This window comes from Cupressus sempervirens, chromosome 8 (genome assembly GCF_028749045.1).
Source record: "Cupressus sempervirens isolate cs-2001-9-10 chromosome 8, ASM2874904v1, whole genome shotgun sequence".
Lineage (NCBI taxonomy): Eukaryota > Viridiplantae > Streptophyta > Pinopsida > Cupressales > Cupressaceae > Cupressus > Cupressus sempervirens.
This window is the reverse complement of record NC_143125.1, coordinates 124,816,902-124,888,990: the sequence shown is the minus strand read 5'-3', so window position 1 is coordinate 124,888,990 and position 72,089 is coordinate 124,816,902. Positions and strand designations below refer to the sequence as shown.

At 36.1% G+C, this 72,089-nt stretch overlaps 1 pseudogene; it reads left to right on the top strand.

The window, feature by feature from the left end:
• The first annotated feature begins 35,732 nt into the window (after nucleotides 1–35,732).
• Nucleotides 35,733–54,890, top strand: LOC149541898 (glutamate receptor 3.4-like; annotated as a pseudogene).
• The last annotated feature ends 17,199 nt before the right edge of the window (nucleotides 54,891–72,089 follow it).

The window sequence follows — 72,089 nt, the reverse complement described above, 5'->3', positions numbered from 1 at the left end:
AAACCAACTACACTTGTTTTGTAAAATATCACTCAAAACTGGCTATTTCAATCTGCCAACTAGGCCTAGTTTGAGGCCATTTACAAAGCAACTCACAATCCCTTGACTTTTGGAACTCCCATGACCCAAAAAAGTCTTAAGACACGACTCAAATGCAAGGATTCTTTTATTTTTTTGGTCTCATGATCAACTTTACAATGGTTTTTACAAAACCCTCCTTTCTAGCCCCTTTACCCTAGGGCTTTCTAGAACTCTTACTTTGCAACATCTCTAGAACCCCAAAATGGTTCGACCACCTTCACTTTGGTTATATTATATGACTTCAAACATAAAATGAAACTCTTTTTTGGAGAAAACACTAAATCCACCTTGGGAGCAATCACATACCCCTTTTTATGCACTCAAATTTTAGGGAAAACTATGCAAATACTTCTTAAATGGTTTCAACACTCAACTTTTCAGATGGAAATAGTTATTATAGACTCAAACCAACAAGAAAAATCCCAAACTTGAGGTTTCTCAACACTCAAAAACCAAATTTCAAAACTATTACCAGCACTTACTACTAGGACAATTTCTAGTTTTAATGGTCAAACTCCCAAACCATACAAAGGACCCCCTGCTATTTTTGTATTTTTAAACACTCTTTTTGGAGACCTACAATAACCTCTCTCACTTTTTGGAGATCCCACTCTGTTTTCATTTTACGACGCCATCTCGGGTGATGCTGAAACTTGCAATGTTGGCTAGTACAAAGTTGCCAACTGCCAAATCTCTCTCACCTTTCCTCGTGGGATCAAACTGTCTACTCTGTTATCTCTGCATGGTCGGGTAAACCCTATCCCCAACCTTGTCCTATCCCCTTCAGTGCTCGAACGTTCTCAGGCACGCCAATCCAGAATGTCCCCAAGGGTCACTAAATACCATAGGGCTGCGATCTTTGACGGAGCATATCTCAGAGCTCGTGCGAGGTATGGATGGGATTCTAGTTCCTTCAGGACTATGTTGTGGAGACCTACAATAACCTCTCTCACTTTTTGGAGATCAAATTCTATTTTCATTTTACAACGCCATCTCGAGTGATGCTGAAACTTGTAGTGTTGGCCAGTACAAAGTTACCAACTGCCAAATCTCTCTCATCTTTCGTCGTGAGATCAAACTGTCTCCTCCATTAGCTCCGAGTGGCTGGGTAAAACTTATCCCCAACCTCTTCCTATCCCCTTCAGTGCTCAAACATTCTCAGGCACGTTGAACCAGAATGTCCCTAAGGGTCACTAAATGCCACAGGGTTGCGATCTTTGACGGGGCATATCTCAAAGCTCATGCAAGGTATGGATGCAATTCTAGTTCCTACAGGACCATGTTGCAGAGACCTACAATAACCTCTCTTTCTTTTTGGAGATCACATTCTGTTTTCATTTTACAACGCCATCTTAGGTGATGCTGAAACTTGTAGTGTTGGCCAGTACAAAGTTGCCAACTGCCAAATTTCTCTCATCTTTCATCGTGGGATCAAACTGTCTCCTCTATTAGCTCTGGGTGGCCAGGTAAACCTTATCCCCAACCTCTTCCTATCCCCTTCAGTGCTCGAACGTTCTCAGGCACGCTGAACCAGAATGTCCCTAAGGGTCACTAAATGCCATAGGGCTGCGATCTTTGACGGGGCATATCTCGAAGTTCGTGTGAGGTATGGATGTAATTCTAGTTCCTATAGGACCATGTTGTGGAGACTTGCAATAACCTCTATCACTTTTTGGAGATCACACTCCATTTTTGTTTTACAACGCCATCTCGTGTGATGCTGAAACTTGCAGTGTGGGCCAGTACAAAGTTGCCAACTGCCAAATCTCTCTCACCTTTCGTCGTGGGATCAAACTGTCTGCTCCGTTAGCTCTGAGTGGCCGGGTAAGCCCTATCCCCAACCTCGTCCTATCCCCTTTAGTGCTTGAACGTTCTCAGGCACGCCAATCCGAAATGTCCCCAAGGGTCACTAAATGCCATAGGGCTTTGATCTTTGATGGGGCATATCTCAGAGCTCGTGCAAGGTATGGATGTGATTCTAGTTCCTACAGGACTGTGTTGCGAAGACCTACAATAAACTCTCTTGCTTTTTGGAGATCACATTCTATTTTCATTTTACAACACCATCTCGGGTGATGCTGAAAGTTGTAGTGTTGGCCAGTACAAAGTTGCCAACTGCCAAATCTCTCTCATCTTTCATTGTGGGATCAAACTGTCTACTCCATTAGCTCCGGGTGGCCGGGTAAAACCTATCCCCAACCTTGTCTTGTCCCCTTCAATGCTTGAATGTTCTCAGGCACGCTGAACCAGAATGTCCCTAAGGGTCACTAAATGCCACAGGGCTGTGATCTTTGATGAGGAATATCTCGAAGCCCGTGCAAGATATGGATGAGATTCCAATTCCTATAGGACTGTGTTGCAGAGACCTACAATAACCTCTCTCACTTTTTGGATATCACATTCTATTTTCTTTCTACAATGCCATCTCCGGTGATTTTGAAACTTGTAGTGTTGGCCAGTACAAAGTTGCCAACTCCCAAATCTCTCTCATCTTTTGTCATGGGATCAAACTGTCTATTCCATTAGCTCTAGGTGGCCAAGTAAACCTTATCTTGAACCTCTTCTTGTCCCCTTCAGTGCTTGAACGTTCTCAGGCATGTTGATCCAGAATGTTCCTAAGGGTCACTAAATGCCACAGGGCTGCGATCTTTGACGGGGCATATCTCAAAGCTCGTGTGAGGTATGGATGCGATTCTAGTTCCTACAGGACCATGTTGCAGAGACCTACAATAACCTCTCTCACTTTTTGGAGATGACACTTCATTTTTGTTTTACAATGCCATCTCGGGTGATGCTGAAACTTGCAATGTGGGCCAGTACTAAGTCGCCAACTGCCAAATCTCTCTCACCTTTCGTTGTGGGATCGAAGTGTCTACTCCGTTAGCTCCGAGTGGCCAGGTAAACCCTATCCCCAACCTTGTCCTATCCCCTTTAGTGCTCGAACATTCTCGGGCACGCCAATCCAGAATGTCCCCAAGGGTCACTAAATGCCATAGGGCTGCGATCTTTGACGGGGCATATCTCGGAGCTCGTGTGAGGTATAGATGAAATTCTAGTTCCTACAGGACCGTGTTGTGGAGACCTACAATAACCTCTTTCACTTTTGGGAGATCACATTCTATTTTCATTTTACAACACCATCTCGGGTGATGCTGAAACTTGTAGTGTTGGCCAGTACAAAGTTGCCAACTGCCAAATCTCTCTCATCTTTCATCATGGGATCAAACTGTCTGCTCCATTAGCTCTAGGTGGATGGGTAAACCCTATCCCCAACCTTGTCTTATCCCCTTCAATTCTTGAACGTTCTCAGGCACGCCGAACCAGAATGTCCCTAAGGGTTACTACATGCCATAGGGATGCGATCTTTGATGGAGCATATCTCGGAGCTCGTGTGAGGTATGGATGGGATTCTAGTTCCTATAGGACCATGTTGTGGAGACCTACAATAACCTATGATGCTTTTTGGAGATCACATTCTTTTTTCATTTTACAACGCCATCTCGGGTGATGCTGAAACTTGTAGTGTTGGCCAGTACAAAGTTGCCAACTGCCAAATCTCTCTCATCGTTCGTCATGGGATCAAACTATCTGCTCCATTAGCTCTGGGTGGCTGAGTAAACCCTATCGCCAACCTCTTCATGTCCCCTTTAGTGCTCGAACGTTCTCAGGCACGTTGAACCAGAATGTCCCTAAGGGTCACTAAATGCCATAGGGCTGCGATCTTTGACGGGGCATATCTATGGGCTATCAATACTTCGACTATACTTTAAGTCAACGATTATCAATATGTGAAAAAATGGAACTCGTTGTATTTTGAAGTACTAAGAAGATGGCCTTGCCCTTCCCCAGGAGTTTCAAAAATGGGAGACATTAGGTAAGAGACTAAAAATGTTACTATCACTTCAACGCACATGACGCAATTGGAAATGCAAATTTTGATGGTAATCATTTTGTGATAAGGGAGAGACTAGGGATGATCATTGTTACTATGTCTTTAGTAGTGGAATTTTGTTTTCTCTTGAATTTGGTGGTGGGGGATCAGTGGTAAGACTCCTTGGATATTCCTTCTTATGATGTTAGTGACAAGTGTTGCTCTTTGAAAACACTTGTACAATCTTTTTTAAATTATTTGATAAAAACAGAGAATTGTAAGTATTAAACATGATTAGCCTTTAGTTCCTAGAAGATCTTTATTTCCCCATCAATGCATTTAGAAAGTTAAGTTTGAAGAAGATCATAAATAGAAAAAATTAGAGAAGTGATTTAAACATTTATATTGATTGGAAACATGTGAGTCTTGAGTTTCCTCTACCTTTTAAAGAACGTTCCTTAGCTAGCAGACCTAATTCCACATTCTATAAGACTGTCATTGTGCTAAAGATTTAGGAAACCAACTGCTCTAAGATAAAGCTTCCCGATCAATAATAATCTAGCCTATTGAGGTACATAATACTTCTCATTTAAACTTGTGTTAATTCAGTATTAATTTTGTAATTAACTACAATTTCAGTATCTGTGTACAGGGGGTGACTGAGAAAACTATTTGAGGTCCAATTTAAAAATATATTTGTAAGGATCTCGACCAAGGTTCACAACTTCGATGATTAATATATTCATTCAGGCTAGAACCTCACAACAAAAAAATAATATATAAAAAGGTAGTGAATAACGTCATGTCTAGACCCAAATCAACCAATGAAAGTCAAATTAGCATAATGTGGAACAACAATATATGCATTGAGTGGGTTTTCATAAAAAAGCTTCATAATAAAATTCATGTCTAGAATTAAAAGACCTTAAAGAACATTTATGCTTGTAACACAAATGGCCATTCAAAACTGAATATGATTACAATATGTGAAATAGCATTGCAAGAACTTGTAATGCTCTTGTGAACATCGTTTTAATTCTTGTAAGAATCCCTAAGATGCTTGTTATACTCAAAATTTTGTTTAAATTGAATTAATTTTTATCATGTTGGTTAATTGGCTTAGGGTGATATATGCTTCTTGGATGGAATAATGAGTTCGTGATTAACTCTGTGTTAATATTCATAGCATCTTCTAGTTATTTGCAAAGGAAATTTATAAATTACTTGCTAATGTCATATGGATTGCTTGAGAAAGATGTCCGTGTTCTTATTGATGGGTACTAATGACTATCCACATTTAGTTCTTTAATATCCTATTTGACAAGCTTTCCATAGACATTTCTTTGCCATACTAAGTATTTTTGAAAACATATTTGAGTGGGACTATAGTAGATACTACCAGAAATAGCTTATTTGCAGTTTTTGAGAAATACTAATAAAGCAAAAAGGAACATCTACTAGTTGGTAGACATAATGGCAACTCTCTAGCAATTGAATTTAATTTCATACATGCACATATCTAATTTAATGTCATACATGAACATATCTAATTTAACATCATACATGAACAAACATTTAAAATAAAATGATAACCAATAATGTCATATACATTAACAAACACATAATATATTATGATAACCAATAATGTCGTATATGAACAAACATATCATATATTAACCAATAATGTCATACATCAAATATAGAATGTCATATTTACATCAAATGTGTATCGAATATGTCTCTCAGATGCCTATATATATACATGGGGAAGGAAACAAGTCTTTATATATATGTATCAAATATCTCAACTACATCTTTTCCTTCCCACGAGGGGAAGGAAACAAGTCTCTCGACGTCCTCTGCCGTCATGTGGAGGGAGATAGTGGAGATGACGGGGCCTTCCTGACATGCTCACTTGACCTCTTGTTGAGGCTCTTCTCCAGGTCGAACTAATACAAAGAAAGTAGATATGAATCAATATATATTATACGTTGAAATCAAATATATGTACTCACAAAATCAATTATTTTCTTACTGCCAACAAATAGTCACTCTGTAAGTCCACCTCAAATGCTCGTGGACAATCAGGCGTGACAAGACCCTACAACAATTCAATAAATATAATCACTTATAAATAAAATTAGAAATTTTGAGATTAACTATTATAAACAACAACTAAAATGAAGAAAATTCTTTCATACCTCTGTTAGTGGCTGTCAGCTAGCCACAGCTGCGGCCACTCCACTATCAACAGACTGTCGCAGATGAGGAGGTGTGTCTGACATCATGAGCTGCACGTCATACAATACACGTTATATCTAACATGAAACATGGAATAAATATAATCAAATGAATTAAATTAACATGAAACAATTGTACCTGTGTGAACCTCATATGATGTCTCTGCTCTGCGTCTGTGGTAAAGGTTGAGGGTCCTGTGGAGAACTAATGCACATGCATTTTTTTTGGTCAATTCTTAATATGATTACGTAATAAATATATGTATTAATTAAAATGATTAAATTGATACATACCTCAGGACTCGTCAAAGGGACAAAAAATGGGCCTGGAAGATCACTGCTAGGCCTAGGAACACTTTGACCCTAAATTTTGAACAATGTCAATAAATCCTAATTAATTAATCATTAATTATAAGTATGAAATGTGATCAAATTATTAATTTACCTGTGTGTCAATGCCAAATGTCTCATTCAGGAACTGATCGGTGGCAAGCCCATCATCTGCACCATCTCTGACATGAGTGCCAAATGTGCATAGGGATCTGCATGAAATGCACATGTGACCACGACGTATAGAAGGCTCCCCCTCAACTAATGGGCTCGTGGAATGGATGAGGGTCTGTGTCAAAGTATTAATGGTCCCTAGAGTGTTGGCCTCTACATGTTCCTTCACAACTGAAGGAATAATCACATGCTCACGCTGTGGATGGACCACGGGTGCCCTAACTACATTAGGGTCACAACGTGCTCCAGGCCTCTCAAATGATGACCCCCCACCTCTACCCTGGGAGTCTAACATATCAAAATAATTGGGGATCTCCCCAAGGAAAAACTCACAATATAATTTCTTCAAAAAATACATCGGGACCTCGTGATTGTTGCAAGGAGGGGCATCAAAAACCATCCACCATCTATCCCAAAAATTATTTCTAATAGCATCATGTATGCACCAATGGATGGGGAATCATTTAGTACCCTCTCTAATAGTATTTTGCTCATTGGGTTTTCTAAATAATGCACATATACTACCTTTTGGTATTTCCTTTTTTTTAACATCTTCATATGACAATTTATTTGCATAAAATCTTTTCTGTTCATCCCTCTTAACCAGCCAAATATCTAACTGACCACTAACTGAGGCTATCTGAGTGTTAATGGATTCCAGGGATGATGCCAATTGAGCCCTCATTGGATTGGTTTGTCCGGATTCTTTCAACCAAGCAATGATTCGTTCTAATTCAGTTTTGCCTCTCTCTATTTCATTTCTTAGATTTTCTTGTGTGCCTGGTGGAGGTCTTGCAATTGGTTCAGGTTGTGGAATTTGTTCTTCTTCTTGAGGAGGGTTTTGGTTTTGGGGTTCTTGAGGGTTTTGATGTTCTTGTGGATTTTCTGGTTGATTATGAACATTTCCTAATAAAAAATCAATTGAAATTCAAATAAATAAACAAATCTAAATAAAATTTGTAAAAACCCTACAAAAGAATATAAAAAACTTACAAAATAATATGAAAAATATATCAAATAATGCAAAGTTAGGTTTATATCACTTACGGCGTCGTCGTGGGTGCGCTTGTGGTCTTGGATTTCGTCGACGAGGAGGCATTTTGGCAAATGGTGGTGCAAATGTTGATTCTTCAACTCGTGTACGCGCTGCTCATTGTAGGAGTAGAAGAAAATGGTAATGAAAATGATGGGCTGCAGGTTTGCAGCCCATCATACATACTTTTTATTTTTTTAAAGTGCATACGTGCTATGGCTTGGGTTGCCTAAGCCATAGTGCATGCACGCTATTTAAAATAGGAAAAAAAATAATTCGTTGTCACCTTTATGGCACCACAACTCGGTGCATATGCCCTACTCTCTAATCATTATATCAGTCTAGGGTAAATCCTTTGGATTAAGGTTGACCTAATAGTCATTTATAAATCTTTCAACTAGGTGACATTCCAAGTGAGTGATCTAAAGTCCTCTAACAAGGCTCACTTCTAATAAGGTAATTGAAATCCTTTAATCAGGGCACATTTAATAGTGTTCATTGTAACCTTTAATAGGGTTGGCCTTTCATAGGGCATCACTTTAGAAGAGTGAGAATGGGTAGCATGGTACTGGTGGTTGCTTTCCAAATTGAGTTTCCATGTTAAATCATTGTGTGAAACATATTATTGAATTTGTTATGTTTCATGCTTACATTTTTGCAAATTGATTTGACAATAACTTACGAGTTTAAGTCATTGCATAATCTAATGGATGCATGGATGATGAAATTTTTTTATGGATATGGGTTCACTAGGTTGTGAAAAGTTTTAATTGTACATGTAGACCTTGGAAAATGGATTCACTCCCTCCCTCTTAGTTATTTTAAAGAATTCCAACATATCTCATCAATTCTTCTAAGTATCTTATAGATTCACTTGGTTTATTAATCCTTTCTTGTTGTTCTTTCTCAAATTTCAACTCATTCCTCAATTGGTTACTTTGTGATCTCATATTTTCAATCTCCATGTCCTTTCTATTTATTTCTTGATTTGCAAGTAATGATAGATTCATCATGTCTAATTGAGGGTTTGTAAGATTATGCACATCAAATGAATTTTCTTCAAGTTTGATAACCATTTTTCTTTTCTCTTCTTCAGTGATGACATTATATTCTTCAACTTTCTTCTTTTGTTTAGTCACTACACACAACTTTACTAATAGGGTTTCATGCTCTTTCTTCAATCCTTTGACTTCTTTATTTAGAATGTTATTTTTCTCTAGTAGGTATGCTATTTTTACATCACTCTAATGGGAATTCCCATTCTCAAACAAGCCTTTAGTGTCAACTTCTTGATAAAGTGTGTTCTATTGGATAGCCATCTCTCTTCTTTTCTTTAAGAACTAGATGCCAATCATCTGCTTCTCAATAGTTATTCCAAATTTTTAATCCTCCATCTCCAAGATTTGAACTCTCAAGGTGTTAGACTTATTCAAAGAGAACTCTTGTTTGAAGTCTTATTTGGGAATCACAATACTAAGAGGGGTGTTGGGGGCGAGGAGGGGGAGGGTTGAATCGGGTTTTGATCTTTTGGTTTTCTCTCGTGAAGATGATTATAAATCTTCTCTCTTAATTCTCTATTCTTTCCTTAGCTCTAGGTTTCTCTGTCTATTCACTTGGTCAAACATAGCCTTCCTTGCTTTATACTTAGCCTTTTTGTGCATTCACAATCTTCCTTATCATGCATACTTATTTAAGGTTTGACCCCTTCTTAAATACATAATAGAGAAAAGTTTTAGATCATAATCAAAGATCCAAAATTTATTCTTTTTTCTGCCTAGTCCTTCTATTTTCTGATTCATTATTCTACCCTTCTACAAATTGATGGCCTTTTAAAAATGCATAGTTATCTCCTTAGCTATCTCTACAATCCATAAATATCACATAGAAGTTGACCAACATGATTTACATAAGTATTTGATAATTTGTGCCATTGCAAACACATATGCCAAAATTGGGTTACTCGGTAATTGAATATTCTAACACTGAGTCATAACTAACATTCATACTACCCCTCAGCTTCAATATAGTTGACATGTATTGATTGAGATTCAGCATAAAAATATTTTTACATTTATCAATCTCCATATCTTTCACTTGGCATTTATTATGACTCGCTCTATACTAGGGTGCTCAACAACCTTAGACTTGTTTGACATATGGTAAAATATAAGCAAGTTCATGTAGTTTGGCCTTAATTGGATGGCTCAGTTGCAGTAATGATTGATAAACGCTTCCTATAAAATGACTAAGTGTTGGAAATTAATAGGCAACAAGGATTAGAGATCAACATAATAGCTCTAAAATATAACTGAAGGTGTGATAAAAAGTGATTTTATTTTGGCTTTTCAACACTATATTATTATAATTAAAAAAAAAACCCTCTATGTTTGACACTAAAATTTCTCCTACCTTTATTCATATTATGTAGTCCATAGTTGGTAAATAATAGATCTGTCAAGAAATATTATTTCAAATCTTAAAATTTGATGCATATCCTTATCTCAACAAGGCTTTTAGGTATAACAATTAGATCTTTGATACCTAGAATTTAAAAGAGCTTTGAAAGAGTTAGAGTCCCTACCTTGAGAAGTATTAAAGTCATATGCAAACATAATATATAAATATATTAGGGCCTCACAATTAGGTTAGTAAATATTTTCAATAACATTGAATTTTTAAATGAATTGTTAGTAGAATTATTCATATTGTAATTAGACAAATTGATTTAGAAAGATATCAAATCAAAAATTGTGAGTATAGTTGTTTGTAAAAGAATATTTAGTTGTGAGTATAGTTTTTTTCTCAAAGTTTTAACACTAATTATTGATAATTTAATAAAATGAAAAATATAATAGAAGATTATATTGTAGGAAAAACTAAAAAAATTCTTTAATTTAATAACCAAATTTATATTCATTAGTTAATTAAATTATTTCAATAATCTTTTTTAATATATACTTAATATATTTGAGATTAGTTTAAATACTTGGTATATCCTAAGATTTGATTTCTTAATTATGGGAGAAATATAGACTACATAATTGGAATTCATCTTTGACTTGAAATTGTGTCTTCCTTCAAATATATTTGACTAAGAAATTAATGCAATCAGATAATTATTTACATTTATTTTCTGGGCCAAGGAAAGTGGTGGTAAAGAAAAAGGGAAAAGATTCATTGCAATAGGTACTTCCAAGAGAATATCTGTGTATGTTTCCAAGTGCTCCACTCGCCTTTGATCTTTGGAAAAAGATTTGAATCTGTTGAATCTTGAGAGTATTGAGCAACAATTCTGGACCTACAATTGTCCCAGCATGCGATGAGCCTATCAAAGGCAACAAGGCTCTTGGATGGATGCATTTGATTCCACACAAGATGGAGTTTCTTTTGGTTGACGATTCAAACTCTATATGGATGTTAGAAATCCATCAAAATACAATAATGAAGTCAAAGCAGGCATCTCCACTAATGATGAGTTTTTCTTATTTACATTTAGGCAATATCAATCCTCAAGCTATTTTAATGTGTCACGCATAGGGGCTAAGATATTTTTGGAAATCTATGTTTTGGATGATCTTATGAACTATTTGAACACCATTAAATTCCTTATAAATTGAGAAGCAGAATGCCCGATCTGGAACATATGGAAATGAAGATTAGTACTACCTAGATTTGTTAATGGTTCTGGTTGTCTATTTTCCAATATCCTGAAGAGCATCTTGGCTAAAGAGATAGTGCAACATTAAGTGTAAAACCAAGTAACTAATGGAGAATAGGGTGAAACTGAAATAGGTAGTTCATGCCCTCCTTTGGGCCTATACATGCCACATTTTTGACAAATTTTCTACCACTATTGTATTATTTCCAATAGATAAGAATGTGATGCAGGCAAGGGATGAATAACTAGGCCAAAGGCACACCCAGCTATCCAAACCACCCTAAAAGAGTTAACACAATGGAAGTAAACATGAAGAACAACACCAAGGAAAGAGAGAACAAGGATATATTTATTGATTCATCAAATATTCAGCATACATGCCCATCTGTAAGGTCTTCTGAGTTACGACCAATTAAGAATGTACAACTTCCAGATCTCCAAATTAGATTTTTAAATCCACATATCTCATTTATTTTGAACTCTCCCACCAAAAATCTTCCCTAACCCTAAACCTAAACACCCTACTTATACTTGCAAAAATGGCTTATGGATAATTTTAGAACATAGAGAAACCACAAGTCGGCCCTCATCAAATATAATTAACTATACAAAAATTAAATGTGAAAAAAGCCAGCCAAATTGGAACTAAGCAGAATGAACTACTGTGCAGGATTACAAAGAAACATAGGATGCTCCTACATCAGACAACCAGGGTTGGGAAAAAAATGATTCTCCTGAATCATGCAAGTGTCACACCCTGAGCTGAATCCAACTATGACTGAAAATCCATGTAGCATCTTCAACTGGTCTATTCTTCCACTTCACCCAATATTCATAGTAATATTTTCCTCCTGTGCTCTTACCAACTCTTTGATCCAATATCTGTTCAACCTCTTCGATTTGCTTCTTAGGATAATCATTAGGTACAACAAATTCATCCTTTGACTCATGATACTTATACAAATTAGCAAAATTGAATACATGAGATATATCCATGTCATCAGGTAACTCAACTTCATAAGCATTACCACTATCAAACTTCTTCAAGATCTTACAAGGTCCAAATTTCTTCATCTTCAACTTACTGTATGTTCTAGCTAGGAATATTCCTTTCTTCAGATGAACCATCACCTCATCACCAACCTAAAAATAATGGTGTCTTCTAAACTGATCAACATTCTCTTTATACTTTTGATTACTTTGTTCCAATCTCAACTTCACTTTCTTATGCAAAGACTCCATAAAATCAGCAAATTCTTCTCTTGCAGTGCTTCTCTTTTCTTCACCAACAACATCTCTCAAATCTGATATGCCTATAGGATGCATTCCAGTAACAACCTCAAAAGGTGTCTTCCCTGTACTCCTATTCATACAATTTTTATATGAAAATATAGCTTGTGCCAATACCATCTCCCAATTACTTGGCTTATTCCCAACCAAACATCTTAGCAAATTACCCAAGCTTCTAATCACAACCTCTGTCTATCCATCTATTTGTGGATGGAATGTAAAACTAAACTTCAACTCAGTACCCATCTTCTTCCACAAAGTCCTCCAAAAATATCCAACAAACTTATTGTCTATGTCAGAAATAATACTTCTTGGTAATCCATGCAATCTCACAATCTCTTTAAAAAAAAGTTCAGCAACATGCTCAGCATCTGATGTCTTCTTACATGGTATAAAATGAGCCATCTTAGAAAATCTGTCCACTACCAAAAATATGGAATCATACCCTTTCATTGTCTTAGGCAATCCAAGAACAACATCCATACTAATGTTAGCCCAAGGTATCTCAGGAACAGTAATAGGTCTATACAAACCAATATTTTGACTCACTCCTTTTGCAACTTGACAAACTCCACAACTCTTTACAAATTTTTGAACATCCTTATACATTTGTGGCCAATAATATTTTTCTTTCAGCAAACACAATGTCTTATCAATTCCAAAATGTCCAGCTAATCCACCACTATGCTTTTCCATAATTAGATTCAACCTCATAGAAATTCTAGGAATACACAACTGAATGCATTTGAACATCATACCTTCTTGAATGGAATACTCATCATACTTACTTATGTGATCTATCAGATTTGGTGCTTTGCAATCTCTCCATGCCTTAGAAAAATCAGGATCAGCATCTTATAACTCTTTCATCTCATCAAAATAAGAACTTCAACTTTCATTTCAGTCAACAAAGAACGTCTTCTACTCAATGCATCAGCAACTTTGTTAGTAACTCCACTCTTATGCTTAATCACAAATGTAAAACTCTGCAAATATTCAACCCACTTAATATGTCTTCGATTCAATTTATGTTGACTTTCCAAGTATTGTAAAGCTTTATGATCAGTATACAACACAAACTCCTTAGGCATCAAGTAATGTCTCCATTTCTTCAATGCTTAAACAATAGTATAAAACTCTTGATCATACACAAAATATTTCCTTCTAGCATCATTCAACTTTTCACTAAAGAAAGCAACAGGCTTACCTTCTTGACTTAATACAACTCCTATTGCAGTACCACTTGCATCACATTCAACTTGAAATACTTTATTGAAATCAAGGAAAGCCAATACTGATAATTCTGCAACCTTTTGTTTCACAGTCTCAAAACTCTTATCAGCTCCATGTGTCCACTTGAATTCCTTTTTATCTCACCTCATTATCTTAGTCATAGCATTGCAAACAGCGCTGAAATTCTTTATAAACTTTCTATGAAAACTAGCTAAACCATGAAATGATCTTACCTCACTCACATTCTCAGGTGTATGCCATTCCAAAATTGCTTTAAACTTCTCATGATCCATCTTCAGACCATGAGCTGATATCACAAATCCCAGATACACAATCTCCTCTTGCATAAAAGAACACTTTTTCAAATTAATCAACAACATTTCCTCTTTCAACCTCTACAATACTTGTCCAATATGCTCAAGATGTTCTTCCTTAGTCTTACTAAATATCAAAATATCATCCAAATAAACAATCACAAACTTACCCAAAAATCTTTTCAAAACTTCATTCATTAACCTCATGAAAGTACTAGGTGCATTAGTCAAACCAAAAGGCATAACCAACCATTCATACAAACCATCTTTTGTCTTGAAAGCAGTCTTCCATTCATCACCTTCTCTTATTCTAATGTGATAATTGCCACTCTTCAAATCAATCTTGGTAAAATACTTTGCTCCACTTAAACAATCCATTATGTCATCCATCCTTGGCATAGGAAAGCTATATTTCACTGTTATCTTGTTAATGGCTCTGGAATCAGTACACATTCTCCATTCTTCATTCTTTTTAGGTGCTAATATAGCAGGTATAGCACATGGACTCAAGATTTTTCTGATCAAACCTTTTTGCAACAACTCATGCACTTGTATGTTAAGTTCTTCATTCTCTATAGGTGTCAATCTATATGGTGTTTTGTTTGGCAAACTTGCTCTAGGAATCAAATCCATACAATGACTCATACTTCTTACTGGAGGTAATCCATTAGGAAGATCATCCGCAATAATGTCTTTATATGCATTAAGCAATTTTGCAATTCCTTCGGGCACTTGGTCAATACTACCATCTGTCACTCGGTCACCACTATCTGGCACTCGGTTAGCATTATTCTCTTGCACTTGGCCTTCATTGACAAAACTTGGTTTTCTTGAAATTATGGAGAAACAAACCTGATTCTTCTTCACTTCCTTTTCAAATTGTTTCCCATTAACCATACAAATCTTTACAGTAGTACAATCAACCTCATCTAGAACTTCAATCAAAGGCAACAATATTTTTTCTTCCCATTCAGCCAAAGAGTATATTGATTCAATCTTCCATCATGTACAACATGTCTATCATATTGCCAAGGTCTACCCAGCAAAATATGACAACAATCCATGGGCATAATATCACACAAAACATCATCAACATAATGTCCAATTTTAAATTTCACAAGGCATTGCTCACTTACCAATATCTTATGCTCATCTTTTATCCATGAAACATGATAAGGTTTGGGATGTTTCAGCCTCTATAACTACAACTTGGTAACCAGCTCTTCTGATGCCAGATTTGTAGAAGTCCCACTGTCAATGATCACTTTGCATCATTTTCCAGCCATCTTACATCTTGTCTTGAAAAGACTTCTCGTTAAAACAGGTTCCTCATCACTTCTTTTATTACATAAGATTCTTCTCACCATCAGATTTTCTCCAACTTTAGGTCCACTTGGTAAACTTTCAATGTCTTCTTGAATCACAACATTTTTATTATTCTGTCCACTTTCAGAGGATCTACATTCAAAAGATCTATGCCCTTCTTTGCCTCATCTAAAACAATTGCCATGAAATCCACTTCTAGAATAGGAATTACCTTTTCCCTGGTAAGAATTATTGCCTCCTTGGTAAGAATTACCACCTTTCCATTCGGTCTTGCCTTTATCATCACTCTTCCATTCAGATTTTCCTTTATCTTGCATAGAATAGTTAGATCTACTACTTTCTCCATAAGATTTACCTCTACCTCTTTGAAATCTACCACCTCTACCTCTTTGTCTTTGTTCATGCTTCTTTGTCAAGATCTCCTCAGCCTTCAAGGCATACTGGTATGCTTCTTCCACACTTTCCAACTTCACAAAACTTATCTCATCTTTAATTCTAGATTTCAATCCATTAATGTACGTTACAATTTTCTCAACATCATCATCCAGATGTCTAGATGTAATGTCCAATCTATAGAATTTCTTGGTATATTCTTTCACAGTCATGTCCCTTTGTTTCAAATTTTGCATCTTTCTCAATAAGCTAATTTGGTAATCAGCAAGAAGGAATTTGTTCTTTACCTCGTCCACCATCTTTGGCCAATTTCTTATCTTCCTCTTTCCTCTCCTTTATCTATTAGTTTTCAAGTGCTCCCACCATAATGATGCGTGACCTTTCAGCCTAGCGACTGCAATCTTCACCTTTCTATTATCAGGTGTGTTTTAATACTCAAAGAACTTCTCCATATCAGAGATCGAATCTAGCACAATATTTGTATCCAATTTCCCATCATAAGGAACAACTTCTACATCAGGCTTTGAATTTTCCATAGATAATAATCACAACAATCTTTCCTCATCTCAATCTTCTTCAGGTTCTGGATTATGGTTTGGTACTGCTGCTTCATCATCACTGACATCTTCAAGATGCGCTCCTCTCCTCTAGGCTGTCTCCATATCATCTAATCTAGCTGCTGTTTGTCTTAACTGATCCAATATAGTGTTATCAACATTGTTTCGTTTACCATGAACCATCTTTACAAATCAAGCTGCTGCAAGATCATAACCCTCTGCAAGTTATAGGTCAAATCCACTGATCTACCACCCTACAACCAGATCCAAATTAGGGTTCTACACGATCCAATCTCCACAAGGATGAACTTTAGGCTCTGATACCAATTGATGCAGGCAAGGGATGAATAACTAGGCCAAAGGCACACCCAGCTATCCAAAATACCCTACAAGAGCTAACACAATGGAAGCAAACATGAGGAACAACACCAAGGAAAGAGAGAACAAGGATATATTTAATGATTCATCAAATATTTAGCATACATGCCCATCTATAAGGCCTTCTGGGTTACGGCCAATTACTAATGTACAACTTCAAGATCTCCAAATCAGCTTTTTAAATCCACATATCTCTTTTCTTTTGAACTCTCCCACAAAAAATCTTCCCTAACCCTAAACCTAAACACCCTACTTATACTTTCCAAAATGGCTTATAGATAATTCTAGAACATAGAGAAACCACAAGTCAGCCCTCATCAAATATAATTAACTATACCAAAATTAAATGTGAGCAAAGTCAGCCAAATTGGAACTAGGCAGAATGAACTAATGTGTAGGATTACAAAGAAACCCAAGATGCTCTTGCATCAGACAACCAGGGTTGGGAAAAAAATGATTCTCTTGAATCATGCAAGTGTCACACCCTGAGATGAATCCAACTCATAGTGAAAAATCCATGTAGCATCTTCAACTGGTCTATTCTTCCACTTCACCAAATATTCATAGTAATCTTCTCCTCCTGTGCTCTTACCAACTCTTTGATCCAATATCTATTCAACCTCTTCGATTTGCTTCTTAGGATAATCATCAGGTATAGCAAATTCATCCTCTGACTCATGATACTTATATAAATCAGAAATATTGAATATAGGAGATATATACATATCATCAAGTAACTCAACTTCATAAGCATTACCACTATTAAACTTTTTCAAGATCTTACAAGGTCCAAATTTCTTCATCTTTAGCTTACTGTACGTTCTAGCTAGAAATATTCCTTTCTTCAGATGAAGCATCACCTCATCACCAACCTGAAAATCATGGTGTCTTCTAGACTAATCAGCATTCTCTTTATACTTCTGATTACTTTGTTCCAATCTCAACTTCACTTTCTTATGCAAAGACTACATAAAATCAGAAAATTCTTCTCCTGCAGTGCTTCTCTTTTCTTCACCAAGAACATCTCTCAAATCTGATATGCCTCTAGTATGCATTCCAGTAACAATCTCAAAAGGTGTCTTCCCTGTACTCCTATTTATAGAATTGTTATATGCAAATTCAGCTTGTGCCAATACCATCTCCCAATTACTTGGCTTATTCCCAACCAAACATCTTAGCAAATTACCCAAGCTTCTATTCACTACCTCTGTCTGTCCATCTATTTGTGGATGGCATGTAGAACTAAACTTCAACTTAGTACCCATCTTCTTGCGCAAAGTCTTCCAAAAATATCCAACAAACTTACTATCTCTGTCAGAAATAATACTTCTTGGTAATCCATGCAATCTCACAATCTCTTTAAAAAAAAGTTCAGGAACATGCTCAGCATTTGATGTCTTCTTACATGGTATAAAATGGGCCATCTTAGAAAATCTGTCCACTACCACAAATATGGAATCATGCCCTTTCATTGTCTTAGGCAATCCAAGAACAAAATTCATACTAATGTCAGCCCAAGGTTTCTCAGAAATAGTAATAGGTGTATACAAACCATTATTTTGACTCACTCCTTTTGCAACTTGACAAACTCCACAACTCTTTACAAATTTTTGAACATCCTTATACATTTGTGGCCAATAATATTTTTCTTTCAGCAAACCCAATGTCTTATCAATTCCAAAATGTCCAGCTAATCCACCACTATACTTTTTCTTAATTAGATTCAACCTCATAGAATTCTAGGAATACCCAACTGAATGCCTTTGAACAACATACCTTCTTGAATGGAATACTCATCATACTTACTTATGTGATCTGTCAGATTTGGTGCCCTGCACTCTCTCCATGCCTTGGAAAAATTAGGATCAGCATCATATAACTCTTTTATCTCATCAAAACCAAGAACTTCAACCTTCATTTCAATCAATAAAGAACGTCTTTTACTCAATGCATCAACAAATTTTTTAGTAACTCCACTCTTATGCTTAATCACAAACGTAAAACTCTGCAAATACTCAACCCACTTCATATGTCTTTGATTCAATTTATGTTGACTTCTCAAGTATTGTAAAGTTTTATAATCAGTATACAACACAAACTCCTTAGGCATCAAGTAATGTCTCCATTTCTTCAATGCTTAAACAATAGCATAAAACTCTTGATCATACATAGAATATTTCCTTCTAGCATCATTCAAATTTTCACTAAAGAAAGCAACAGGCTTACCTTCTTGACTTAATACAGCTCCTATTGCATTACCACTTGCATCACATTCAACTTGAAATACTTTGTTGAAATCAGGGAAAGCCAATACTGATAATTCTGCAACCTTTTGTTTCACAGTCTCAAAACTCTTATCAGCTCCATGTGTCCACTTGAATTCCTTTTTATCTCACCTCATTATCTTAGTCATAGCATTGCAAACAATGCTGAAATTTTTTATAAACTTTCTATGAAAACTAGCTAAACCATGAAATGATCTTACCTCACTCACATTCTCAGGTGTACGCCATTTCAAAATTGCTTTAAACTTCTCATGATCCATCTTCAAACCATCAGCTGAAATCACAAATCCCAGATACACAATCTCCTCTTGCATAAAAGAGCACTTTTTCAAATTAATCAACAACTTTTTCTCTTTCAACCTCTGCAATACTTGTCCAATATGCTCAAGATGTTCTTCCTTAGCCTTACTAAATATCAGAATATCATCCAAATAAAAAATCACAAACTTACCCAAAAATCTTTTCAAAACTTCATTCATTAACCTCATGAAAGTACTAGGTGCATTAGTCAAACCAAAAGGCATAACCAACCATTCATACAAATCATCTTTTGTCTTGAAAGTAGTCTTCCATTCATCACCTTTTTCTATTCTGATCTGATGATAGCTACTCTTCAAATCAATCTTGGTAAAATACTTTGCTCCACTTAAACAATTCATTATGTCATCCATCCTTGGCATAGGAAACTTATATTTCATTGTTATCTTTTTAATGGCTCTAGAATCAGTACACATTCTCCATTCTTCATTCTTTTTAGGTGCTAATACAGCAGGTATAGCACATGGACTCAAGCTTTCTCTGATCAAACCTTTCTACAACAACTCATGCACTTGTCTATTAAGTTCTTCATTCTCTGTACGTGTCAATCTATATGGTGCTTTGTTTGGAAAACTTGCTCCAGGAATCAAATCCATACAATGACTCATACTTCTTACTGGAGGTAATCCATCAGGAAGATGATCAACAATAATGTCTTTATATTCATTGAGCAATTTTGTAATTTCTTCTAGCACTTGGTCAATACTACCATTTGTCACTCGGTCACCACTATTTGGCACTAGGTTAGCATTATTCTCTTGCACTTGGCCTTTATTGAAAAATCTTGGTTTTCTTGAAATTATGGAGAAACAAACCATATTCTTCTTCACTTCCTTTTCAAATTATTTCTCATTAATCATACAAATATTTACTACAGTACAATCAACCTCATCTGGAACTTCAATCAAAGGCAACAATGTTTTTTCCTTCCCATTCACCCAAAGAGTATATTGATTCAATCTTCCATCATGTACAACATGTCTATCATATTGCCAAGGTCTACACAACAAAATATGACAACAATCCATGGGCATAATATCACACAAAACATCATCAACATAATGTCCAATTTTAGATTTCACAAGGCATTGCTCACTTACCAATATCTTATGCTCATCTTTGATCCATGAAACATGATAAGGTTTGGGATGTTTCAACCTCTCTAACTACAACTTGGTAACCAGCTCTTCTGATGCTAGATTTGTAGAACTCCCACTGTCAACGATCACTTTTCATCATTTTCCAGCCATCTTACATCTTGTCTTGAAAAGACATCTCATTAAAAAAGGTTCCTCATCACTTCTTTTATTACATAAGGTTCTTCTCACCATCAGATTTTCGCCAACTTCAGGTCCACTTGGTGAACTTTCAATGTCTTCTTGAATCACAGCATTTTTATTATTCTGTCCAATTTCAGAGGATCTACATTCAAAAGATCTATGCCCTTCTTTGTCACATCTAAAACAATTACCATAAGATCCACTTCTAGAATAGGAATTACCTCTCCCCTGGTAAGAATTATTGCCTCCTTGGTAAGAATGACCACCTTTCCATTTGGTCTTGCCTTTATCATCACTCTTCCATTCAGATTTTCCTTTATCTTGCATAGAATTTTTAGATCTACTACTTTCTCCATAAGATCTACCCCTACCTCTTTGGAATCTACCACCTCTACCTCTTTGTCTTTGTTCATGCTTCTTTGTCAAGATCTCCTCAACCTTCAAGGCATATTGGTATGCTTCTTCCACACTTTCGAACTTCACAAAACTTATCTCATCTTGAATTCCAGATCTCAATCCATTAATGTACCTTACAATTTTCTTAACATCATCATCCACATGTCCAGATCTAGTGTCCAATCTATAGAATTCCTTGGTATATTCTTTCACAGTCATGTCCCTTCGTTTCAAATTTGCATGTTTCTCAATAAGCTAACTTGGTAATCAGCAACAAGGAATTTTTTCTTTACCTTGTTCACCATCTTTGGCCAAGTTCTTATCTTCTCCTTTCCTCTCCTTTGTCTATCAGTTTGCAAGTGCTCCCACCATAATGATGCATGACCTTTCAGCCTAGTGAATGCAATCTTCACCTTTTTGTTATTAGGAGTGTTTTCATACTCAAAGAACTTCTCCATATCAGAGATCCAATCCAGCATAGTATTTTTATCCAATTTCCCATCATAAGGAACAACTTCTACAGCAGGCTTTAAATTTGCCCTGGATAATAATTGCAACAATCTTTCCTCATCTCAATCTTTTTCAGGTTCTGGATTATGGTTTGGTGTTGCTGCTTCATCATCACTTACATCTTCAAGATGTGCTCCTCTCCTCTGGGCTATCTCTACAGCATCTAATCTAGCTACAATTTGTCTTAACTAATCCAATATAGCATTATCAACATTATTTCCTCTACCATGAACCATCTTTACAAATCAGGTTCCTACAAGATCGTAACCCTCTACAAGTAATAGGTGAAATCCATAGATTTGCCACACTACAACCAGATCCAAATCAGGGTTCTACACGATCCAATCTCCACAAGGATGAACTTCAGGCTCTGATACCAACTGATGCAGGCAAGGGATGAATAACTAGCCCAAAGGCACACCTAGCTATCCAAACCACCATACAAGAGTTAACACAACGGAAGAAAACATGAGGAACAACACCAAGGAAAGAGAGAACAAGGATATATTTATTGATTCATCAAATATTTAGCATACATGCCCATCTGTAAGGCCTTTTGGGTTATGGCCAATTACAAATGTACAACTTCTAGATCTCCAAATCAGCTTTTTAAATCCACATATCTCTTTTCTTTTGAACTCTCCCACAAAAAATCTGCCCTAACCCTAAACCTAAAAACCCTACTTATACTTGCCAAAATGGCTTACGGATAATTCTAGAACATAGATAAACCACAAGTCAGCCCTCATCAAATATAATTAACTATACCAAAATTAAATGTGAGCAAAGTCAGCCAAATTGGAAAGTATCATGTTTCAAGTCGCTAGATCCTCTATCCATCTGCTCGGTGATGGTGATGCCCCTTCCTAATTCTTTTTTGACAATGCTTCCACCCCTTTCGACATATTTCCTGCAAGGAAATTTCTCGCAATTAAATTATATTATCATAATGAATTATTTAATCATAATTAATCATAACGGTTAACCATCTTCTCAATTCCATGAATTCATGATTAACGATCAACTAGTATGTTATCTTCACTTTAAATCATAACGACTAACTATCTTACCATTTTGCTAGATTATGACAAATTAAACTGCCAATTGACTTCATATGAACCTCAACGACTATATCTCAAATTACGTCAAAACTTTGAATGTAACACTCTAAAAGAAATATTCGCTATTGGCTTTCCCTCTATATAAAATTCAAAAGTGGTTGAGAGGATCTTATAACAATCTCATCATAAAACATGGGAGTTCCATTTTTTCATAGACATCCTCAAAAAAAATTATACAGAAAAGTCAAGCAAGGAAACACACAGACTAATCCTATGATTCAAAAAAGAAATCATACCTGTAGATACACTTTCCATGTGCACTATTATAATCAAAATAATTGTTGAACCAAACTAATAATCATAGTCATCGTCAAGACCAAGATAAGGGCGACATCTATGCTGTCTTGAATTTATTAATTAATTTAAAAATCACAGAACTTTTGTGATTTTTAAATTAACTAATAAACTCAAGAAAGGGTCAAATCAAGTGCATTTTGGTTGAGATTTTTAAATTAATTAATTAATTCAAGAAGCCGTCAAATCAAATCAAGTGCATTTGTTCAACCATTTAGCCAAGGGCAGGTGCTAGTATGTGCTACGCTGACTGAAACCTTGTGTAACAAAGGATTAGCAATAAATGACCACAAGAGATCGTGTACTCCCAATTTTTCATCATTATCTTTGTTACACATAAGAAGCTTTAGACTTGGACTTTTCTTATACGTAAGAAGTTTTAGACTTGACTTTTCAGCTCCCACGTTAGACGAATAATTTCCCATCAAGTGACAGCTGTTATCCAACAAGGCGAACACTAACTACGACAGATCTAACGACCAGCTCGGTGGAGGAGCAATCCAGAAATACGTTAAATTTACCAGGTGGAAGCTTCTACGGATTAACCAGAAAACAAATAAATCGTTTTAAACCCGCCTTAGGACGTCACAGTGACAATGACTGCGAAAAGGGAAAACTTTTCGTCCACAATTCCATTGATGGTGTAATGCTGCGGAAGCTTCTCTTCCTTAATTTCTGTCGTCTTCTCTCAACTTGGAACATACCTCGAAGCTTTCTACTCCGGTTGAAATGAATTATTTCCTTATGAATTGAAGAATTGAATAGAATTGGGCGTTTGACGAATTCAAAATGCTCCTTACTCTATTAATTTACCAAGTGCATTTTCATGTCCATCACAATGAGCCGCTCAAGCTGTAACTTCCACAACAATGGAAAAGATGTTTTTTTTTTTTGGAAAGATGTTTTGTTTGTTTTTCTTTTACACATTGTTCCCAGACATTACCTAGTTTACTGATTAGAGGTAGTCTTCTAACCTTTTTGTTCTTATTGATTCTAGTAAGATTGTCAAAATTTATGTGTCCCAATTTTTTATGCCACAATTAATTTTCTTCAACTTGACTTAAAAGACAAGTATTAATTAATGACGATTCTTGAACTATAGAATCAATCAGATTATAATGATTTCCACCTATCCTTAAACCACTAGATATGATTTTATGATTAGATAACAATAGAATTCTATGATTATAAAATTTAACATGCAAGATATAAGAGAAAATGAATACAACTCACGAAAAAGAGAGATGCAAGATTTTTGCTAAGTGTGGAACCCTGAGAAGCCTTTCAATTTCATCAAAGGGAGAAAAATCACTCTATTTCAACCTACCATCTTTATTGAGTAACAAATCTCTATTGCAATTGTAGCTAGAATTGCTATGACAAAAAACCATTTCCTTTTCTCCTTTCTCAAAGTCCAATCATCAATTGGATACATATATAATTGCATGTTTCAAACTACACACACCTATACATGTAGACAAAACACAAGATATTTTCTCTCAACTACTATCAAGTATTCTTCACATATAACTATATGAATGTATGCCTTTTCTCTTACATCTTTTACACACCTTCATACAATTCTATACATACGAACATACTACACAATATTTTCACATTTCAATGTAGTTAGTTCTTGTGAACTATTTTGAAGCAAACTGAATATTAACAAATTGAAAAAGTTTGATAAAAGAACCAATTCATGATAATGACAAAATGTTAACCCTTGTTCAGAGGGTGGTGCCTCTGTCACTTCTAGGTTACTGTTCAAAATAGTTCAACATAGACTACTAAATTTGTGATATGTGCTTAACCACCTCTTGTGGATCCTTGTCTCTAGTTGTTGTGACGTTCATTGACAACTTGAGCATTTGGTGTAATGACAATAGTGATTCCAACAAGAGGTATCAGAGCTAAGTTATGAGTTCAAATCCCTTAGGTCATGCTAAGGGGGGACTGTTGAGAGGTTGGTGCCTCTCTCCCATCTAGGTGAAGGTACTATTCATCATAGACCGATGAATTTGTGACATGTGCTTAACTGCCTCCCATGGATTCTTGTCTTTGGCTATTGCGACATCAATTGACAACTCAAGCTTTTGGTATAATGAAAACAATAATTCCAACAACCTTGTGTTAGAGTAACACAATATTGTTTTCAGTAAAGATCAACCGTCAAGCTTGATAAATAATGATAAGAACATAATAACTGCAAGAAGAAGAAGACATTGATCTGTGCATTGTGACTAAAGTAGTTAGAACATTAAACCATTTACAAGTTGGTGTCGATGTTTTAAAGTTTTTACAGTTACATAATTGACAAAATATCTCAAATATAAACAATGCCTTTCTCAAAAGAACAAACAAAAGATGGCTTCTTTCAATTTTGGTAACAACAAATAAACCATATTGAAAGTATTGAATCATTGAAAAACTACATAATCTCTTTCCATCTTAAAGTAATCTTTGTTGAAGGTGAAATGTATCTAGACTAGCAATATACCTGAAGCTTGAGAAACACTTCCTTTACCTTGCTGTAGAAGAGGTATTTTCTGTTGGGTTTCCCTCTATATAAAATTCAGAAGTCGTTGAGATGATCTTATAACATTCTCAACATAAAACATGCGAGTTCCATTTTTTAGTAGATATCCTCAAAAAAAAATTATACAAAAAAGCCAACCAAGGAAACACACAAGTTGATCCTATGATTAACAAAAGAAATCATACCTATAAATACACTTGCTGTGTGCATTTTTATAATCAAAATAATCGTTGAACCAAGCCAATAATCATAGTGAAAATCAGAAACTAGACTTAGTGTACAAGTTCAAGAGAAATATAAAAAATAGAGTAGCATTGCGGTGGTAGGGTTTGTTGAGTAAGATAAACTTAGAAATGAGATACAATTCTTTTTTCTTTCGGAGAACTCAAAAAAAATTAAAAAATCTGAAATCAGATTTAGTAAACAAGTTCAAGAGAAATATAAAAAATAGAGTAGCATGGTGGTGGTAGGGTTTGTGGAATAAGAGAAGCATAGAAATGAGATACCATTCTTTCTTGTTTTGGAGAACTTAAAAAAAAATACAATTACTTTGAGATCCACCACACAAAGATGTTAAGTGTCATCATCAAGACCAAGATAAGGGCGACATCTATGCAGTCTTGAATTTATTAGTTAATGTAAAAATCACAGAACTTCTATGATTTTTAAATTAATTAATAAATTTAAGAAAGCTTCGAATCAAGTGCATTTTGGTTCTGATTTTTAAACTAATTAATAAATTCAAGAAGCCATCAACTCAAATCAAGCGCATTTGTTCAGCTATCTAGCCAAGGACAGGTGCTAGGATGTGTTACCCTAACTTAACCCTTGCTACGGCAAGAGGCGTAACCTTACAATGGCAGTAGGCCCCACTATAGAAGCCTAGCAAGTGTAACAGTGTAAGAAAAAAGAATTACACTAGTTGCTCCATTTGATCTGTGTATTGAATTTTATGGGTGCATGACCCTATAATTTTTTTTTAATCATTTCAATGCATGATCGTGGCTGTTGCTATGGCTTTCAGCTATATGTTTTGCTATGCATTTCAACCATGTATTTCAACCATGCATTTCGGCTTACCTGTGTATTTGACTATTTTTAGACCACAATTTGGGAGGTGGAAGATGAAAAGCGAAATTGGGGAAGCTGGAAGAATAAAATGACTAATATTTAACTCAAATGTACTAATCGGCCGCATCAATTTCTACTGGTTAAGTTATAAAAATTATTGGAGGAGACTACAGAGTGTGCATTGTAACATATCAAAGCCAAATGCTTATTTAGGGCTAGAAAGGAGAGGTATCTTATGTATTTTGTAGTGCCCTTTTTGAATTGAAGTAAGACCCCATAACCCTTCTCTCTTGCTTAGGAAAAATGAATGTAAGGATAGATCTTGCATGCCTACGATAGTGGCCAAGACCAAATAGATTTAATCATTAGCTACAATTTTTGTTATATTGAGATAATCATCATCCATATAGTGATTTTGATGTGCAGACATTGTTTTGATCATTGCAAAAATTTTAGAGCATAAATAACGGGTATTGCAGCACATGAACTCTATTTAAAAGTGGCATTTTGAATGAATGTGCATGATAAAAAATTGTCATAATGCCATAATTTAGTAAAAGAGTAATTGAGATAAATATGTTTCTATATTGAGCCTATCTTTTTTGTTTAGAGGTTTCTATATGTATTTTCAATTAGAAGTATTTTTGTTCTCAATTAAACAAATACACAAACAAGATATAGAGACTTCTTACTTTTCTTATTGAAATTAAAGATGTTTCTAAATTTTTCTAATGTGAATGTTAGAAAAATATTATTTTAGATGTGTAAATAAAAATATAAGAACAAAATTATTATTTTTCAATATTGCAAAAATTTTTTTTATAGGCAAATAAAAAATATAGTAACAAAAATATTCTTTTATTTTGAAAAAGTTAAAGAAAAGCATTTTAAAAGCTTATCGAAAACTAAGATGTTTCTACATTTTTTAATATATAACATATTTCTTGCATTCTATAATTAATAGTATTTTATGAGTTGTTTGAAAGTGAACTAATATGACTAGCACATAAAGGGGAAATAATTCATTACTAAGGCTTAATATGTGATGAAGGATGTTGAAGTTTTTATTATTATTCTTAGAATATATGTGTGCGTACACACACACACACACATGCACGCATATACATACATACATACATACATACATACATACACATACATACATACATATATACACACATATATACATGTGTGTGTGTGTGTGTGTGTGTGTGTGTGTGTGTATTTATATGTAAGTCTATGTATAATTAAACCCTACCAATAACCAAATTAATACAATAATGAGAGAGTTTAATCAAAATGGAACCTTAACTATAAAACTAATTATGTTTTGACAATCATTACTAAGTGATTTACAACTCTCTCCCTATTTGAACTCTACCTTATTTTAACTTTCATTACAACCATATCCCTAAGCCTAATCCTAATATTCACTCTATCCAAACCCTAATAAAAACCTAATTCAAACCTCAACCAAAGTATAATTAGAACACCTATCCATAGGGTAAATGCTAATTTTAACCCTAAGTATACTTTTAATCCTTACCTTAACAATACCCTACTCCTAAAGATGGTATGAATCATAGTTCTAAACTTAATCCTTACCCTAACTATATCTCTATCCATAATCATGATTAAATGCCAACTATAATCTTACTCTTAAAATTAAATATAGACCTTATTCCTAACTATAATCCTAAATTCTTAATCTTAATTATAAAACTAATTATAAAGAAAAATCTGAAAACTAACACTATACTTTAATTCTAAACTAAATGCTAAGTCCTAATTCTAATATAAACCCTAACCTTAAATATAATAATCATGATGTAAAAGTGCACCCTTATTCTTATCCTAAGAATAACCCTAAATCCAAATGTTACATACTTATACATATTTAGACTACAAAATATTAATGTTGATGATATCCTAAATGTTAAACCCTGATCTTAAATGGTTAACCCTCATTCTAGGTGTTAAACACAATTCCTAACCTTTATTACTAAACCCTAATCATAACACAAACCCTACATTAAAAAAAACCATAGTCATGGCATGAGGCTAATCCTTTCTCCTACATTACCGTCAAATTATAATATTAACCATGATGTTAACCCAAACCATAATCCTAATAATAATCGTAAATCCAACCCTAATCTTACTAGTAACCCTAACTCTAAACCCTAACACCTGAATGCAAGCTAAACCCAAATCCCAACTATTTTTCTAAATTAAGAGTGAATCTAAATATAAAAGGATGAATAATCTATAAAGAAAACCAAACCCCCTCAGCAGACTTCAAATCATAACCCTAACAAAACCCTAATGTAAACCTAATTGTATTCCTAACCTAAACCATAATTGTAATAATAATTCTATGCCTTGTGCTAGCTATACTCAAAACCCTAAGTATAACCATGACATATACCATAGAACATTAATTATAGGCTAAAACCTAAACCTAAATCCAAATCCTATTTCTAACCTAAATACCCACTTTAGCCCTAACCATGAATTAATTCTAGACCCTATCATAATTGCTAAAACCTAATCATAATTGTTAAAGCCTAATTGTAAATGATAAACCATAGACCTAAGCTCATACCAAACTGTGAACATATAAATGAAACCCTTACCCTAATTATATTAGTTGATTCAACATATTGCATTAAATCTTAGTAGTAAACCATAATGCTAACCCTAACCCTCACCATAATTGAAAACTAGATGAAATCACAACCATAAGGCTAATCCAAGATTTAAACCTAACCTTGACCCTAACCCGAACCCAAACCATTTCCCTAACCAAATCTCATTCTTTATCCTTAAACCTAATTATATTTCCAATCCTAACCAAATAAATGAAAACCAAAATAAATAAAAAATAAATCTAGAAATCAAATTCTACATCTAATGACAAGGATAAATATGCTATAAAATATACCCCTATAGGCAAGCCCAACCATGACATAAGTTGTAACCCTAAATGCTACACCTAATGATGTCAATGGATAATGTTATCCCTAATGATGTTAATGGATTAAATGTGTTACACACGTTGCGCTTGCTACTAGCTAATATATACTTTATATTTAAAATATGCCAAGATGTATCGAGGCATTTAATTTTTTCATCATTCACCTTTAATAAAAACTAAATTTGGAAAAATTAAACTCCTTGATACATCTAGGCATATTTTAAATATAGAGTATATACTAGCTAGTGTAACAAAGGATTAGCAATAAATGACTACAAGAGATCGTGTACCCCCAATTTTTCATTGTTACCTTTGTTATGTTAGTTTTGTTAGCTTTGGATAGCTATTTGTCCATTTGCTATTATTTAGCAAGTAATTCTTTTGCTAACTAATCGGTTTGATTAGAAACAAATATTTTTTAATTAATTGACCACTTTTGGAAACAACAAGAAACTAACTTGGTTAGGGTTGTTAAGTTGTTTTAATCTCAACCATCAATTGTAAATCAATCTTGGCCATTAGTTTACTAACAAGAGTAGTATAAAAGGAGGTCAGGAGGGCATTTGGAGAACATGAAGTTTGGAAAAATGTTTGCAATGTTAGCAAATAGTCTTGCAGTGTTAGCAAGGGCGCAATGTTAGCATGGGAATAGTAGTGGGGAATATCAGTGGGATAAATTAGGAGGTTGTTGGAATTCTGCCAGTAAGAGGCAAGGAATTTTGTATCTCTTGATTTGCTGAAGTTTAATATAATTTCTCATCTGTAGAACTAGTTTTCCCTTAGGGATTTTTCCAGGGACAATTTGTCTGAAAATATTGTGTTCATTGTGTTGTGCATTTCTTTTCGTATTTTATAAGTGAAATTGCAATTGTGTTATTTTTCGATATTAGCTAGGAATTTATTTTCAAAAATTTAATAATTTTTTATGATAGGAGATTAATAATCATTGATTGCAATAGTTAAATTTTTCACATGGTATCAGAGCATTGTTAAGGGTAGAAGAGTTTTTCCCTAGGAAAAAATTTTTGATCTCTTTAGATTTATTATTACTTTAAACCCTTAGGAGATGGCTTCAGTTGGTTTGAGAGATCAGGATAGATTGGATGGTGCCTCAAATTTTGGTACCTATGTTGTACCTATACCAGCTTGCAAAATATAGGAAGGACAATGCCAAAGCGAGGATGATTATCCTTGATGGTGTCAAGGATCATATTGTTCCACATATCGTAGAGCTAGATATGGCGAAGAAGATGTGGGACACCATTATGAATCTATACCAGAATGCTACCACCAACAAGAAGTTGATTCTCAAAGAGAAGCTAAAGAATACCTAAATGAATCAGGGAGAAGATATCACAAGTTACCTTACCAGGCTCAAACTTGTCAACGACAAGTTAGCAGCTTTTGGAAATAGCCCTAGTGATGACGAGCTAGTGAGAATAGCCCTAAATGGGTTTACTAAACAATGGAGTGTCTTTGTTCAAGTTGTTAGTGGATGAGATACTTTACCGAGTTGGGATCGACTATGGACTGATTTCACTCAGGAGGAGTTTAGACTAAGTCTTGTCAATGGGGCCAACAAGAGTCAGAAAAATGAAGTGGAATAAGAGAATGTTGCCCTAGTGGGTAAAGGGAAAGAAAAGAAGGGATCTAGCAAAGGATCAAATTCACAAAACAAAAAGAAGAAGAAGGGCCTTTCTAAGGTCAAGTGCTTTGGATGTCACAAGTTTGGCCACTATGTCAGTGATTGCCAAGAGAGGAAGAAGGGTACAAAGCAGTTGGTAGCTTCAGCAAGTGTGGAAGAACTCTCCAGTAGAATGGAAGATGAGTTTGCACTCATAGCTTGTATGGTTAGCTCAACCTCACAGTGTGTTTGGTATATAGATAGTGGGGCGTCATTTCATATGACAAGAGTTATAGAGTACTTCTCCAGTTACAAGGAGGAGGACACCAACATCCAGATTTCTATGGGAAACTTGTCCAAACTCAACCCTATTGGGAAAGGGACTGTTTAGTTTCAGAGGGAGAATGCAAAGATAATCCCACTTCATGATGTGTTATATGTGCCAAGCTTAGGTATGAATTTGACTTCTATATCTGTTCTTCAGGATAGGGGGTATAATGTACTCTTTAGAGGGACAAATATGTTGATTAAGCACAAGGATTGGAAATCACCCATAACTATTGGAGTTAGGAGTGGTCGCCTTTATAGATTGTAGTTTGATACTCCTAAGGCACTTATGCGCAACAGTAATGCTAGAAATCTTGGAGAGCTATGGCATAGGAATCATACCAGATCTAAGGGTGTTCTTGATCTAGTACATTCAAATGTTTGTGGACAGATGTTGATGAAATCTCTCAGAGGATATGGGTACTATGTTACTTTTATTGATGATTTCTCTAGAAATACCTGGCTATACTTATTGAAGACTAAGGATGAGGTTTTCAGTCGATTCCAAGAGTTCAAGGTTCTTGTGGAGAACTCGACAGGAAAGAAGATAAAGGTTCTTCGGTCAGACAATGGAGGCGAGTACAAAGGAAGTGTCTTCCAATAGTTATACACTAGAGAAGGAATCAAGAGAGAATGGATTGTTCCTTACAATCCATAGCAAAATGGAGTTTCTGAGAGGAAGAACCGTTCTATATTGGAGGTAGCAAGAGCTATGCTACATGACTAGGACATGCCCTATTACTTATGGGCAGAGGCGTGTAATACAACAATCTACATTCATAATAGAGTTCCACACAAGGTTCTAGGGAAGATGACACTAGAGGAGGCTTTCACAAGGAAGAAGCTAGATGTTAGTCACTTCAGGATATTCGAGAGTTTGGCATATTGCCATATTCTTGGAGATACACATACAAAATTAGATCAGACTACAAAGAGGGGGTACTTTGTTGGGTACAATGAGACTTCAAAGGCATACAAGATTTTCATTCCAAGGACTAAAAGAATTATTGTCAGACAAGAGGTCAAGTTCATGGAGGACAAGGAATTCAGAAGATCTAGAGATTTACTAGGAGATGATCAGAGTGAGCAGCCAACAGAAGCTCCAAGACCATGTCAAGAGTAACAATGCTCAAGTACAGTTACCAGTACAAGTGTAGACTTAGTTAGTGAAGATTCATAGACTATGGAGCAATAGGTGCAATAGGAAATGCATCTAGAAGACTTAGAGGTTGACATTTCATCCTCTATAGTTGGCAGTGGGAACCAAGTGGTTCCAGATACACAAAGGGATACTCAGGAGTTTGTGGGAGCTCGTAGGAAGAGTACTAGATAGTGAAGACAACCAACAAAGTTTAATGACTATGTGGCATTAGTTAGTCAGTTGGTAGATAGTGAGCCTTCTAGCTATCAGGAAGCTGCAAAACATGGAGAGATGCTATGGTCAAAGAATATTCTTCAATAATGCAAAATGATGTGTGGGAGGTAGTACCTAGACCAACAAATAGGGCTGTAGTTGGATCACGTTGGATCTATAAGATAAAGTACAGTGCAGATGGTAGCATTGAGAAATACAAGGCGAGGTTCATAGCAAAGGGGTTCTCTTAGAAGGAGGGAATAGACTATGAGGAGACATTTGCTTATGCTACCAGGTATACTTCTATACAAGTTGTAATCTCACTTGCAGCACAGATGGGATGGAAAATCCATCAAATGGATGTCAAGACAACATTCATTAATGGTGAGTTGAAGGAGGAGGTATATATAGAACAATCAGAAGGCTTTGTAGCACACAACAAAGAGACCCATGTGTGCAGATTGAAGAAAGCATTGTACAGACTCAAGCAAGCTCCTAGAGCATGGTATGAGCGCATTGATACATACTTGTAGAAAATGGGCTTTGTGAAGAGTGAAACAAATGCTAACCTCTACTACTTGGTGGTTCGGGGTGAGATTCTCATTCTTATTATTTATGTGGATGACATATTTCTTACAGGTTCACTAGGGCTCATAGTGGATTGTAAGAGGAACCTTGCAGAATAGTTTGAGATGAAGGATTTAGGACTTATGCACTACTTTCTAGGCATGGAAGTGTGGCAGACAGATGGGGAGGCTTTCCTTGGTCAAGGGAAATATTGCATTGAAATCTTGAAGAAATTCAGGATGGAGGATTGCAAAGTCATGTCTACACCCATAATTACGAATTGGGGGAAGGTAGATACATCTAAGGAGAAGGATATAGATCCCACTTTATATAGATAGTTGATTGGTTCGCTTATGTATTTGGTCAACACTAGGCCAGATATAGCATTTATAGTTAACTCTCTTAGTCAGTTGATGGTTGAACCAAAGAGAATGCATTGGATAGTGGCTAAGCATGTGCTACGTTACTTGTGTGGTACAGTTGAGTATGGGATCAGATATGTTCGAGGTGAAAGTATCAGGTTGATAGGCTATACTGATGCAGATTGGGTAGGAAGTACAACAGACAAAATGAGCACTTTAGGGTGTTGTTTCAGCTTGGGATCAGGAGTTGTTTCTTGGTTCAGCAAGAAGCAAAAGCTTGTGGCTTTGAGTTCAATAGAAGTAGAATACATAGTAGCGAGCATGGCGACATGCAAAGCTATATGGCTTCGGAAGTTGTTAGTAGTTTTGTTTTGTTAGAAGGTTGAGACTACTGTGATACATTGTGATAATTAGAGTTGCATCAAGTTGTCTGAGAATCCAGTGTTTCATGATAGGTCTAAACATATAGATATCAGATATCACTTCATCAGAGATTGTTTACAAAGGGGAGTTGTTCAGCTACAGTACATACCTACAGAGGAGAAGGTAGCAGACATTCTGACTAAGCCATTGGGGAAGGGAAAATTTATCTTCTTTAGAGATAAGTTAGGTGTCCTACAGAATAGCTTCCTCGCTAAGAGGGAGTGTTAGTTTTGTTAGCTTTGGACAACTGTTTGTCCATTTGCAATATAGCAAGTAATTGTTTTGCTAACTAATTGGTTAGATTACAAACAAATATTTTTTAATCAATTGACCACTTTTGGAAACAACAAGAAACTGACTTGGTTATTGTTGTTAAGTTGTTTTAATCTCAACCATCGATTGTAAATCAATCTTGACCATTGGTTTACCAATAGGAGTAGTATAAAAGGAGGTCAGGGGGAAATTTGGAGAACATAAAGTTTGGAGAAATATTTGCAATGTTAGCAAACAGTCTTGTAGTGTTAGCAAGGGTGAAGTGTTAGCATGGGAATAGCAGTGGCGAATATCAGCAGGACAAATTAGGAGGTTGCCAGAATTCTACCAGTAAGAGGCAAGGAATTTTGTATCTCTTGATTTGGTGAAGTTTAATATAATTTTTCATCTGTAGAACTGGTTTTCCCTTAGGGATTTTTCTAGGGACAATTTGTCCGAAAATATTGTGTTCATTGTGTTGCGCATTTCTTTTCATATTTTATAAGTGAAGTTGCAATTGTGTTATTTTTTGATATTAATTGGAAATTTATTTTCAACAGTTTAATAATTATTTATGATAGGAGATTAATAATCAGTGATTGCAATAGTTAAATTTTTCACATGTTATGCATAATAAGTTTAGTTTTAGACTTGACTTTTTAGCTCCCATGTTAGAGGAATAATTTCCCATCAAGTGACAGCTATTATCCAACAAGGCAAACACTAACTACGAGAGATCTAACGACTAGCCTGGTGGAGGAGCAATCCAAAAATACGGTAAATTTACCAGATGGAAGTTTCTACGGATTAAACATGAAACAAATAAATTGTTTTTAACCCGCCTTAGGACATTACAGTGACGATGACTGCGATGATTAATTGTCATGAGGAAAAAGAAAAACTTATCATCCACAATTCTATTGATGGTGTAATGTTGCGAAAGCTTCTCTTCCTTAATTAATTCTGTCGTCTCCTCTCAACTTGGAACATACCTCGAAGCTTGCTACTCTGGTTGAAATGAATTATGCTACTCCGGTTGAAATGAATTATCTCTTCATGAATTGATGAATTGAATAGAATTGGGCATTTGATGAATTCAAAATGCTCCTTACGATATTAATTTACCAAGTGCATTTTCATGTCCATCACAATAAGCCGCTCAAGCTGTAACTTCCACAACAATGGAAAAGATTCATTGTGCCTCGCTTCTACTATTATGCACTCTCTTCATCTTACCGACCTCTGGTGTTGCTGATGGCACACTAAACATTGCTTCCATACTAAACGTGAATACACCTGCAGGAAAGGCGGCCAATACATCTTTACACTTTGCTCTCCAAGAGATAAATGGCACTCGCCTCAACCTCACTATTCTAGAATCTCAAGAATTTGTTGGAAACGGTTAGAATATTGCTCTAAACCATTTCAATGGTTTCTTTTCCCTTTTTTCACATGATTTTAGGTTTGTTTTTCAAATCTGTTGTTCAATTCTCACAATAAAAATACTTGGGAAATTTTTTTACACAGTTCTACAAGTTTTTAGAAGCGAGGTTGTAGCAATTCTGGTGCAAGATCCTAAGGTTTCAAACTTTCTGGCCCCTCTAGCGGAAGAAATTCATGTACCCGTCCTCTCATTCAGTGGTTCACATGGATTTGGAGCTACAAGCGGGTCCAATTATTTACTTCCAACAATTGAGAGTAATTATGATGATATGCAAGCCATAGCAGGCTACTTCCAGTTGAAGTCAGTAGTCGTGCTGTATGAAGACAATGAGTTGTCGTTAAATGGTGTTTACCAATTGACTGAGGTGCTACATGAGTTTCAACAGGACTGGAAAAACAATAGAACAAGAATTTCAGAAGTTGTAGCACTTTCTTATTGGGAAGAGCAAATGAGGGACACACTGGCAGAATTGAAGAATAGAAGTGGTGTTAGGGCTTTTATTGTTCACACAAGTGTGCGTCTGGCTCTCAAAATGTTCTCCATTGCAAAAAAGCTTGAAATGATGTCTGAAACTTATGTTTGGATTTTCACAGATCCCATTGCTTCCTCTTTTGATTCTCTGTCTTCTTCTTCTATCCAAACATTGCAAGGAATTGTGGGAGTTAAAAGCGTTGCAACACAACAATTCATAGGATTAAAGCAGAGGTTGGGGTTCATCTCTTCAGATGATGGCATCAACCAAATTGGGATACAAGCCTACACTTTTCTAAAGCTCCTTGCAAGTGCAGTTTCTTCCTTGCGCTCACAAAATATAAAGATTGGCTATGATGTGAAAACTCCCATGAATGATATGGATTTCCCTGGTTCGATGGTAGTTTTGAGAGGAGGGAAGGTGCTTCGTGAGAAGATTGTTGAAGCAATAATAGCAAGCCATGTTAACAAAGATTTAGAAAGTCGTGAGTATGAGATTGTTAACGTGGTTGGAAAGAGTTACAAAACAGTTGGGTTTTGGAGAAAAGACATCGGGGGGCTTGAATATCCACGAAAGAAAATAAATAAGCTGGGGGCCATTATATGGCTAAGTGATACAACACAAGTTCTGAATGGGTATAGAACACTTAAAATTGCAAATATCATTGGGAAGAGGACTTTCAATTTAAGTGAGTTCCTTGGCCAGCTTTCAGGCTACACGAACGATACATTTCAGGCCATTGTGGACTCACTCCCGTACAATCTTCCTTTCGTCTACGAGGCCTTCGACAAGCGAAACTTAGTTTACTCAAATCTATCCAACTATGATGCACTGGTATCCGAGTTAGCCCATGGAAATGTAATTCCCTACAAACCCTTTCCAGCTATTGAGAAGTTAGGGTTTCTTATGTTAAAAAGTAGGGTTTAATTATTCTTCTAACTATGATGCATTGCTATAAGCATTATCTGATGAAAATGAGGGTTTGAGAATTTAGGGTTTCTTGTATTAGAAATATATTTGATTTTTTGGTTTGGTTTGTTCAGAGTTTCGATGTGGTGGTGGGAGATGCATCAATACAGTACAATCGGTCCTTGTATGTTGGATTCACACAACCATACACCCATAGTGGTCTTGTGATAATGATGAAAATGGAGAGAGTGAGAGGTGTGAGAAATAGAAAAATCAATTTACCACTCACAACCCTAAATCTAAAAAAAAAAATTGTTCGACACTTAAAAATTGCTCAGCACATGAAGGTGTTGAGTACCAGTTTTGCTCGATACTTTCTCGACCCTTGAAGGTGCTGAGTGAAAGGCGATAGGTGCTGAGTGAGCTCAGCACACAAAGAAAATGTAGTAGGTGCCAACTTAGCTAGGCACAAGAAGAGCTTGACACCAATAGATGCCGATTGACAGGAAGCAAGTACCGAGTGAGCTCGACACACAAAAAATGTAGTAGGTGTCGAGTGTTCTATTTCAACTGAAATATTAAAACTTAGAAAAATCCAATGTGAATGAATTCACCATTAAAATGAGAGACCCAAAACGTTAAGCTTCAAAAACAAACTTGTCAAATGCAACATTCAAGGGAAGAGTAATGGATTCAAGTATGCCTGCTTGCTTTACTATTCAACTTGATTAAACCATTACAAAATTTGGGAGCATTCAACTTCAACTAGAAAACCCTAAAATAACCCTAAACTGATAATACTTCCAACTTCAATAAAATTTAAACTTGTAGCTCTAATGGTTGCATACAATGGTGCCTGGACCAATCACTACTTCAACAGGACAAAACAAAACAACTAACTCATAGAATGAATAGAGGTGTCACGTGCAATTGGTGACATTGAATATACTTACTTCTATCTCTGCAACAAGTGGATCTATTGACCACTTTCTTCTTCTTCCTTTGCTCTACTCTGGAACTTTTGACCTCTTCCTCTAACTTCTCTCTCGATCTGATCGAATGGATCTAGTCATTGCTTTTTGTCTTTTGACCTAAAAACATTTTTCCCTCTCATTTCAATATTTGAAAATCTCACCTACCCGTATTTTTTTTTTTGGCTATTCTGCTTGTCATCAGGTGGTAGGTGGGTGTTTGGCTCCAAGGACAAGACAACCACCGCATTAAATATTTCAACACTCCCCCTTTGCCCCGAGCCAAACAAGTAAGGATCAATACTAATCCACATCAACTACACCAAGACACTCTCTTAGGTGTACAAAAGTTCCTATGCCTAATGACTTTGTAAAAATGTCTGCTAGCTATTGCTCAAACTTACAAAAATTTATTTTGATATCCCCATTCTCCCCCAACTCTTTGATGAAGTGATATCTGATTTCTATGTGTTTGCTTCTACCATGGAAGATTGGATTCTTGGACAATGCAATTGATGAGATGTTGTCACAATAAATTGTGGTTCCATCCTATCACCTTTCATTCAAATCTATCAAGTTCCTCCTTAGCCAAATTGCTTGACATGTTGTTGCATTTGCTGCTATGTATTCAGCCTCTGCTGTAGATTGAGCAACAATAGGTTGCTTCTTGGATGCCCATGAAGTTACACCTGATCCCATGTGAAACATGTATCCGAAACTGCTCTTCCTATCATCTAAACTTCCAGCCTAATCACTATCAGTATGACCTACCAACTTGAATTCATTTGATGCAGTATACAAAATTCTAAATCCCTTGGAACCTTTCACATACCTTAGGATCCTCTTTTTTGCTTGCCAATAGGAATCTTTTGGTGTTTCCATAAATCTGGAATTCAGACTTACTGCATGCATTAGGTCGGGCCGAGTTGCAGTTAAGTACATTAAACTTCCAACCATACTCTTGTATAGTGTTAGATCCACTCTTTTGCTATTGTCTTCTTTGCTCAACTTCAGACCTACTATAGTTGGTGTGGGGGCTGCATTACTATTTTGCATTTTGAATCTCTCCAAGATCTGCCCTGCATACTTTTCTTGAGAGATGAAGATGCCATCATGCATTTGTTTTACTTCTATGCCTAGAAAGTACTTCAAGAGACTTAGGTCTGTCATCTCAAATTTATTTTTCATGGCCTCTTTGAACTCACCAATTAGAGCCTTGTCATTACTAGTAAAAATTAAATCATCTACATACAAGACAACAATCAACACATTGCCATTTGCTGCCTTGATGTAGAGAGTAGGCTCAACATTACTTTTGCTAAAGTCATTGCTCATCAAATATGAGTCAATTCTGTTGTACCATGCCCTTGGAGCTTACTTGAGCCCATAAAAAGCTCTCTTCAATCTATATACTTTATTCTCTTCACCTACAACTTCATAACCAGGTGGCTGCTCCACATATACTTCTTCTTTCAATACACCATTTAGGAAGGCGAACTTCACATCCATTTGGAATACCTTCCACTTGTGCTGAGCTGCAATTGCTATGACAGCACACACAGTTTCCATTCTTGCAACAGGGGCATATGTCTCATCATAGTCTCTTCCATACTGTTGTTTGTAGCCCTTGACTACCATGCTTGCCTTATGCCTATCAATCTTGCCTTCAGCATTGCATTTGGTCTTATAGACCCATTTCACTCCAATCACTTGCCTCTTGGGAGACAATTCAGTTAGATCCCATGTCTCATTTCTTTCTATAGCATCTATTTCCTCATTCATGGCCTTACACCATTTCTTCTCCTTAATAGCTTCTTCAAAATATATTGGATCACTATGAGAAAATAATACAAAATTAACACTCTCATCATATGCTTCATAACTTTCATCTTCATATATCTCCCTAAGACTCTTGGTCTTTCTTGGTAACATGAAGGAGAGTGTGGGATCAGAATCTTCACTACTACTTGGCACTGACACTTGGTCATGCCTAGAGTAGCTTAGTAATGACTAAGGCTACTTGCCTTTTCTTCTATTTGCTCCTCCTTCTTGATGTTCATTAGCATCCTCTTCATTCATAATTGACACTTTACTTGAAGTGCTTGGTGACTCATCAGTTTGACCATACCAAGACTGATTTTCAAGAAATTTCACATCTCTTGAAAGAGTCATCTTATTGTTCAATGGGTCATATAATCTGTATGCCTTTGATTCTAAGTTGTACCCTGTAAAGATGCACTTCACACATTTGTCATCCAATTTTTGCCTTTGCTCTTTAGGCATATGTGCATATGCAACACATCTAAACACCCTTAGGTGTTCAACTATCCATCTTCCTCATGACCATGCTTCCATTGGAATTTTATCATGAACTACCTTTGTAGGACACCTATTAATTATGTAAACTATTGTTGCCATAGCTTCTCCCCAAAATTTAGTTGGAAGACCTTTCTCTTTCATCATGCTTCTTGCCATTTCAACAATGGTCTTGTTCTTTCTTTCAGCCTCTCCATTCTGCTATGGTGTATAGTTAGCTATGAGCTCTTTCTTTATACCATGTTTCCTGCAAAAATCTACAAAATAATTGGAGGTATACTCCCCTCCTCTATCTAATCTTAGGACCTTGATATAATGTCCACATTCTTTTTCAGCCTAGGCTTTAAATTCTATAAATTTATCAAATGCTTCAAATTTATTCTTTAAGAAATACGCCCATGTCCTGTGACTAAAATTATCTATGAATGTCATAAAATAAGTACTCCCCCTAATGGAGGTAACTTGCATAAGATCGACTAAGTTAGTATGCACTAACTCTAATGAATATCTAACCCTCCTAGAATTTCCAGAATTAAAGGGAAGCCTATGTTGCTTACCCAAAATACAAGCTTCACACTTGTCACATGAATTTCTTATATGTTACAAACCTTCTACCATTCTTTTATTTGATAACAAAGTTAAATCAGCATAGCCTAGATGACCATACCTAAGGTGCCATAGCTATGAGGGGTCTTCAATCACACTCCTTAGAGCTGATTGTGTGGGAGGTGCAGCACCAACTTGAGATGCGAAACATGTCTCTATCCTCAAGGGAAATATTCTATTCTTTGTCATTTGAACTGCTGCAAGTAAGTTCTTGCTCCCATCCTTTTCATGAATGAGACACATATCATTCTCCATCAGCACTTTGTATCCATTTTGTATGAGATGGCCAATGCTCATCAAATTGTGCTTCATACAAGGGGTGAAATACACATTTTGTATTTCCTTCTTCTCACCTTTCTTGGTGTGGACCATAATAGATCCTTTGCCCACTACTGGTAAGGTTCCATTGTTACCCATTTTAATCTTAAATTTGAAACTCTTGTCAATGAATGAAAACAAGATTTCATTACCACTCATGTGGTTGCTACATCCACTTTCGAGGTACCAAACCTCAGGGCTTCCTTCTTCACCAACATTACACATAATGAAGGCAGTGGCATTGTTTCCACTTTCCATATTCACATTAGCTACATTTGCTTATCCTAACTGATCATTTTGCTTCTTCCAACATTCATTTGCATAATGCCCATATTTATGACAATAGTAGCATTCTACATTACTCTTATTTGAGTTTTAGTTTTTCTTACCTCCTCTTGAAGTATTTTGTGAGCTACTTACTCCATCTGCTCTTCTTGAGCTTTCTGCTACAACATTTATTTGTCCTCCATTACCTCGGCCTCTGCCTCTGGAGTTTCTGCCTGACCCATTTCTTCCTCTCCACCTTCTTCTTGGATTTGACTGAGCCTTGAATGCTTTCTCTTGGGAAGAAAAAGATACAGATCTATTGATCATATGCTCATGGGTTTGTGAAATGACCTTCTTATATAGGTCAAAGATATACCAATACTGGACTAGGAGAATTCGTCAAATACTTGACATGTAACCATCAATTTATATTAGCTCCAGTAAATATTCATCAAGTCATATAGATGTAAGAAAGGGTAATAATACTGGCAATGTTCAAGAAAGAATCTTATTGCAATCAACTCTTTACAATATTTAATAACAATTCAATAATCAGATAACAGAGCCCAGACAAAATTAAGAACCTGAGTTCGTTGTCTCTATTGAAAGGTTGCCGCCCGCCCACTAATCAAGCTCATGCACAGATGTTCTGATTCTTTTAATGCCCGATTTGAGTCGGGAGAAGCTCTGAAAACCATTCCAGTCAATCAGGTAAATCATTCGCTGCCAGATCGAGTAGCCATTTGCTCTCCACCAGGTCGGGACAAGGGTCGCTTTCATCTCTTTTCACCCGCGGCTTTGTTCAAGATCGCGATTTCCATGAATTCCAAACTAGTCGCGAATGAATTTAAAATGTTTCCTTGGCCGCCTGCCAACACTGTGATCTCATGTGATTATCTCGTCGTGGTCATCGCTTGGAAATTCACCTTGAAACTAGAATCGCGTGGCAATATATCTTTATTTATGTTTGCTGATATTAGTTACAGACTTAGCTAAATCGCGTCTTGAAAGGGAATGCTAGAACTGATAGATCAGAAGTTCCTCAATGATCTCACAACATTCTGAATCCGCTGTAATACCCTCCACACTCGTCTAACGGAATCCGTCGCACTGCACGGACACGGGTTTGTTCCCAATCTCCCAATGAAGGTTGCGATTTAATTGTGTTCAGAAATCTTTGTGGTAGGTGTGCCTCGAAAAAAGCTCTGGTTATGATGTGAAACCCTGAGATCCGTTCTTATGCTATAGCCGCTCAACAACTCTCGACTCACAAATTTTCCATTTTAATGACCTCAAGACTCCCGCCTGTGATGAGATGGTCCAAAAAGGTTCGTTAAAAAGTAACAGCTTCAAGAGAAGTCAGGCAGTGGAAATTATCCTTGTAAAATTTTGTATCTACTGTGAATTCTGTTTCAGATGGTGCCCCTCTGAATTGTATCACATTGCCTTGCCCAGCTTGCTAGATTCAGACATCTTAGTAAAACTCGATTCTTTAATTCATCCACCATGAAATGGCTGAAGACCATCTCCAATGTGCAACCCTTCGGAAGATATCTCACTTCCTCAGTTATGCAGATCCAAGGGAGTTTTCGTTCCCAAAGACCAAATGGAATTTGTAGACCGGAAACCACAAATTGCTCCAATATGATAAATAGTAGAATCCCCAAAATCGCCTACTTCAAATGGGAGCCCAATTTCCTCTATTATTCCTTCGCTGAGAAGTTTTTGGAAGTTTTTCGGAATCATCTTTTATGATGTAAAACTTTATAAAATTAAATAAATAACTTTATAAAGTTGGAGTACAACCTTTATTTAATATTAGGATGAGTAGGCCCCACTTACTCAATTATTATTCTTCGAGAGAAAAATTGTAATTATCGGAAGACAAAAATGACCCTCTTCCCATAACCATTTGCCTACGAGAGTCGATGATAGGAAAATCCCCTGTAAAGTTATGCCGCTAAAAAGGGGACATGACAGTCCGCCCTCCCTGAAATTGCTTGCCCTCAAGCAATCTCAGAGCTGGATGCTGCAAAATTGTCTCATTCTCCCAAGTAGCATCTTCGACTGGTAGATCCTTCCATTTAACGAAATATTCTCTAATTACTCTTCTGCGGAGCTATTTTTCTCTGCTTTCTAAAATGAATTCTGGTACTAGGATCAATTTCCCTTCATCATCCAAAGGCGGTAATACTGCAGAAGGTATCACATTCTGTCCCAATGCCTTTTTAAGGCATGATACATGAAACACATTATATACTTTGCTATCTGCTAGTAGCTCAAGTTCATAAGCCAATTCCCCTATTCGCCTGGTGATCCTGAAAGGTCCATAATACCTAGGCTTAAGCTTTTCTGACCCATTCTTTTTGAGAGTAGATTGTCGAAATGGATGAAGCATTAAGTAAACCATGTCGTCCACCTCAAAGCTCCTCTCCATCCTCTTTTGATCTGCGTATTGCTTATACTGGTTCTGTGCCCGAGCGATGTTATCACGTAGAGAGCTAATAATATCTTTACTTTCTTGCATCACATCCCCAACACGTGGAACCCGAACATCACCCATCAATAAGTCAATGAAACTGGGTGTATCATAGCCATATAATGCTTGAAAAGGTGTCATCTGGATAGACATGTGGAAAGTGGTGTTATAGCAATACTCACACAGATAAATCCATCTTACCCAAGCCTTCTGCTGATCAGCCACGTAATTCCTCAAGTAGCCTTCCACCCATTTGTTTACTACCTCTGTTTGTCCGTTGGTTTGCGGATGGTAACTAGTACTGGGTGTGAGTTCAGTGCCACATAATCGGAACACCTCTCGCCAAAATTGACTCAAAAATCTACTATCCCTGTCACTGACAATACTGCGGGGTATCCCATGTAACTTGAAAACCTCTCTGAAGAATACCTCGGCTACCTGTACTGCAGTATAAGTAGTGGTGATGGGAAAGAAATGAGCATATTTCGTTAGTCTATCTACCACCACATAAATGCAATCACGACCCTGAGCCTTGGGTAACCCGGTAATGAAATCCATGGATATGCATTCCCACTTCTGAGCTGGAATAGGAAGTGGTTGTAGGAGTAATGCTGGGAAGGTGCGTTCCTGCTTATTCTGCTGACACACAGGACACTCACGGACATACTGCAATACATCTGTCTTGAGTCCCTTCCAAGTGAATCTTTCTCGAACCTGTCTATATGTTTTAAAGTATCCAGGGTGACCAGCTATAGGGGAATCATGAAAAGCTCGCATAATAAACTGCTTCACCTTCGATCCTGGGACTAAAAATATCCTACTCTTGTAAATAATCAATTCATCCACAAGTGTATACCTGGTATCAACAAGTGTCCCATCAACTATCCTAGATGCCCATGGATCTCTGGCATATTCTGCAATTATTAGATGCTTCCAGTCCTCAGAGATCTCAATCATTGAACTAAGATGTGGTCTGCGTGACAAGGCATCCGCTACCACATTCTGCGTGCCCTTAACATAAGATATATAAAAGTCATATGCCTGTAACTTACTGACCCATTTTTGCTGTCTATCATTGAGATCCCTCTGTCCAAGGAAATGTCTTAAACTGTTGTGGTCAGTTTTTATGCAAAACTTACCACCTATTAAGTACTATCTGAACTTAGCTAATGCATGTATGATGGCTAACATCTCCTTGTCGTAAATGTTGAATGTTTTCTCTGGCCCACGGAGTTTCCTACTTTCATATGCAATTGGGTGTTTATCCTACATCAAAACAGCCCCAATACCCTCTCCTGAAGCATCACACTGGAGTTCAAATTTTTTCGAGAAATTAGGCAATGCTAGTACCGGACATGAAGTCATGATCTCCTTAAATCTGTCAAAACAAGCTTGTGCTTTTTCTGTCCAAATGAAAGCTCCCTTTTTAAGCAAGTCTGTCATAGGAGCCGCATTTCGCAAATATCCACAAACAAATCTGCGATAGAAGCCACATAAACCAAGGAACCCTCTCAGCTGTGTCAGGTTCTCAGGAGTAGGCCACTCCATAATAGCATGAATCTTATCAGGGTCCATCCGTACCCCTTCTTTACTGATAATATGTCCCAAGTATAATAATTCGATCATGCCCAAATCACATTTAGACTCTTTTGCATACAAGGATTCTGTTTGCAAGGTCTTCAGTACTGTCTCTAGATGCTCCATATGCTCATGCCATGTTCGGCTGTATACCAAGATATCATCAAAGAAGACTAATACAAACTTCCTCAGCTGACGATGAAAAACCTTATTCATGGTGGACTGGAAAGTAGTTGGTGCATTGGTCAATCCGAATGGCATCACGAAAAACTCAAAATGCCCACAGTGGCACCTGAATGCGGTCTTCTCAATGTCCTGTTCTCTGACCCTAATCTGGTGGTAACCTAATCGCAGATCAATCTTACTAAAGTAGCATGCCCTGTGCAGTTCATCTATTAGTTTATCAATCCATGGAATAGGATATCTATTCTTAATGGTTTTTTTATTCAGCATCCTGTAATCTATACACATCCATAACGAACCATCTTTCTTCTTAACCAAGACTACTGAAGAAGCAAAAGGAGACTTACTATGTCGGATGTGTCCCATCGCCAGAAGCTCCTTGATGGTTTTCTCTATTTCATCTTTGAGCCTTTTTGGATGCCTGTATGGAGTGATCATGACTGGTTTAGCACCTTCTTCTAATTCGATGATGTGCTCAATCCCCCTATCAGGTGGTGTACTAGGTGGAATATCGCTGAAGACCTTACTATACTTTTCCCTCAATATCTGTATGTTAGGGTGATATTCTTTCTTTTGTTGTTCCTCTTGTGTAGGCATGAGAGTACACAGGGCTGCCCATTCAAGATCCTCATGTCTCACCAATCTTTCCAATCGTCTAAGAGAAATCGTTCGGATGTCACTATTCCGAATAGCTCTCAACACGTGTTGCCTCCCATCTACTTCGAACTTGATCTCCATGTCCTTGAGTCGAAAGATAACCTCTCCCAATAAGCGTAACCATGTCATACCCAAAACGATATCCAAGTCACCCATATGGACCACGTGGTAATCCGCTTTGAACTCATAATTATTCAGGCGTAAAGGCATGTCTTTGACTATCCTGTTACACTTAAGAGTGTATCCATCAGCAACCTGTACTTGAAGACCTTCAAATTCTTCTGTCTTAATACCACGACGTTCAACCAATCGTGCATCAATGAAGTTATGTGTAGCTCCGGTATCAACCAATGTAATCACCTTCTGTCCTGCTAGAACACTACATAATCTAAAAGATCCTTCCTGCTGAATGCTAGACAAACGCCCTTGCTGTAGATGCAATTTAGGTTCTTCCTTTTGTTCTAACTTTCCTGTCTCTTCCTCAGATTCTGAACCAGTGTGTTCATCCTCTTTTGTTGCATTGTTGGAATCTGATCCTTCGTAATATGCCCACATAACCTTATTTGCTTTTCCTTTTGGTCACAAAGGACAATCATGATCCCTGTCATATGGACCTTTGCAATAGAAGCATAATTTCTTCCTTCGCAAGTCATTTAATGCCTCTGTATCTAGGGGTGTGGTAGATTTCTCTTTGGTTTCAATGCTCTTCCCTTTATTCTTATCAAACTTCTTATTGTCTCTGAAAGAGGTAGTACTCCTGGAAGTGAACCTGCTAGAGGGTGCTGTAAGCTCCATACTCTGTGCTTTCCTCATGGCTTCCTGCAGTGTTGACGGGTCAAATGCCTTAATCCATCCCTTGAGAGGTTCAGACAATCCTTCTGTAAATAAGATAACTAACCTCCTTTCCGACACATCTGGTACCATGACTGACAACCTTTGAAATTCACTGATATAAACCTCTAAATTGCCAATCTATCTTAACTGAGCAAGGTCGCGGAAGTAAATTTCTGGATCCTTTTTATCAAAACGTTCAACCAATCTATCTACAAAATCCTGGTACGATGTTACCTGATTGTGCTGCAAAGTAACCATTCCATGTGACCACCAATCATGAGCTACGCCTTCCAGATGCAAGGTGGCATACCTGATGGCATCTATTTCAGACATAGGCCTTAATTCTAGAAAGGTGTCCAACTTATGAATCCAAGCTTGCGCTGTCATCTGACCATTACCATCGAACAAAGGTAAAGTAAGTTTACTGACGGCTCGCTGTAACTCACTATCATGACCTCCTCTAGGTCTCCTATTCTGGCAGCTATTCCTCATATGTTCCCTTCTTTGGTTTAAATATCGATCGAAGTTCAATAATTCATGCACATGCGGGGGTAATGCCTGCCATTCTGCCGTAGCAGCCCTAAGATCATCTTGGAAATCTTCTGGTACATCGTCTTCTCCCATCTCCTGAGCCTCTTCCCTTAGGAAGGTGGGACGAGTAGGCCTATTTGCTATCCATGATCTGCGCCTAGGAGCCCCTTCTGATCCTACCACACTCCTATCATCATGATTAGATGTGCCTCTTCCTTGATCCTGAATCCTGGGCTGAATAACTCTTTCCATTATGGTAGTCAAAGCCTATAGTGTCTGGGCTATTTCTTGTTGTCCGGTAGTCATGATTCTGTAAAATTCTCTGGTTTCATCATCATCGACTCTGGGAAATCTTGGTGGACTATGTGTTTGTCTTTCACCCATATCTCCGTCCTTAAATATGGTTCTCTTGCGAATATAACACTGGGAATATGGTTGCATAAAAGTACTCTTACCCAATCAGGATGGCCGGACTACTGCTCTGATACCACTGAAATGACCTTCTTATATAGGTCAAAGATATACCAATACTGCACTAGGACAATTCGTCAAATACTTGACATGTAACCATCAATTTATATTAGCTCCAATAAATATTCATCAAGTCATATAGATGTAACAAAGGGTAATAATATGAGCAATTTTCAAGAAAGAATCTTATTGCAATCAACTCTTTACAATATTTAATAGCAATTCAGTAATCGGATAACAGAGCCGAGACAAAATTAAGAACCTGAGTTCGCTGTCTCTATTGAAAGGTCGCCGCCCGCCCACTGATCAAGCTCATGCACAGATGTTCTGATTCTTTTAATGCCCAATTTGAGTCGGGAGAAGCTCTAAAAACCGTTCCAGTCAATCAGGTAAATCATTCACTGCCAGATCGAGTAGCCATTTGCTCTCCACCAGGTCGGGACAAGGGTTGCTTTCATCTCTTTTCACCCGCGGCTTTGTTCAAGATCGCGATTTCCATGAATTCCAAACTGGTCGTGAATGAATTTAAAATGTTTCCTTGGCCGCCTGCCAACACTGTGATCTCATGTGATTATCTGGTCGTGGTCACCGCTTGGAAATTCACCTTGAAACTGGAATCGCGTGGCAATATATCTTTATTTATGTTTGCTGATATTAGTTATAGACTTAGCTAAATCGCGTCTTGAAAGGGAATGCTGGAATTGATAGATCAGAAGTTCGTCAATGATCTCACAAAATTCTGAATCCGCTATAATACCCTCCACACTCATCTGACGGAATCCGTCGCACTGCATGGACACGGGTTTGTTCCCAATCTCCCAATGAAGGTTGCAATTTAATTGTGTTCAGAAATCTTTGTGGTAGGTGTGCCTCAAAAAAAGCTCTGGTTATGATGTGAAACCCTGAGATCCGTTCTTATGCTGTAGCCGCTCAACAACTCTCGACTCACGAATTTTCCATTTTAATGACCTCAAGACTCCCGCCCGTGATGAGATGGTCCAAAAAGGTTCATTAAAAAGTAACAGCTTCAGGAGAAGTTAGGCAGCATAAATTATCCTTGTAAAATTTTGTAGCTACTGTGAATTCCGTTTTCGATGGTGCCCCTCAGAATTGTATCACATTGCCTTGCCCACCTTGCTAGATTCAGACATCTTAGTAAAACTCGATTCTTTAATTCATCCACCATGAAATGGCTGAAGACCATCTCCAATGTGCAACCCTTCGGAAGATATCTCACTTCCCCAGTTATGCAGATCCAAGGGAGTTTTCGTTCCCAAAGACCAAATGGAATTTGCGGACCAGAAACCACAAATTACTCCAATATGATAAATAGTAGAATCCCCAAAATCGCCTGCTTCAAATGGGAGCCCAATGTCCTCTATTTATTCCTTCACTGAGAAGTTTCTGGAAGTTTTTCGAAATCATCTTTTATGATGTAAAACTTTATAAAATTAAATAAATAACTTTATAAAGTTGGAGTACAACCTTTATTTAATATTAGGACGAGTAGGGCCCACTTACTCAATTATTATTCTTCGAGAGCAAAATTGTAATTATCGGAAGACAAAAATGACCCTCTTCCCATAACCATTTTCCTACGAGAGTCGATGATAGGAAAATCCCCTGTAAAGTTATGCCGCTAAAAAGGGGACATGACAGTTTGAAGTGTACCCATTAACTCATCCATTGTCAAAACAATGAGGTCTTTTGCCTCTTGTATGGTCATAACCAAATTTTCATATTTATGAGGTAAACTCCTTAATATCTTTTCCACTATCCTCTGCTCTTGATAGTCTTCTCCATTTGACTTCAATTGGTTCATCACATTGGAGGTCCTTAAACTAAAGTCTACAACTGATTCATTTTCCTTCATCTGGAGGTTCTCAAACTCCCTCCTTATGATCTATAGCTTTATAGTACGGAGTTTATTAGTCTCCTTGAAGTTTGTAGATCAAAGATATCCCATGGTTCCTTTGCATAATTTGCTGCTGCAATCTTAGGGAATATATTCTCTATCATTGCTGCTTCAATCAAACTTAATGCCTTTGCATCTTTCCTCCTTGACTCTTTCAAATGAGTCTTCTGTGCATTTGTGAGAGCAGCATACTGAGTTGGGTCTATCACATCATTGAACCCATTAACTACAAACTCTCACAAATCATTTGCAACCATTATGGTTTTCATCTTCTTTGCCCATGTATCATAATTTTGCCCATTAAAGGATGGTGGTTGGTGCCATATCTTTACTGCATCTCCTACCATGTCAAATATCTCAAGAAAAAAAAATGGCCTAACTCACTGTGGATGTGGGGCCTCAAAGCTCTGATGCCATGTGAGAAATAAAAAACTTAATTTAACACTCACAACCCTAAACCTTAAAAAAAATTTCCTCGACACTTAAAAACTACTCGGCACATGAAGGTGTCGAGTGCTAGTTTTGGTTCGCACTTGCTCGGGCCTTAAAGGTGCCGAGTGAAAGGCAACAGGTGCTGAGTGAGCTCGACACACAAAGAAAATGCAGTAGGTGCCGAGTTAGCTCGACACAAGAAGAGCTCGACACCAACAGATGCTGAGTGACAAGTAGCAAGTGCTGAGTGAGCTCGACACACAAAAAATGCAATAGGTGTTGAGTGTTTTGTGTCAACTGAAATATTATAACTTAGAAAAATTCAATGTGAATGCTTTCACCATTAAAATGAGAGACCCAAAACGTTAAGCTTCAAAAACAAATTTGTCAAATGCAACATTCAAAGGAAGAGTAATGGATTCAAGTATGTCTGCTTGCTTTACTATTCAACTTAATTAAACCATTACAAAATTTGGGAGGATTTGGCTTCACCTAGAAAACCATAAAATAACCCTAAACTAATAATACTTCTAACTTCAATAAACTTTTAAACTTGCAGCTCTAATGGCTGCATACAATGGTGCCTGGAGCAATCATTGCTTCAACATGACAAAACAAAACAACAACTAACTCACAAAATGAATAGAGGTGTCATGTGCAACTAGAGACACTGAACATACTTCCTTCTATCTCTGCAACAAGTGGATCTACTGACCACTTTCTTCTTCTTCCTTTGCTCTGCTCTGCAACTTCTGAGCTCTTCCTCTAACTTCTCTCTCTGTCTAGTCGAATGGATCTAGTCAGTGCCTTTTTTCTTCTGGATAAAAACATTTTTCTCTCTCATTTCAATATTTGAAAATCTCACCTACCCATATTAATTTTTCTGGCTGTTTTGCTGGTTGTCAGGTGGTAGGTGGGCATTTGGCTCTAGGGGCAAGACAACCACTGCATTAAATATTCCAACAAGAGGGAAGACATGGTCATTTCTTCATCCATTCAGTGGAGGGTTGTGGGTGATTGTGAGAGTTTTCTTTGTCATCACGACGTTCCTTGTGTGTTCCATGAGAATAACGACGAATTCAAAGGAAAATTTAACGAACAAATACTCACTTCATTGGCGTAAGAATACATCTTACTTATTACATATCTTCAGTCTATTGCAATGTTTAATTTTTGAGCTTGTCAATTGCATTCACACTTTATTCCTAAGACAAGATCCTTATAGTATCTTGTATTATGTGCAGGTTGTCGCTGTCTGCCTTCATATTTGCTCAAAGTAAGTATTTACCAATTTCTCGTCCACAACATATGTTAGGACAGGTGTTTATTGAATGATTTTTTTGACTTCTTATAATCATAGAGGAGACATGTCAATAATAGAAACTGGGGATGTTGGTGAGCATATGCTCTTATAAATTAGTAGTGTAAGGATTTTTCTTTTTTGGAGGTGTGTTATTTAAGTAAAATTTTCATACAATAGAATTTAGAAATTTTTCTAGAATTCTGGTATGTGATAATTTTTTTATTTTGCTTCTAGACCAAGTCTTAGTAGTCTCCATTTATCTCTCCAAGTATTAAAAAGACATATTTTCACCAATTATACAACCTTCCCTCTTTTAGCTTTTAACTAATTATTAAATAGCCTCTGTCTTTTGCCATGCAATTCCAGTTACTTCTACAACTAGTCAGACCATTTGCAGAAAAGTCTGTCAGCAGAAATTTCCTTCGCATTGTCCCTTGTAATGGGCATGTCTAGAAAAGTTTGTCAGCAGAAATTCCTTCTCTTCATCCCTTGTAATGGACAAGTCTATGCACTATTGATCTAACAATAAAAAATACTTATTTTTTATTTATTCTAATTTTTGGAGTAGTTAATAAATAAGATCAATGATGCATTATAACCATTAGATAGACAGTTTGCATCCCCTACAATACCAACTGCTTCAACTGTAAGCAATATGAGTAGGGAAACACTAGGTGTAATTTGTAGCTGCTTGCTTTATCATACTATGTTCTTATGAACGAATCAAGAACCTAGGCTGTTTCTCAATTCAGCTAATAGTATCAATTATCTTGTGGATGTGTAATGACATAGAGGAGAAGAAGTGAAGAGCACTCTGGGCAAGGGAATAGTGGCTACGTGGCTTTTCATCACCCTAATATTGAACAACAGTTACACAACACATTTGACCTCTATTTTAACAGTAGAGAGACTGGCTCCCACCATTACCACCATGAAAAGCCTAAACACAAGCAATGTTAAAGTGGGTTACATGAATACTGCATTTGCCAAGGGTTATCTTCTACAAGATCTGAACATACCAGAACATAGATTGGTTCCTCTAGTGAGTCCGCATGATTATGTGGAAAAGCTATCAAAGGGTGAAGTGGGTGCCATAGTGGACGAGAGCCTCTACATTCAAATAGTGAAATCTCTCTATCCATGTGAAAAGTTTGAAGTTGTATATCAAGGATACTTAGACATAGGAGGCTTTGGATTTGTAAGAATTTCTTCTATATCTCATTTTGTGTCATTCTTAACTATCACACACTAAGGAAGAAATTAAGCTTAGAAAAATAAATCAACTTTGGCTATTCAACACTTTTAGCCTAGAAATCAAGCTCTAATATGTGAAGCTAAATTGGTGCTATTCACTTTGTTGTACACTTTACTTCCATTTAAATAGATGCCCACTCTTTATAGGATGCAGCTATCCTCCCCACAAATTGCACCATTGACTAAATTTCAAAAAAATGAAAACACAATTATTTCTTTTGAAATTTTAAGCATTTGATCTTCATGATCTGTATATTTTGTGATAAAAAACAACAAATTTTTTTTAGAAAATTTGACTTTATTTTCGTAAATCTGAAAAAGAATCATATTTGACTTCTTTTTATCTTTGGTACATTTTGTCTGAAAATAAACCAGCCCCCTTTTTATATCTAAATTTACTCTACAATTTCTTTTCTCAAAGTAAAAGTAGATGGCCATGAGTTCTGAAACTCCCATGTCTGTGACAGTTTTTCACGAAAGGGTCGCCATTTCTAGCAGACATAACTGAAGCAGTGTTGAATGTATCGGAGCATCATTTCAGTGTACAGAGCATTCGCAACAAATGGTTTGGGGAAGCAACGTCATGTCCAGACATGGAGTCAGGGTTTCAATCGGAAAACACTCCCATCACACCTGCAAATCTATGGATTCTTTTTGTTCTCACTGCATCCATCTATGCTCTGACTGCGTTGATTCATATCGGTCGAAAGTTGCATCGATGTCGGCGAGATTTGAGGGCAGCATCCAACGGACAAGATTTCTCTACGCGTGTAATGACAATGATCAGATCTTTAAAACTTGGGAGGGCCCCCCTTCCATCCATAGAAATCTAACGCGGATTCCGCAAGTTGTGGAAGACTCGAAATTTTGGAGTCAATGTTTTATTGATATATTCATCTGTGTATAATATCCTTCCATTCCAAAAGCCATTGTTTGTATATTCATCTTTGCATATCTTCCCATTTCAAGAGCCAATATAATTTCTAATCATATAGAAATCTAAGGCGGATTCTTTAAGTTGTAGAAGATTCTAAATTTTGGAGTCAATGTTTATATTGATCTATTCATCTGTGTATACCCTCCGATTCCAAAAACCATTGTTTGTATTTATACAGAAATCTAAAGCGGATTCCTTAAGTTGTAGAAGACTTTAAATTTTGGAGTTAATCTTTGTATTAGTATATTCATCTTTGTATATCTTCCCATTCTAAAAACCGTAGGTTATATTCATGACGCGTTTAATGCGTTACGGAGTTTTACAGAGTTAAAAGATATGAAGTCAGTTGTTGAATTCTCGTCTCCACCGACAGCTGTGAGACTTGTCTTTTACTGTGAAGATTCCTTCTCTGAACAGAAATTTAAGATCATTTAGAATATATTTCAAGTGGCTTGTCTTAGATATTTGTTTCTAGAATTTTATTTTGCACGTTTGATTCGTTACGTAATTCATTGCTTACCAATGGAACTCTAGATATAAAACAAAAATATAGACAACTATCCATAAGTGTCGTTTGCTTGTGATAAATTGAAGACAACTACCGGCATTACTTGGCCTCATTGTGTAGCCCCTATTAATTAAATGTTTTAGAGATAAACTCTTGAAAGTTAGGATTATAAATGTTAATAGTATATTCTACCTTATTACTATCATACTCATGAATAAAAGCTCCTCTCTTAGGCGGAACAAATTTGCTGCTATAGCTAATTTAATGTACTTATAATTTAAAATTTGTATTTTGTTATGTGGTCTAATAGCTTATAGATATTGTTTTGACTTTTAGGTAGTAATGATATAAAAAAGTTTCATTTCAAAGCATTGTTCAATATTTGCTTAAAGATGCTCAAATAATTGTGCACTACAACCATATCACAAATTACCAATATTTATGCACAAATGCCCCAGTAGTCATAGACTATGGGTACCAATAAAGTAGCACAAATTCCTCCATTTAAAATTGTCTACAAATTCTAATAACTTGGGGTATGAGTGGGTGGCTATTTGTACGTGTGTAAACTATTAGTGACTTTTTAGTTATCATTTTCTCCAAGGAATAATTTAGTGACAATTATTCGTAGTTTGGCGAATTCTAAGATTTCTTGGTGTTCAAATTGGCGATTTATGAGCTATTTCATCGAGGCCAAATCGCCCAACATTATCATGGTAACCTGGTCAATAATCCTTCCAATCGCCAAAAATACTATGCACTTGATGTCTTTTTTAGCGTTATTTGCCTTGCGTTATGCCAACATGGTTATTGCCACCCATAAGATGTTCGCCAACTCTTATTAAATTTGATTTTCATGCATGTGAATCATTCACCCACTGTCATTAATTTTAAATTACTTTAGTCGGCCCATTTCGAATTGGACAGTTAAACACATTTCACCTCAATTCACAAAAATAGAAATTGGAATCGTTGATGGATATAAATTCTAATTGGTAGTTAGCTGATGAACACTATCACTTTTAGATTTCTTTTTCTTTTGGTATACCTACATTGGCATCTTGATTGGAATTTCAGAATAGCTCGAGAATCAAGTTCATGGTCAAAAATCAATTTCATTTATGCTACAGTTTGATGTCTGTTAAGGCTATTAAAATTTACTATAGCCGGAAGAGGGGTTACGTTGGGTAGAACTCTGATGCTAATTTCTCCAATTTGGGCTTGAGATATATGCATTTCCTGCACCAATTCGTCATCTTATGTCAATAAAAGTTAGAGGCGGTGACTGGATGAGAGAAAGGAAAAATAGTTTAAAAGAGAAGCAACCAGTCTATGACAAAGGGGTGAGGTTGAGTGAGCAATTGATCGAATTTATTTGGAGCAGAGATGGGCTCCATATTGACGGAGGTGGGCTTGTCGCTCTCCTTCCAGAAAACCCCCAGTTTGAGGCATCTTGTTGAATTCTGATCTGTGGAAGCGCATAGAGGTTGTGGGAGGGAAAGTAGAGCATGAAAGATCTGGATGAGTATGATGATGAAGATGAAGAGGGGAGGCAGAGCCCCATCTAATAGTTGAGCGAAACTACTGGAGATGCCATTTTCTTCTGTGAAAAATTTAAATATTGCAGTCACTGATTATTAATCTCCTATCATAAATGATGATTAAACTGTTGAAAACAAATTCTTAGCTAATATCGAAAAATAACACAACTGCAACTTCACTTATAAAATATGGAAAAAAACACAATGAACACAATATTTTCGGACAAATTGTCCTTGGAAAAACCCCTAAGGGAAAACCAGTTCTACAGATGAGAAATTATATTAAACTTCAGCAAATCAAGAGATACAAAATTCCTTGCCTCTCACTGGCAGAACTCTGACAACCTCCTAATTTATCCCGCTGATATTCTCACTGCTATTCCCGCGCTAACACTGTGCCCTTGCTAACACTGCAAGACTCTTTGCTAACACTGCAAACGTTTCTCCAAACTTCTTGTTTTCCAAATGCCCCCTAGACCCCCTTTTATACTACTCTCGTTGGTAAACCAATGGCCGAGATTGATTTACAATTGACGGTGGAGATATAAAACAACTTACCAACCCTAACAAAATTGGTTTCTAGTTACTTCTAAAAGAAGTCAATTATTTAATAAATAATTGTCCTTGCTCTAACCAATTTGTTAGCAAAAACAATTAGATACTAAATAATAGCATATGGACAAACAGCTGTCCAAGCTAACAAAACTAACACTCCCTCTTAGCGAGGAAGTTGTTCTGCAGGACACCTAACTTATCTCTGAAGAAGATAAATTTTTCCTTCCCTAATGCCTTAGTCAGAATGTCTACTACCTGCTCCTTTGTAGGTATGTATTGTATTTGAACAACTCCCCTTTGTACACAATCTCTGACGAAGTGATATCTGATATCTATATGTTTAGACCTATCATGAAAAACTAGATTCTCAGACAACTTGATGCAACTCTGATTGTCACAATGTATCACAGTAGTCTCCACCTTCTGACCAAACAAGGCTACTAACAACTTTCGAAGCCATATAGCTTCACATGTTTGCATGCTAGCTGCTATGTATTCTGCTTCTGCTAAGCTTAGAGCCACAGACTTCTACTTCCTGCTGAACCAAAATGCAACTCCTGATTCGAAGCTGAAACAACACCCTGAAGTGCTCCTTTTGTCTATTGCACTTCCTGCCCAATCTGCGTTAATATAGCCTATCAACCTGATACCTTCACTTTGAACATATCTGATCCCATACTTGACTGTACCATGCAAGTAACGTAGCACATGCTTAGCCACTATCCAATGCATTCTTTTTTGTTCAACCATGAACTAAGTAAGAGAGTTTACTGCAAATGCTATGTCTGGTCTAGTGTTGACCAAATACATAAGCGAACCAATCAACTGTCTATATAAAGTGGGATCTACATCTTTCTCCTTAGTTGTATCTACCTTCCTCCAATTCGTGATCATGGGTGTAGACATGGCTTTGCAATCCTCCATCCCAAATTTTTTCAAGATTTCAATGAAATATTTCCCTTGACCAAGGAAAATCTCCCCATCTGTCTGCCACACTTCCATGCCTAGAAAGTAGTGCATAAGTCCTAAATCCTTCATCTCGAACTCTTCTACAAGGTTCCTCTTGCAATCCACTATGAGCCCTAGTGAACCTATAAGAAATAGGTCATCCACATAAAGAACAAGAATGAGAATCTCACCCCCAACCATCAAGTAGTAGAGGTTAGCATCCGCTTCACTCTTCACAAAGCCCATTTTTTGCAAGTATGTATCAATGCACTCATACCACGCTCTAGGAGCCTACTTGAGTCCGTACAATGCTCTCTTCAAAATGCACACGTGGGTCTCTTTGCTGTGTGCTACAAAGCCTTCTGGTTGTTCTATGTATACCTCCTCCTTCAACTCACCATTAAGGAATGTTGTCTTGACATCCATTTGATAGATTTGCCATCCCATCTAAGTTGCAAGTGAGATACAGCTCATATAGATGTATACTTGGAAATTGGAGCAAATGTCTCCTCATAGTCTATTCCCTCCTTCTGAGAGAACCCCTTTGCCACGAACGTTGCCTTGTATATCTCGATGCTACCATCTACACCGTGCTTTGTCTTATAGATCCAGCGTGATCCAACTACAACCCTATCTGTTTGTCTAGGTACTACCTCCCACACATCATTCTGCATTATTGAAGAATATTCCTCAACCATAGCATCTCACCATACTTGATGTTCTACAGCTTCCTGATAGCTAGAAGGCTCACTATCTACCACTGACTAACTAATGCCACATAGTCATTGAACTTGGCTAGTTGTCTTCACTATCTAGTACTCTTCCTAGGAGCTCCCACAAACTCTTGAGTATCCCTTTGTGTATCTGGAACCGCATGGTTCCCACTACTAACTGTAGAGGATGAAATGTCAACCTCTAAGTCTTCTAGATACATTTCCTGTTGCACCTGTTGCTTCATACTCTATGAATCTTCACTAACTAAGTCTACTCTCATACTGGTAACTATACTTGAGCTTTGTTGCCCTTGACTTGGCCTTAGAGCTTCTGTTGGTTGCTCACTCTAATCATCTGCTGGCAAATCTCTAGATCTCCTGAATGCCTTGTCCTCCATGAACTTGACATCCCATCAGACAATAATTCTTTTAGTCCCTGGAATGAAAATCCGATGTGCCTTTGAGGTCTCACTGTACCCAACAAAGTACCCCCTCTCTGCAGCCTAATCTAACTTTGTACGTGTATCTCCAGGAACATGGAAATATGCCAAACTCCCAAATATCCTAAAGTGACTAACATCTCGCTTCTTTCCTGTGAAAGCCTCCTCTGGTGTCATATTCCGTAGCACCTTGTGTGGAACTCTATTCTGAATGTAGACTATTGTATTACACCCCTCTGCCCATAAGTAACGGGGCATGTCCTGGTCATGTAGCATAGCTCTTGCTGCCTCTGATATAGAATGGTTCTTCCTCTCAGCAACTCCATTCTGCTGTGGATTGTAAGGAACAATCCATTCTCTCTTGATTCCTTCTCTAGTGCAAAACTCCTGGAAGTCATTTCCTTTGTACTCGCCTCCATTGTCTAATCGAAGAACCTTTATCTTCTTTCCTGTCGAGTTCTCCAAAAGAGCCTTGAACTCTTGGAATCGACTGAAAACCTCATCCTTAGTCTTCAAGAAGTATATCCAGGTCTTTCTAGAGAAATCATCAATAAAAGTAACATAGTACTCATATCCTCTGAGAGATTTCGTCGACATCAGTCCACAAACATCTAAATGTACTAGATCAAGAACACCCTTAGATCTAGTGTCACTCCTTGGAAATGATGCTTTCGCAAACTTCCCCAACACACAACCCTTACATACATCGTCATGCTCTGTGCTCACCTCTAGAACACTTGTCACTGTCTCACAAAGCAATCTAAGTGCACCATGATGAATATGGCCCATCCTCCTATGCCATCGCTCTCCTAGATCTCTAGGATTATTGTTGCTCATAAGTTCCTTAGGAGTATCAAACTACAATCTATAAAGGCGACCACTCCTAACTCCAATAGTTATGGGTGATTTCCAATCCTTGTCCTTAATCAACACATTTGTCCCTCTAAAGAGTACATTATACCCCCTATCCTAAAGAACAGATATAGATATCAAATTCATACCTAAGCCTGGCACATATAACACATCATGAAGTGGAATTATCTTTCCATTCTCCCTGTGAAACTGAATAGTCCCTTTCCCAACAGGGTTGAGTTTGGACAAGTTTCCCATAGAAATCTGGATGTTGGTGTCCTCCTCCTTGTAACTGGAGAAGTACTCTCTAACTCCTGTCATATGAAATGATGCCCCACTATCTATATACCAAACACACTGTGAGGTTGAGCTAACCATACAAACTATGAGTGAAAACTCATCCTCCATTCTACTAGAGAGTTCTTCAGCACTTGCTGAAGCTGCCACCTACTTCTTACCCTTCTTCCTCTCTGGGCAATCACTGACATAGTGGCCAAACTCGTGACATCCAAAGCACTTGACCTTAGAAAGGTCCTTCTTCTTTTCACTTTGTGAATTTGATCCTTTGCTAGATCCCTTCTTTGCTTTCCCTTTACCCGCTAGGGCAACGTTCTCTTGTTCCACCTCATTTTTTTGACTCTTGTTGGCCCCATTGACAAGACTTAGTCTAAACTCCTCTTGAGTGAAATCAGTGCATAGTCAATCCCAAGTCAGTAAAGTATCTCGTCCACTAACAACTTGAACAAAGACACTCCATTGTTTAGTAAACTCATTTAGGGCTATTCTCACTAGCTCATCATCACTAGGGCTATCTCCAATAGTTGCTAACTCATCCTTGACAAGTCTGAGCCTGGAGAGGTAATTTGTGACATCTTCTCCCTGATTCATTCGGGTATTCTTTAGCTTCTCTTTGAGAATCAACATCCTGTTGGTGGTAGCATTCTGGTACAGATTTAGAATGATGTCCCACATCTTCTTTGCTGTATCTAGCTCTGCAATATGTGGAACAATATGATCCTTGACACCATCAAGGATAATCCTCCTCAATTTGGCATTATCCTTGCTATATGCTGCGAGCTGTGTTGCATCCGTTGGTACAAGTACAACACTGGTAGCATAATCCTTGATACCATTCTCTTCCAACAATAAAGAAATTTTGGCCTTCCAGACACCAAAATTTGAGGCACCATCCAATCTATCCTGATCTCTCAAACCAGCTAAAGCCATCTCAAGGGTTTAAAGGAATAATAAATCTAAAGAGATCAAAATTTCTTTCCTAGGGAAAAACTCTTCTACCCTTAACTATGCTCTGATACCATGTGAAAAATTTAACTATTGCAGTCACGGATTATTAATCTCCTATCATAAACAATGATTAAACTGCTGAAAACAAATTCTTAGCTAATATCAAAAAATAACACAACTGCAACTTCACTTATAAAATACGGAAAGAAAAACAATGAGCACAATATTTTTGGACAAATTGTCCTTGGAAAAACCTCTAAGGGAAAACCAGTTCTATAGATGAGAAATTATATTAAACTTCAGCAAATCAAGAGATACAAAATTCCTTGCCTCTCACTGGCAGAACTCTGACAACCTCCTAATTTATCCCGCTAATATTCCCCACTGCTATTCCCACGCTAACACTACACCCTTGCTAACACTACAAGACTATTTGCTAAGACTGCAAATGTTTCTCCAAACTTCTTGTTTTCCAAATGCCCCCTAGACCCCCTTTTATACTACTCTCATTGGTAAACCAACGGCCAAGATTGATTTACAATCAACGGTAGAGATATAAAACAACTTACCAACCCTAACAAAATTGGTTTCTAGTTGCTTCTAAAAGAAGTCAATTATCTAATAAATAATTGTCCTTGCTCTAACCAATTTGTTAGCAAAAACAATTAGATACTAAATAATAGAATATGGACAAACAATTGTCCAAGCTAACAAAACTAACAGCCTCCTCCCCTCAGCCCCCTCACCTTGCCCATATCAACTCTATCCTTATCTCTTCCCCAATCAGATTGGCTTCCTCTTTACCATGTTTTCCTTCGCAACAAGAATAAGGAAATTAAAATTCCTCTAACCTTACCCCTCCCCATCCCTTGCATCATTATCTTCCTTTTAAGATAGTGTCAATTCATAAATATAAATGTAGAAAATATTAATCATGTGACAAAATGGGAAGCCTGTGAAGAGTTTTGATGTCCAAAGCATATTACCTCAAAGGATCGTGCTATAATTCCAAGGTATGCACTATGTGTTTCATGAGAATCGTTTGATATTCTTTCAACCAAATGTGATTAGCCCATCATGCCAAAAATGGGAGCTTTGTAGTTGCAATTGCTATACTAATTGTCAAGGAAATATTTGACATTGGTAATTGCCCTGATTATTATTTCAAAGATGGAATATTTTTTACTCATTTGCATATAAGTATTATCATTATTTCTATAAAAATTCTTAGTTTTTATCACTAACGAATAAAAGTCTTGATAATGATTAGAAAATATATGATAAAGAACTGATATTTAAAAATTTGAAGTAAATGAAACCCTCTTCGTTGTCTTGTAGTACTCTTATGCACAAAAATAATTATCAATTTTTTCCATCTACCAATAAAGCAAGAGAAGTATAAGATTTCCTCCATATGTATAAAAGCAAGGAAGAAATTTTAAAAGCATGCTGGAAAGTAACTTTCAACGATTATGATTCCACCTTATTTGAAGACACCACTTCCATGTGGATTGCAATGTAAAATTATAAAAATTGAAGGAAAAAAATGTGGAGTTGATATGACAAAAAAAGTATAAACTATTCTACATGCACCAAGCACATTCATTGGCATATTATAATTTCATGACAAATTTGAAAACATTGAAAGTGGTTGTAGACTATTGACATGAGAAGGGTCTATTTTAATGATCCATCTAACATTATTAGTTGATATTTGAATATTTTATACTCCTTTTTTTTGGTAATTTACATTAGGGATGAGGCCCTCTCCCATCTTATTAATAATTGGAAATTCACACAAAAATCTTGTAGTGGGGTGATCGCTATCAAAAAAGCCACTAAAATGGTAGGAATTCAAATGATAAGTTATGAATCCACCATAATATATTATCATCTTAATAAATTATTTTGTTTTCATTATAACAATAAATATTTTTGTTTTTGGAAGATCCTACAACATAATGATAAATGGTGAGCTTCTTAGCTAGGAGGTCTAGGGTTAGAGTTTACTCAAGATTAATAAATAATAATAATCACAACACATGCTGATAATTAATCTTGACTTCAGCCTCTTTAAAAAAATGAATGTTTATGTTTCAGGTGCATAATAAGATAGGAATGATATAAGTTTTATAATTTATTAATTTTGTAAGAATTTACTTTATTTTATTAAAATATTATTATTAAATTTAGGCATATCACTATAATGTATTTATTTTCTGCCTAACACAATGAATCATTTGACCCACAAAATTAATGTTTAACTTTAGAACAAAATTGCCAATGCATATATTTTATTTCTATTACAATAAAATAATTCACTTGTAAAATTAATATTTTACTGTGAAAATTATTTTTATTTGCCAATATATGTATTTTTGTGGTTTTAAAAATAGCACAATTTGCCCAATTTTTATGCATTATTCGAGAGATTATGAATTATTCGCCAATGGAGATTATTATTTTTAATTTCTAAATCAAAAAATTTTGCAACAAAAGTTATTTTTTTTGTCAGGAGTTTTACACCTTTCGCCAAGGTTTTACACCTTTTTTAAGGGGGGGTTTCTAAAAGTATACCCTAATTTTCTCAATTTCTTAAAAGCTAGTAATTTGATTCAATTGGATGCGAAACTAGTGAATGAAAATTGGAACACAGCTGGCCTTCCTTTATGACAAGTTGCCTCTCATATTGAATTGTAGAATAAAGGAAAAAAATATTGAAATTGACAATTCTTTTGTGTTTCTTCAAATTGCATGTTGTGAGGTTTTCTCTAAATAGTCAAAGGTAGTCTTTCAACATAAAATCTTCATTAACCATTATTTTATTGAGAAAACTTATGATCTTTCTCATAGAAAACTTAAATTGTAATAAAAATTGTTATGAATTCTTAATTATGCTAGGGCCATTGAGCCTACTTATTTGAAGTGAATTTGTCAAATATAATTTTCTCCACAATATATCAATAGTTGTCACAAGAAACATTTCTACTATAATATTGTTATTGACATGCCCTCTTTAAAATAGACACCTACATTTGCCATTAAACCAAGGTACGATATCTTGTTTTTTTCCCTATGAGAAGATATTATAGTCAGTTTAGGTGGGAGGCCTTGGGTTATCAATAGGAATGGATCTCTTACTTGGATCTATCCAGCACTATATTTGAAGCTATCCTAGTTTAAGTATAACTTTTAGGCTTACCCTTGGAGTACTAGAATGACTGTAACAAAAAAAATCAATTATAATATTGTTATTGACATGTCCTCCTTAAAATAAACACTAACATTTTTTTATTAAAAATCAGGGTATGATATCTGGTTTCCTATCCTATGAAGAAAATATCATGCCCATTCTAGGTAGGGGGCATTGGGTTGTCAATAAGTCTTTTACTTAAGAAATAGACCTCTTATTTCGATCTATCAAGCACTACATTTGAAGCTAACACAATTTAAGCATAGCTTCTAGGCTTACCCTTTGATTATTAGAATGAAGACATATTTACAAGTATGGAATGTTCCTTCAATGAGCTAGCTATTGATACATCATGACACCTTCAAGAAAGAGGTTGGTCTATACTAGGGTTTCTAATAATATTACTTGATCCACTTTTTGGAAATATAAGAGTAAATGAGAGGGGATGAGTAAATCAGTTACCATTAATTTAAATCCTAGATTCCTTAGATGTCAACATAGAACTCTAACTTCACTAAAAATATTGATGCTCAGTAAATTTATAGTCACTCGGTTTACACTAGTAAATGTTGTAAACCAACAAATATTTAACATGCAAATCTTATGATATTTTCTTTGATTAACCTTACTTAACTTAGTTCCATACACCTAAAAGAAATAGCATGAAACAAGTGACACCAAAATTTAATGTGGAAATCCAATTTGGGAAAAAACACCAATTGAAACTAGTTATTGATTTTCACTCTTTTGAAGTGAGCCCTATTAGAAGCCAACCCTATTAAAGGTTAGAAAAAATATTGTTAGGTGTGAACCTATTAAAGGATTTAACACCTTGGTAGGAGTGGCCTTGTTAGAGGTCTTTATACACTTCAATCTAAAAATGCCACCTTATTAGGGGATTTACAAATAGTTGTTAAGTTAACTCTGTTAATAGATTTAGAGCATTGCTACAATGGTTAGAGAGTAAGAATGAGATGACCTAATTTTCTATGCATCTGAATTGCTGATTACAGATCTCAATTTTGGCTTGTATACTTGATTCTTTTTGATCGAATGTATCTTTGTAGGTCCACAAGGATATTCTTCTTATCCTTCAAATTCACTTCCTCTAAACATCTTATATATTTCCATTCACTTTTTCACATTCAATCCTCAACTTGACCTTATATTTATTTCATACACATTGTCAATTCAACTTGAATACAAATTAAAATAGTTAATATTCATCTCCTCAATCAGCTAGAACCAATAAATGAATCTATTGAACTTAATATGCCAAAATAAGAAAATCCTTCATTAACCAACCCTACTTGATAGACACTAACTCAAAAATGATTTTCTTGTGTTAACCAAGTGAACTTGGTTAACACTGCATCTTCACAAAGTTCCTTTGGTAACCAAGTGGGCTTAGTTAACATTGGTTCCATCCAAATTTTTGTGAACATTAATCGAGCGAGCTCAATTAACACTCAATCTTCTATGAACTTCATTTTGTTGCCCAAGTGAACTCAGTAGTCACTACCTTCTGAACTAGGCAAACTCTAGAATGCTCAGCACACACAAGAAACTGTCTTCATTACACAAGTGACCTTGACATTAACTGATTAGCAAAGATATGATATTTTTTTTAATATCAAAGACAATACATAATTAACCAATTATTTTTAAAAATCTGCCTCTTTGGCATTGATGGCAACACAACAAGTCATAATACAATGAAATTTTAAAGACAAAATAAAGTAAGGAAAATATCCTTAGTTTCATTTTGATTCTCATCTATGAGAACTCCCTCTATCACTGTGAACTCCCTTTGCCTTCAATTTCTCCCTCTATTAGCAAACTCTATCTCTTTCATTATCTCTCTTTGATATCTTCAAGAAAATTCTCCCTTATCGCAAAAATCTCACTTTATAAAATTTCTATGAATATGAAAACAACCTCTCTCTCTTTGACATCTCATGCCAAAGACAATATTTAGTGAATATCAATGTACCTCATGTACTAGTTCATATGCAATATGCCCTTTTCAATACTACATCAACTAACTAATCTTCAACATCCTCTATTTGATGCATCGCTAAACTTCATTTTAGTAAGCTTTGGATAGAGGAATGATCCCTAACTTACCTCTTAGATACAAAAATGCATCATTAGGTAAAGGCTTAGTGAATATGTCTACAATTTTTTCTTTATTATTCACATATTCCAATCTTACCTATTTATCTTGCACCAATTCTCTAGAAAATGATATTTTATTGCAATGTTCTTGGTCTTGGTATGCATCACATGATTCTTTGATATATTAATTGCATTGGTTTTATTATAGAATATAATCAATGGATCCTTGAATTCTATTTTCATACCTACTAATAGTTGCTTGAACCAAACAACATTGAAACAATTAACTCTTGCTGTCATATACTCTGTCTCTTTTGTAGACTAAGAAATACAATTTTTCTTCTTGCTTGTCCAAGACACTAATCTTTTATCAATAAAGTATTCTCCACCACTGGTGTTCTTCTTGTCATCAACACTTTCTTCCCAATCAATATCTATGAATGCTTTCAAATTCAAATTCCCTCCTTTCTTGTAACATAATCCATAATCGTCAGTACCCTTTAGATACCTCATGATTCTCTTAATTTCCATCATGTGATATTCTTTGAGATTTTCTGAGAATCTTTTGCACCATACTGATTGCTAATACAATATTGGGCCTTGTGTGCACTACATATAGGAATTTTCCAATCATTGATTTGTATGTGGTCTGATCTACCTCTTTGTAATCATCATTCTTGGAAAGCTTCTGTCTACTAGCCATAGGTGTTCGAACTAGTCTTGAATCTTCCATTCCAAATTTCTTTAGTATCTCCTAAATATATTTTGATTGAGTAATGTAGATACCATCTTTCTTCTATTGAGTCTACAATCCAACAAATAATTTTATCTCTCCAAACATGGATATCTCAAATTCTTTACTCATCTCTTCATAAAAGGCTTTGCATAGGTCATCATTTCTAGTAGAGCCAATACAATTTTCTTGTCTAGTCCTTCTTTGATATACAAGCTACTATTATCATTGTTCTTTGAAAACTAATCTTTATCAAGTAGTTACGAAGTCTTTCATACCAAGCTCTGGGAGCTTGTTTGATTCCATACAATGCCTTGTGTAGTTTAAAAACCACATCCTTTTTTCTAGTATCTACAAAACCTTTTGGTTGTTCTATTTAAACTTCCTCTTCAAGAATTCCATTCAAGAATATAGATTTCACATCCATTTGATAAATTTTAAATCTTTTATGTGCAACATAAGCAAGTAGAGTTCTAACATCTAACGTTGCAATAGTAGAAAATGTTTCACCATAATCAATACCTTCTTCTTGATAATAACCTTTGCATACCAACCTTGCTTTATTTTTGGAAACTTCTCCATCTTCATTCAACTTATTTCTGAAAATCCACTTAGTGCCAGTTACATTTTTATCCTTGGGTATAAGGACAAGAGTCCATGTCTTATTCCTTTTTATCTATTCTATCTCTTCATTCATAGCTTCAATCCAACTATTATTATCCAAAGCATCTTTAACTAGTCTAAGTTCAAATTTAGTAAGAAAACATGTACCTTTCAATTTGTTTCTTGTCTTTGTTCCATATGACTTGTCTCCAATGATTTGAGTAGATGCATGGTGCCTTGTGACATATCTTGCTAACACATTTACTTTTGATTTATAACTTGTTCTATTAGCATCATCATGATCTTCTATATCAAGCTTAGGTTCTACTGTCTGTGACTTAGGTTCATCAGACTCGATTTTCTCTGGCAATAGCTCAATAGCTTTTGACTGTGACTTGGGTCCTTTAGGCTGTGACTTGGGTTGCATTGTTTGCAACTCGGTAGCCTCTAAAGATTTTTGGGACTCAAGAGGTGAAGTTTTCTAACTTCCAATTGGATTAGGCCATTTATGAGGTTCATAGTAGATAAAAATTTTGTAATTATCAAGTTCTTTGTTACTCTCTTCTTCATTCTTTTCTACAAACTTATCAATTCTTACATGTGCACTTTTTATGATCTTATGAGTTCATAAATTCAAACATTATATGCTTTACTTCTACAAGAATATCCTAGAAAATTCCTTCATCACCTTTGACATTAAATTTACCTTTCCTTGATTCCATCAAGATATAACATTTGCTACCAAATAGTTTCAAGTAACTTACATTAGGTTTGTAGCCATACCATAGTTCATAAGGATCTTGATTTGAGTCTTTCTTCAATTGTACTATGTTCAAGGTATGCACTGCAATATTGATTGCTTCCTTCTAGTATTTGATTGCAATGTTCTTTTCTATCATCAAAATTCTTGCACAATCCATGATGGATGTGTTCCTTCTTTGAGCTATACCATTTTGCTATCATGCACTAGGGGTTGATACTTGTCTTATAATTTCTCTTTCAATTCAAAATTCATTGAATTCATTAGAAATGAATTTTCCACCTTTGTTTGACATCAAACACTTCAACTTCTTTCTAGTTTCTTTCTCTACTCTTGGTAGATACCACCTAAATTTTTCAAATTATTTAGACCTATCTTTAAGATACATTACAATCATCATTCTAGAGTAATTATTAACAAAAAGAGTAAAATACTTATCTCCACTGTAGCTCTCAATTCCCTTAGCTCCACATAAGATGAACTAGCTCCAAGACTTCTTCAGAATGATAGTTCTTTCTTTTGAAACTTGTCTTGCCCATCTTACCAATTTGAAATTTTTTTCATAGGCCCATATCAGGTTTCCTCAGACTAGGAATACCTCTCACACTTTTATTTTTTCTTATCTTGATCATATTATCAAAGTTCACATGACACATCCTTTTATGCCATAACCATCTTTCTTCTGCTTGAGCAATGAAACATGAGCTTTCACTGAGATCTAGGTAGAATAGGCTACCTTTCATTTGGTTACCAGACCCAATCAGATTACCTTTTCGATCTAGTAGCTTGGCCTTCCTGTTCATGAATTCTACCTTGAATCCAATGTTATTCAACAATGCCACACTTAGTAGACTATGCTTTAGTCCTTCAATCAAAAAAGCATTATCACATCTAAGTTCATTGGTTAGTGTGATACAACCTTTTCCCTTTATACAACATGGTTCATTGTTTCCAAATCTCACACTTCCACCATAACAATGTTCCATATGTTCAAAATTTGTTTTCTCACCAGTCGTATGATGTGAGAAACCACTATCAATAATCCACGTATCATTTTTACTAACATGAGAGATAAGTTCCATTTTATCTCCTTCATCATCATATTTATCTTTTACAACAATATAGACCATTTCATCATCTTCACTACTATTTTAATCTTTAGCCATAAAACAAGATTTCTTACCTTTGTTCTTCTAGTCCTTGTAGTTTGTATAGTTTTTGAAATCCTTCTTTCCTTTGTACTTGGTATACTTATTTTTATCTTTGTCTTCTCTATTTGGAAATCTTGCAGCAATGTGTCCAACTTCTTCACAAGAGAGAAAAATTAAAGGAATTTTACCTTTGTACTTTCCTTTGCCTTTGGGAAACCTTCTTGCAAATAATGCCATAGTAGTTTCAAGATCAATATCAGAACTATCATGCTTTTCACTTTCAAATTGTTTTGCTTTTTACTTTTTAGCTTTCTTCTTAATTGATAACTTGGCATCAAATGTAGACTCAAGATTGCTAGAAGTAGGAACATAATTATCATAGTTATCTAGCTCAAATGTTGTCAATCTTCGAACTACTGCATCGAATGTTATATCATTCTTTGGATTGCATCTCATTTCTTGAATTTCTATTACTCTAATTACATATATAGGAAGAAGTTTTCTAAGAAACTAACTTACCACTATTTCGTTTTCAATCTTTCCTCCTGAAGTTTTGATTCACAAACACTAGCTTTGATTCTATTATTGCAATGTTCTCATCTTCTCTCATCTTTATTTGATCAAATTATCCTCTGATATTTTTAGCTTTATCTCTTCTTACATTTTCATCTCCTCCATACATGACTTTTAGCTTGATTCACATTTCATAAGTAGTTCCACAGTCTTTGACTTCATCAAATTCAACATAGTTGGGAGATGGAGCAATATCAATCATCATAATGTTATGACTCTTCTTTTCTACAATTTCTTCAATAGTCATAGTTCTAGTAGGTGTCATGTATTTGATGTCTAGGTACTTTAGCCATGAATCTCCAATAGTTTCCAAGTGCAACCTCATGAGTTCTTTCCATGTCTTGAAGTTATCTCTATACAGCTTGGGGATCTCCCTTTATGTATGACATCTTGATCTTTAACTTAGGTCCTTAAAACATTCTCTGCAAGCACCAAGATGCTCTGATATGAATTGTTGGAAATATAAGAGGAGTAATTAAGAGGGGAGGGGTGAATAATTTACCACTAATTTAAATCCTAGATCCCTTAGATGTTAACACAAAACTCTAACTTCAATAAAAATATTGATGCTTAGTAAACATATAGGCACTCAGTTTACAATAGTAAAAATTTTAACTCGAAAAATGCTTAACATGAAAATTTTATGACATTTTTTGTGATTAACCTTACTTAACTTACTTGCATACATATAAAAGAAATAGCATGAACATGAGTGATATAAATATTTAACGTGGAAACCCAAATTGGGAAAAACCATCAATTGCAACTAGTTATTGATTTTCACTCTTCTAAAGTGAGCCCTATTAGGATCCAACCCTATTAAAGTTTACAAATCACATGGTTAGGTGTTATCCTATTAGAGGATTTAATCACCCTGTTATGAGTGGCCTGGTTAGAGGTCTTTAGGCAGTTCAATTTAGATATGCCACCTTGTTAGAAGATTTACAAATAGTTGTTAAGCCAACTTTGTTAAGAGATTTAGATCACTTATATAATGGTTAGAGAGTAACAATGAGATGACCTAAGTTCTGATGCAACTAAATCTCTGATTACATATCTCAATTCTAGCTTGTATACTTGATCCTTCTTAATCGAATGTATCTTTATAGGTCCACAATGATATTCTACTTATCCTTCAAATTTGTTTCCTCTAAGAATATTCTATTCTTCCATTAACTTTTTGACATTCAATCCTCAACTTGACCTTATACTTATATCATAAACATTATCAAAATGTTCCTTTGGTAACCAAGTGAGCTTGGTTAAGATTCACTCTTCTATGAACTTCTCTTTGTCTCTTGAGTGAACTAGGTAGTCACTATCTTCTAATATAGGAAAACTTTGAAATGCTCAACACACACAGGAAACTATCTTCATCACTCGAGTGAGCTTGACATACATTGGCTAGCAAAGACATGAGATTTTGTGTGACATCAAAGACAATACACGATTAACCAATTTTTTTGACATCACAAACCTTCCCTTTTCTATTGATATAGTTTTAATGTTTTTAATATGGGACATGATATATAATTTGAAACCTTTTCCTTTGTTTGATTTACATGTAAAAGATCTAGGAAATAGGGTAAAACAATGCCTCCTTTAGAGCCAGAAATAAAGTCTAAGGTTTTAACCAAGAAAATGAAGGTTGGAAAAGTAACATGTAGCAAGGGAGTGTGGGATAATAGAAAGAAGAGCTAT